Source organism: Ceratotherium simum, chromosome 13, assembly GCF_057802395.1.
Source record: "Ceratotherium simum simum isolate JZ-2026a chromosome 13, ASM5780239v1, whole genome shotgun sequence".
Classification (NCBI taxonomy): Eukaryota; Metazoa; Chordata; class Mammalia; order Perissodactyla; family Rhinocerotidae; genus Ceratotherium; species Ceratotherium simum.
This window is the reverse complement of record NC_141912.1, coordinates 47690033-47762121: the sequence shown is the minus strand read 5'-3', so window position 1 is coordinate 47762121 and position 72089 is coordinate 47690033. Positions and strand designations below refer to the sequence as shown.

Below are 72089 nucleotides of genomic sequence, written 5' to 3'. Positions count from 1 at the left end.
AAAGTAAAAACAGGATTGAGAACATTAGTCACCAGAGTAACTTCAAGAGTTGGGGAGACTTATGTGAGTCCAAGAGCTTTCAATTTAAAAAAACAAAAAAACCCTTAAGTCAAAGATTTCTCTTTAAAGCAATTCAAGGGAAAGAGTTAAATAAATGTTCTCTATAGTTGTTAAAGAATTATTAGTAAGAAATATAATTGATCTGAGTTGGCATTTCTTCAAAGTCTGCTTTATATTTCATATCAAGTTTTTGAATGGAGTAAGAGCGACATGTTCATAAGAATATGTTGCTGCTTTATTAAGCAGTTATATTTATTTTATTTAAAGTAGTGGTCAGAAAAAACAAATTTCTGCAAAGAAGCAGAAAACAAATATTTTAGGCTTTGTAGGCTATACAGTCTCTATTATAACTATCTCAGCTTTGCCATTGTAGCTCAAAAGCAGCCACAGGCAAAATGTAAACAAATGAGTATGGCTGTATCCCAATAAAACTATTTACAAAAACAGGCAGCAGGCCACAGTTTGCCAACTCCTGATTAAAAACATAATTAAGAATATGAACTTACCAAACTTGCTGTTTCCCATAGGTATGGGAAGCAGTCTGGCTACTGACAGCTTCCCAAAAGTGCAAGCTTAGTAGCCAAGATGGAGTAAAACAACTTTTAGAGGGATAATCTTGCCTAACCAAATATGTTAAGCCAGAAAAGACAATAGAGATCATTTTAGATCCATTACAGATGAGAAAGTTGAGGCCCAGAAAAAAGTGACATTTCTAAGATCAGGTAACATGTGGCAAGATCCATTTCAGTGAATAACAACCTATATTTACTTCACAGGGTACAGCAGGGAAGAGGTATGAGAACTCCTGACTGGTTTACACCCAAAGTGACTGGCAAAGGCCATCTTTTCATACTATGGAAAATGACTGTTATTTCACTGAGTTCCCAAAGTGTTTGAGAAAGGGTACAAATTGTACTTGTTTTGAGGCATAACATGTGACTGTAGCCTCCAACATCCCTGACCAAAGACTAGTCCTCTGTAAGTGAAGGTCAACTCTTCTGACATTGATACTTTAAGGGGGATACAGGTGGATCAGTGAGGAGAGAAGGAAGGAAACTCCCACCCAGCCAGCCTGATCAGCTAAATCCAACTTGACAATCAATAGGGTGAGAGGTGGGCCGGCCCCATGGCTTAGCGGTTAAGTGCGCGCTCTCCGCTGCTGGCAGCCCGGGTTCGGATCCCGGGCGCGCACCGACACACCGCTTCGGTGTTGCTGTATGAGGCCGCATCCCACATACAGCAACTAGGAGGCTGTGCAACTATGACATACAACTATCTACTGGGGCTTTGGGGGAAAAAAAATAAATAAATAAAAAATTTAAAAAAAAAAAAAAGAAAATTTAAAAACATAGGGTGAGAGGTACCATAGCTAAATGTCCCTAAGATAGGTAAGGAAATGGAAGGAACATCTTGTGTTCTATATTTTTAAATCATAGCCATTTTTTGTCGTAGAGCCAGAATAATAAATTATAAGATAATATTTTCTAAATAAAATATTAATTAATGATATTAATTACAATTAATTAAAATATTAAATAATAATATTAATTAACAAAATAAGTCTCCCTCTTGAAACTTACCTGAAAAGCATTGAGCAGGGCAAAGATTATATGGAATATCAAGGAAGTGCCTTCTATGAGGGTGGCTATTCCAAAACCCCAGGTCAATCCCAGCAATGGGGTGAGAATGGCAACATTTTTGCTGATCCTCATAATTATGGCCACATCTTGAGACTTGGAACTGCCAATAGAGGGCCTCTGAGTGTTGACAGCAACAACTAAAACCACAACAAGATTCACAGCCACAATGACCAAGGCTGGGATGACAAATGCTAAAAGGGCTTTGGTATTGTCCCAGTTAAGCCAACAGGCATCAGATCTCACATAGCCTTTCCCTGGCACTGTGACAGCAATTGTGGTGACAGCAATGACCAACGGGCACCCATAGCCAATGGCAAAGCCAATGACCATCAGGTGGGACTTCATCATCCTACGGAAAATGACCAATATTCCATACACGATGAGCAGTGCTTTAAAGAGCATCCAGAAAAACAGAGAGAGGTAGAAAAAGTGGCTCAAAAATGTCACTGCGACACACCAGTTGTAGTCTTGGGCCTTTTTGTTAAAGTTAGAGGCTATGATGAACCACACGTTAGCAGTCAGGAGCGACACAGCTATGTTCACGATGCACACGTGACGCATGTATGATATCTCCGTCGCGACCACCCGGGACCACACAGTGGCTTCAATGATCAGGCAAAGAATCAAGCTAAGGATGGAGAGGCTGAGGCCAATACAGGTGATGTAGTCCAGGACTTTGTTGTCTATAAATTTGGGGGACATTAGAATGGAAAAGGACATCACAGCATTGGTGTAGTTACACCGGCATTTCACTTTGTGCCTGATATCCAACGTCGTTTCACACACATTCTCGTCCCACCGCCTTTTCCTAGAGTGCCAGCCAACACACTGGGCCCTGGCATTCCAGGATTTATTGATCTTCTCAAAGGTGAGTAAGATTTGCTTCAATCTGTCTGGCAAAATCACCGAAAGGACCAGACCATTTACCGGCCTGGGAAGACTCACATTGTGCAAGTGGGCTTCTTTCAGAATAGCCCCCAAGGTGGGAAAAGCGACGCTGATGGCTTGGGATGCATTTGGTGGCAGCTTCCACAGCTCTTGCCTGGGAATTTCTAGCATTCCTAAGATACCCTCCGTTGAATTGTTTATGCTCATGAAGAAATTGAAACTTTTCTCTGAGGTATTGTGGTTGATGTGAAACCCTTTCGTCTGAATGAAGAGTTCATCCACTATGTTCTCAGATTCATTGCGGATGTGGAGTTGCCTGGCAAATGAATTCACTGACTGCAACAAATCCGAGCTGGCATTTTTGTCAGGAATGAAAGCCCAATTTGAAATGGCTGCTGTGTCGAGGACGTGGTTGGCTACCTTGCTGTAGCTCTGCAATGGAGAAAGCAGATATTATACAAAGTTGATTTCCAAAATCTGAAATATTTAAAGATCAGATGATCTAATCTTATTTGACATATTTCTCTTCAAATTCACTGTTTATTAGAATTTCATACTAGTATGCTTGCAGAGAGGGAAAAAAGTAAAAAAGAAAAAATGCTAAAAATAACATAAAATATAATAAATTGAAAAGTATCACAGATAAAGTTCATCTGCTTTATTATGTGCCCAGGGCAGCATTTCCAAACTGCAGTCTGTATAACCCAAGTTTCCCAGGAGATATTAGTGATTATTTAACGGAGGGGCTTATGGGTAGATTCTATGATAACCAGTGTTTGAGAAATACTGCATATCATATCCTTCACTCTTATAAAGTGTGCCAAAATTCATTAACACATTAAAAGCTCTAAAAAATCCTGCTATAAGTAAACTTGCTTAATCTCGTTTAACCCAGAGCGCCTACATATGCTGCTCTAGGGATCTCCCTTTTAAAAATGGAGACTCCAGGGGCCTGCTCGGTGGCATAGTGGTTAAGTTCGTGAGCTCCACTTCAGGGGCCCAGGGTTTACACCGCTCATCAAGCCATGTGGCGGCGTCGCACATACAAAATAGAGGAAGACTGGCACCGATGTTAGCTCAGTGACAATCTTCCTCAAGCAAAAAGAGGAAGATTGGCAACAGATGTTAGGGCCAATCTTCCTCACCAAAAAAAAAAAAAAACTCCATTAACAGTTCTCAGAACAATCATGTTCTAAAGAATGAAATTTTGGAACCACTAGAGTAGACACAGTCTTGGTCACAGCCGTCCCTATGTGATATTTTCTTGAAAATGTTGTCTGTTCAAAAATACGTATAAAAAATGTTCTAACTTCTTGAAAACTTCCATAATCTAGAATGAATCAACATGCAGAATTGAAATGAAATGCCTGTTGTTGCTATGGTTGCTGTGGTTGTCATAGTTTTTGCACTGAAAAGTACATTTGAAATCGTTAACATGCAAGATTTTGAAAAAACATTGTCAGTTTTTTAATGAAATTAACAAAGAATACCTTCATTTTCTCTCTGGTAACGTTATCAGACAAGTCTGTAGAAATATTTCTTAACAACGCCACTATAAATGCAATATTCCCAGCCGTGGCTTCCGATGATTTCACGACATCAGTTATGCAGGCATAATCCAGAGGACAGTTCTTGAGGATTCCTTGAGCTACACTCTCGATGGGCTCTGGAGCTCGAAAGTCAAGAATGTGCAGAGGTATGGATGCTGCTGCTACGGAAAGGCGTGATGCACTATTTGAGTCCTGTTTTTTTAAAAAATGTTTCATTCAAAAATGATGAAGCACCTAACATGTATCAGACTAAACGAGCTAAAGACACAAACAATCTCCATGGGGAAGACGGAGAAGCAAGTGGTCCTAAAACGTGGTTTAGATGCTGAGAAGTATGGACAGGGTAAGGTGGGGTCATGAACAGGCAGGAGATTCCACCAAAATTCCCACAGAAATCAGGATACTGACCTTTCTTATTGGAATTTGCTTTCAGGACAGCGATTTTAACTCAAGTCTTAAAACGAGGTAGTTTTCTCCAGAGATGTGGAGAAATTCTAGAAACAAAATTTGTCTAATTATTTTGTTTTTTTTAAAGAGGAGCCACATGGAATTTCAAGGGGTAGTAGTTTTTGGAAGTTGGCAGGTCAAACACAGGATGCTAAGGAATTGCAACTTCAAAATGCTTAGAGTTCACTAATTAGAAGAATTAGTGAACTTTGCTCATTTCCTCACACTTTTACCTAGCATCCTCCAGAATGTGACTTTGGATAAGTCAAAGCAATAATTTACTTCACTTAATTCATTTTTGAATGCCACTATGGCTACAAGAGCATCTATGTGATTACCTATGCTAAGTGACAGAGACTCTGTTAGCAATCCCTTTATCAAAGCACAGTTAAAATTTTTGGAAATGCAGAGCTCCGTGTGCTTCTACAGGATTGGAGGGAAGGCAGTGGTGGTGAAGTGAAAGGATATAAGACAGGCGATCTTAATTTTAACTGAGATTTGTTGTATTTATTGGATTTCTATTCCCTCTGGGTCATACAGCTCTCCTTTCTTTTGATCAAATGATTGAAATTATTAGAAAAGATATCAAAATGAATTTGATTCTAGACACATCTAGTTGATTAATTGATTAGCACAAGCAGCGTTCAAATTTATCCTTAGAGCTAAAACTTGAACCTCTAAGCATTTATCATTTTGCAAATAAGTTTCAGAACTTTTTTTGAGAAAAGATTCTGAGAGGGAGAAATAGAGAAAGCGGGGAGGAGGAAAGTACCTGAGAGTTTGGGTAAAGAAGGGAGGATAAGAGACAAATTTAACCCACTCTGTAGATTTTCCTAAGCGGAAATCTGAGACTGATTGTCATGCTGAACAGAATACATTAAAAATGCCTCTACACCTCCTGGGGGATTGGCTCCTGTAGTGAATAATATGCAAATGAATCACCTCAAAGAGTGTTTCCACAGAAAGGCTTGTACATGTTTCAGTTGATTTTTGCCACTTGTTTTGGTTACATATAAATCCGATTTCTCCACGAAAGTGCTGAGCACAGGGCTGGCTGCAGTTGGAAAAAGTGATGCAAGGTCCATGGCATTTCTCTGAGAAAGGAAAAGAGCAGGAATGAGAGAAAAGCCTAATTGGCATTTCCACACTCTGACAGGGCACCTAACTCATTCTGGCGACTTGGGGATTGCTTCCCAGAGGAGGTGACATTGAACTGGGTCCTCAGCAAAAAGTCAGAGCTGCCAGGCAGATTGTGAAGCTGCTGCTAGACAGAGTGAACAGCACGTGAAAGGAGAGATCACAGGTCATTCAGAAAGGCTGGTCCAGAGCATCTGAGGGGAGAGGAGCAAGAGATGAGGATGGGGAGGAAAGCAGGGACCTTGAATGCTGTGCTAATGTGGGGGTTACCAGAAAACAGGATTGGATTTGCTTTTGAAAGGAAGCAGTAAACTTTTCCGCAAAGGATCAGATAGAGTTGTCAGATAAAATCCAGGAAACTCAGTTAAATGTTAATTTTATTTTCAGATACAGTTGATTCTCATTATTTGCAGTAGTTATGTTCTATGAAGTCACCGCCACAAATACTGAATTAGCAAATACTTAACCATCACTCCTCAGGGAAATACAAGATTAGGTTCCTGTGAGCTTCTCTGCTCACAATATTTTCAATATATAAGCTTGTTTTATGTGTGTTTCTACTTAAAGACGCCTTATTTAATGTATGTTGTTGATTCATTAACAATAAACTCACATTCATTAGCACTATAACTCATGATAGCACATGAACAAAGCTTATCTAACACATGTATTTTCTCCATAAGGCATATCACAGCCTTCTTAGGAACACTGAAAAGTACTTCAGCACTATACTTGGGGACCATTTTAAACAGCAAACAAAAATCACCAACAAAAATGCAAAACACGTGGTACTACATAGGCCGTGAAAAGAACACTTATTTATAGTAGGAGAGCTGGAACAAGAAGGCAGAGTGCCACTTTGTTCAGCTGGGAACGTGTAACTTGGCTAACTCCATTTTTTTTTTTTTTTTTTTTTTTGCTGTTCTGCATGTCTGTGAATGATCCAGAAAGCACTGTCAGTTTTGATTTGGAGGTTACAAATAAATTCAATGAGTAGGAGAATTTGCAAATACAGAATCCATGAATAATGAGGATCAACTGAAAATGTTCTGTTAAACAAGGAATAATTTTTTAGTGTATGTATGACTCATGCAATATTATTCACTGCTTATCTACAATTTAAATTTAATAGGCATTTTATATATTTATTTGATAAATATGACAACCTTAGCCAGAGAGGAAATTTTTTCACCTCTGTGGGCCATATGGTCTCTGTCACCACTACGCAACTCTGCCTTTGTAGCATGAATCCAGTCAAAGATAACATGTACATGAATAAACATGGCTGTGTTCCAATAAAACTTTATTTACAAAAACTGGTGGCAGGCCCAATTTGTCCCATGGGCAGAGTGAATTAACTTGAGACAGGGAGCCCAAGAATGAAGCTGTTGAAGCATTCCCAGGAAGAACTGCCTTAGGATGGTGGCAGCGAGATGGAAAGAAGTAGATGATGCTGAGAGCTATTAAGGTGCTGAAAACAAAAAGATGAGCTGACCAGTCGGCTGTGACTCAAGGAATACACCCATATTTATGGCTTGGACAGTTCTGTGGATGACTCCACTCACGGAGAAAGGAAACAAGTGGGTTTGCATCTTTCTTTGACATCTACCCAAGTGTATCAGTTTTTGCAAGTTATTTAAGCTGAGTGCTTCTCAGTTTTTTCATCCATATAGTTTGGACATGATGCCATAGTGTTGTTATAGACATCGAATGAGACAGCATCATGTACAGCACTTAGATCAGTGTTGTCATAAATGCTAAATAAATGTTAGCTACTTTTCTCTCCTCTTTCCGTTCTCAATTCCCTTCCAACTAGAGATGTGTTTGCTGCCAAAAATATACTTGGCCATGACTGTGTAGAATCCAGTTATCCTCACTATTTGGGTGAGAACCACGTAATTTCACTATCTTGCTACTAATGATCACGTCCATAATTTATCTCTCACTTCCTGAGAGTGACCAGTCTCACCAAGACAGTATCTATCTTCCCTCTCTTCAGTAGACCTCTCAGCACCAGTGTTACATACATTTAAACATCCTGAAAATATCTTTGAATGAATCCTGTCCTCGTCCTTCTTCTGCCTCTTTTTAGCTTACTGGTTCAAACAGATTTCCCTTTTGGGCTTTAAAATGACCACTTGTCTTTGAAAGCTTCTGGTCTGAGGACATGCTTGCAATATCAATGCCCTTCCTTTATTCTGCCCAGTCTCCAAATGGAAAATGACTGTTCTGTAGCCACATACCTTGTATCCTTCCAGTCTTGGGTTTCCCTTCAGGATGTTGAATTTTATCTCCATCCTGTAAAACATAAATTCCCCCAAGTCCTCTTTACTGTGGGACTCTCTTCTCTCATCTCAACTTACAGGCTCCATGTGGATACGAAGTAAAAATGTGTTCAGGACTAGGGAGAAACTGCAGCAGGTCTGTGTGCCGATATCACAGGAACTTGCTGAAGGAAACATGGATGTGAGCACAGATGGAGAACACACTGCCCTCCAATGAGAGCTAGAAACTTGATGGTGGTTGCTTGGGCCCTGAAGGTCAGGGTAGTGGATTGGGCACATCTTTTGGAAATTTTAAGTATCCAGGGAGAACACAGAAATGACAATTATAGCTCTACGCTGTTCTCTGTCTGTATTAACTATAACTATGAAATGGAGCTATTGTGGTTCACCAGATACCATACATCCTCAGAGAAGAAGAAATGAGCAGACACTAGGAATAATCATTAGGTTGCAATAATAGAATCACAAACTCTTTTGCGGCTATAAAGGACCGTAAAGATGATCTAAAAAAATACCACCCTTCATGTTCTAGACAAGGAAATTAAGACTCAGAGAAGTGAAACAACTTACACAACCAATACGAAGCAAAGTTAAGGTCTGAACCTAAACTGCTCAACTAGCAGGTTAGCGCTTCCTTCTCTCAGCAGCTGCTTGTCTACACACTCTGTGGCTTGCAAAGCGAGTTTTCTACTATACTGTTGCACCCTATTGCACCTTGCAACTCTACTGTTCCAAGTCCCAGCCACCTCTCAACTTTTTCTGTTCCCTTCTTTGGAAAACTCTTATCAGCAAGAGTAAAATTGTAGTAAATTGAAAATTCCTTTAAAATGCCGTATTTATTATCATCAATCTAGCCATCTAGGAGAACTGATGGGTTTCACATGAGGCCACATAAGAATGGATCAAACTTACTTTTATGTGGATCTTGGATCTATAGTGAGAACATTCTGTGGCCAGAAATAACAGTAAGTAGCAAATCGTGGTTGCCTGGGACTTCATTTTCACACATTAGGATCGTCACCTGCAACAGAGAAAGAAGGTGGATTTAGCTGAAGGTGATAACACCACACAGCTAACATAGTACTCATCAGACTAACCAACCACTTAGTGACCCACTGGGTACTCTGAGATAGTCACACCAACACAACCTGTCCTCTGAAAGGACACCAATATCTATCTTCAAGCCAGCTAAAATGTAAAAAAGGAAACACTTGCTATCAACTGTTGACCTTTCTAGAAATACTAGATAGGAATGATAGGAGCACTGGGAAAGAAGTATATTCACAAAAGCACCATTTCTTATTCAATCCACAAGTTTCTTTAATAGTAAGTAACATTTATTAAGAACTTATATTTGCCAATCACTGTTCTAAGCACTTTCTTTGCATTAACTCACTTAATCATATGATATAAGATACTATTACTATCTTCAGCTTATCAATGGAGAACGTAAGGCACAAAGAATTGAGCAACTATAAGCCCAAAGTCACTCAGATAAAAAGTGGTGGAGCCAAGAATTGAACCCAGAGGGTCTAGCTGGAGAGCCATTCTTAATTTCTATAGCAGGCTGTCTCAGTGAAGACACCATTGACATTTTGGGCTGGATAACTCTTTGTTGTTGGGGGCTATGCTGTGAATTACAGGTTGTTTAGCAACATCCATGGCCTCTATTCACTAGATGCCAGGAGAAGCCCCTTTCCAGTTGTGAAAGTCAAAAATATCTCCAGACATTGCCAAACGTGCCCTGGCAGAGAAAATCACCCCCAGTTGAGAACCGCTGTCCTACAGTGTACTCTAGGCATACGGAGTCAAGAAGCTTAAAGTGAAATGAATGTACACTATTGTCTGCTACTGCAGCAAGCACGAGGATTCCCTTTTATAGATGGGTAAACTACTGTACAGAGAAACTAGAGGCACTAGAAGACAACTCTCTTTTCTTTTGCCGTGTCTCTGTTTCTTGCCCTTTTCTTAATAATTCCACCTTTCAAAGCCAAATCTCCAAGAAAATATCTTTACAATAGTTGAAATTCATCAATGTCATCATGATCAACATCATCATACTTTTCTTATAGGACAGTGGCAATTAAAACCCCTTATTGGTAAGAAAGTTCCTTAGAATAATTTTCCTAGAAGTGTAGATGCAGCAAAATGAAAATATTGTGGATTTTGGAGTCAGCAAGAGCTAAGCTGTAATCTTTACTCTGCAATTGAGGAACTATTTGACCCTTAGCCTATTTTCTCAACCATTTCATAAAATGTAGGACGATCACTCTACCAACCAACATTTATCAAGTTCCTATTTTCCCGGAACTGTACCAGATTCTGGGGGTATGGAAATAAAAGATGCTGAGCTTTCCATAAAGGATGTCCAGTGAGGAACATAGACAACTCAAACCAAAAGTGAGAAGAGAGATCATCTACATATTGTACCTAGCAAACAAAGCCAAGCAGAAACGGAGCCCTCAGCAAACATAAATTCCCTTATGCTCTAAATCCTCTTATGGAGATGAACTAACTCTGAGCCTTCTAGGCTCACAAGGCAATCTGTGGCCAGGGAGCAGACAAAACTCACTGACCTGGGATCAAACCCTTCCTGAGTGGAGTCAAAACTAAGATGGACTTTCACGACTCCAGTGAGCCTTCTGCTGAGATGAGGAGCCACAGGCACTTACAGGAAGGCTTCCAAATTGTCTTTGAGTTTAAAATTGTCTTTGAGTTCCTAACCAATGGACAACGGGAAAATATTTTGATTTGTACCATCATCTTGTAGAGCCAGTCTGAGCAGGGGAAAGGGGGCATGGCAGAATGACAAGCAAACTGCGGTAATGGATTTGCATAGGTGTTGGGATATGTGTGCAGAATCCATGATCTTACAGTGTGGGTAGAAAGAAGTTCTCATGTATGCAGCAAATTGGTAGATGCACACACTAAGCAATTTGCAATATTAATATTGTTTAGGATAGATTTTTAACTGATCATCACAAAAGGAAGTATCAGAAGAATTAGTCAGCATAAGTTGTCTTAAAAGTGTCACACATACCCTGTGGCTTTCAAAAATTTTTGACCATGACACAATAAGAAACAGATCTTACATTGTGACTCAGTGTTATAGACATATATATGTGTGTATACAGGTATCCACATATAGAATTGAAAAAAAACATAAATTTTATACTTTAAAAACTTTTATGTAAAAATACTTATCTTTCCTACCACAAGCCAGACACTATGTCCAAGATTTTTATCTTATATTCCACTCTATTCTATCTGACATTCTCTTGAAAGTGGTTGCCACCCACTAAATTGAATTCACAACCTCTAATGGATTGTAACCTGCAATTTGAAAAACAGAAATATAGACTATAAGATTCATTTTCATTATCGAGTTGAAAATTGTTCACTTCAACTAAAGTCGTCAGTTTATCCTTTCTCTTTGCTATTCTTCACAATTCTATCGAAATCTACTTCCCAAGGTACATGTATCAGGGAGAAAAGATACCTATATTCAGGACCAGATAATAGGACTGATGCTGAGAGTAGATGCAATTCTCCTCCACTGGAGAACATAGTTTGAAACGCAGTTAAATGGGTGAAGGTGAGCCAAAGGGAGGCATTTATAAATAATAATACCTGCTATCTAAGGCTTCAGCAGAAGGGCCACTTTTACTGTTCATAGTTTTCAATATAGGAACTTTGCTTAAAGCCAATCTTGCTAGAAGTCAGGCATTTGGCATAGTCATGTGATGTGATGTGATTTATAGAGTCCAAAAATGTTTCCCCAACCAGTGCTAGGGCCTCTAATTCCACAGCTCCTGAAAGTATTCAGGGAGTAAGGGATCCAATAGTCACTACATTTTCTGTAGATCATTATGCTCTTTGTGGAACATTATGAAATAGGAATACATTTCATGTATTCATATAAACTGAGAAACATTTTATCAGCAGAAATATATATGCAATACGACCATATGCAAAATGACCATAAGAAATACAAATTTTGAGCACAATTGGCTGTTTGGAGGATTTTGGGTAATTAATTTGCTACTTGATCATTCATGTTATTTAAGTCTGGTGTATGCAACCCACATACCATTTGGTATGATAATTATATGGTAAATTTCCTTCAGTTACTACAAATGTCAGGGGGAGAATGTTTAATGATGTTACCCAAGAGGACTCATAGCATTCTTATTTTTTCCCAGGATGGGTCAGATGGATACATGTTTTCAAGTTAGACCCATTGGGTTGTTTCTCTTCTCACCAGAAAGAGTTGAATGGAGCCCTCCCATCAAAACTCAGAGGCTGGCTGAGGTTAAAAGCCAGAGGGTTCTGCAGAGCAGACAATGAGCAGAGCTTAAGGGCTCTGAGAATCAGGAATTAAAACATAAAAAGAAGCATTGCCAGCATAATTTATAATCAGACGTTGACAGTATATAGAACAGAATAGAGAAAGCACATTTCCTTAGATTAACCAGTGACTTACCAAACCATTGATTTTCCAAAGACTTGATAATTAAAGTGAACTTGAGTTTTGCATAATTTCGAACTCAAAAATTCCTGCAAATGCCAACAAAGTACCTCTCCAATACCTAGCCCAATGTCTGCATGTAGTAGGGTATCTCTTGAAAGAATGAGGAAAAGAAAAAAACAAGGACACGAAATCTGAACATCAAATTAAATGTGACCAGAAGAGTGTGAATTGTCCAGAAGAAGATCAGCAACACACAGACAGTGCTGAAAGAAGAAGGTTCCGGATGTGAACCTAATCGAGGCCAACTTGCCTGGCCAAGGGGTTTACTAGCTCCTAATGCGAGTGGCTGGAGTTGACGCCAGATCCCAGCCTACATGGAGAATCCAGAGTTATTCTGTGTCCATTATGCTTAAATTACCTTTATACCATTCTTTGACTTCTCATTCTACAGTGTGTTCAGTTTATCAACACAATTGCGTGTCTCCATAAAATCCCTAGTTCTATAAACCCCTAGCGGGTGGTGACAGAAAATACTTTGTTGCAAAGAACTGCTGCTGGCTATTTAAATCGAGGTCCTGGTACCCAGTAGGGGAAAATAAAAACATTAAGCCATAATCTTGACAGAATAGTGCCCTAACGATGCATATTTATGCCTGGGATTGATGCATATCATCTACCACTTGTTTGCCAACAGTTTGTAGCAGGCACCAAAAGTTAAAGAAAAAAAATGGAAGAAAAACTTAACACTGAGGACATTTGTATACGCTGACTTAAACGATCTATGAATTCAGGAAATCTGCCTGCCTTACACTTAGTAGGCAAACAATACAGGTTTGGTGTCTATTGTATTTGGCCAAGGTATTGTGCCCTGAAGTGAGTTTCCATGGAGTACTAGTCTCGTAAAAGACTCAGGGCAAGGCAGCCCTGATGGCCTAGTGGTTAAAGTTTGGCGTGTTCCACTTCAGCAGCCCAGGTTCAATTCCTGGGCGTGGAACCACACTGCTCGTCTATCAGTAGCCATGCTGTGGCATGGCTCATAGAAGAACTAGAAGGATTTACAGCTAGAATATACAACTATGTACTGGGGCTTTGGGGAGGGGGAAAAAAAAAAAGAAAGGAAGATTGGCAACAGATGTTAGCTCAGGGCGAATCTTTCCCAGCCAAAAAAGAAAAAATGACTCAGGGGTTCCATGGTCAGATCGGTTTGGGAAACAGTGTGTACCAGCACCACCACCATCACCTGCTCACATACGTATACATAGCAAAGGTTCTGAGAATTGCAGTAAAAAGACTATTTCACCCAGGTTTTACCAAATTTACTTGATCATCAAAAGTGCTTTGGGGGAATTTAAGGCTGCTTCAAGGGACAATATGTTACCTTGGAGGGGAGCACCCAATGTACCCAGACTCAGGCTCCACACGCGTGTGTTGGGCGCCTACCAGGTGCCAGTCCCTGTGCTCATTCCTTCACAGGAGCTCAAGTCACTCACACCATGACCCAAAGTAGCCCTTCAGAGAGTGATAGTCCTGGCCTTAGTGAATCCTGAAAGAAGGAGGCAATGGACAGGTAATCCGTAACCGTGAGAAGAGTCAGAATTATCCTGAAACATGAGGCTCATGGGGAAGAGGTGAGGGAAGGCAGGCACAGAGGGGACGGCAAACAGAAGTTTGGGGTGATCACCAGGGAGAGGAAGACAGATTCAGACATGGAGAATAAAAAAGAGGACGAGTGAAATCATACAGTATTTGTCGTTCTCCACCCGACTTATGAGTGGAAGATAAGCAAACAAACAAACAAACAGATACAGAGAACAGATTGGTGGTTACCAGAGGGGAAGAGGGGTGGGAGGAGGGCAAAAGGGGTAAAGGGGCACATTTGTGTGGTGACGGATGGCAACTAGACTTTTGGTGATGAACACGAGGCGGTCTATACAGAAGTTGAAATATAATGAGGGACGCCTGAAATTTATACAATGTTATAAACCAATGTGACCTCAATAAAAAAACGAAAAGAGGAAGAGAAGACAAGATGCAAAAGAACTCTTGCCTGAGGCTATCTGCAGTAACTAGGTAAATAAAGAGTTATCTGACATTTACAAAGAAACTCCCTCCAGTTTCTATCCTAGTCACCCAACAAACGCAGCTCCGCATCTCGTTCCCAAAGTGTCTGAGAGATGACATTTCAGAGAGAAAAGCAATAAGCAACATGGAACAGCACCTCCTCAGGACCTATAAAGGTAATGTCCCAAGTCCCCCTTCCCTACTTCCACAGTGCCCCGCCCCCCAACCCCCACCTCACTCTGTGCATCTTATAAAATTGTGAATTACCCACTGCCATCCACTTTTGTTTTTCACTTGAAAATAACCAGCAATTCCAGGCTGCTGAATGGAAGCCAGGCTCCCTGCTCTGCTACAGTGATTACTTCAAAGACAGAGAGAGAGAATAGCACTTGCTGGCCTCAGAGGCTTAAAGAAAAATGTAGCTAGACCCAAAAGTCCCAGAGGGAATGTGTCTCAGGATTTACCTCCCCAGAGAATTCACAGCAATGGGCACCTCCCACATCACTGCCTGCGCTCTAAGCCCTAATGACAAGGCATCAACAGAGCACATGATGTCATGCTCTTAGCCCCAGGGCTGAGAGAAATGAGGCTGCACCTGCTGGACTAGACAAAAATTCTAGTTGTCACTAGTCAGGAGGTGAACACGGAGGGACATTTCTCTGTTCCCAGAACCCAGCAGAGCGTAAGGTGTACAATAGACACTCAGTAAACAGTTCTTGGATGAATGAATGAGTGAATGACCCCTACAGAGAATGATGCCAGCTTCTGAAGTTTTTGTTTAAAACCACAAGGCAACAAGGCAATAAACAAAAAAGTTGCCGTTTCTAGCTTAGAGGGGCAGGTGAGCATCTTTGCAACTCTAGTTAATTTTGGAACCTAGTGATTTAAGTAGAAATGTTCCCAGCCTATTAGGGACCTCCTCTTTGTTATATTACCTGGAGCCTTACATGAAAAAAGAATTGTGAGGTCTCGTCTAGGTTCAGCAAGAGACCACGCCGCGCTAGATTAGTGATGTGTGCCACGGGCACGGCAGTGCAAGTGTCTCTTTCCATGCTGTCTCTACAAAGTGAGAACTCATAAAATTTTGTTTCCCTGGACAGACCCGGAAGACCTTGGCTGTTCTTAAACACCATCTCTTATTTGTCCCATCTTCCTTGTACCTAGAGCTGAGTTTCTGAATGAGTGCGAATGAGTAGGAATTCAAAAATGCAATTAGTCTGCCTGGGTCCTGAAGCTTATTTCCTATACATGCTAGATGGAATTTCAGGAGATGACTCATGCAGATTGAGGTACTCCCCACCTGAACAGGCTGAGCAAGGGCTGAGATCAGGAGTCTCAAAGAAAATAAAGAAATGTCCAGGCCAGGGACTGTAACTACAGTCGGGAAGGAAGCAATGCATCAAAAGGCATGATCTCTCAAATTTCTTCATGCAAAACACCCTCAGGTGAGCTGGATAAGAATGTCTGTAAACTAAGTGGATATTTCCCCAAGTGTTCCTCTCCATTGAACTTCACTCCAAGGTGAAAGGGAGGGCCTATCCTCACTTGTTTGCTAACCTTCTAGGTGGCAACTCACCTCACATTCCTTGGCCAATCCTATTGATGGGAAGGACCAATTCAGGAAGGTTAACTGGAGGGTGGGAAACTTAGAGTTAGGTGACCCACATTTCAGGTATGTCTGTGTGCACACATGCACGCACGTGTGTGTGTGTGTGTTTTGCTCCCCTCAGCCTAATTTCATAACTATATGTTCCATCTACTCCACTAGTGTAATTAGAACCCTGATTACACAGTCAGATGGCTAAACAAGTGGTTTGTGTGTTTCTTGGCCTCAATAACAGAACGTATTCAGTCGCTCCTACCGGTCCTCCCTTACCATGGATGATCTGTTTCATAAAGACCCTTGGGGGAAAGAAAGATAACGAAAGACCTGTTAGAATCAGAAACATCTCATCCTCAGCTATTTTAGACGGCTTCTGGCCAATCTCTTTGTAGTTCAGTGGCTTTTCTGAGTACTGCAGTCTGGATTCAAATTCTGATAAATTTGAAGAATCACATAATTTCAGAGTTGGAAGGCATCCAGTATCTCGCCAACTATCTTTACACTTACCTGATTTTAGAGAAATTGATATATGGGGCAATTGCTCTGCTCCATGAAGGAAGCTCACCAGAGTGCTGGCACTCAAAAAAGTAGCACCTAATGATTCAACATGTTAGAGCTCCCACAATTGTCCTCAGAGTATAAGGAATATAGGCCATCAAATGGCATACTATTTGCCATTCAAAACGAGGGGGGATGCCTCTGCAAAAAAGTTTTAGCAGTACCTGGAGGAAATGTTTCTTTTTAAGTTGATATAAGGACTGCTTTATCAGCCCCACTAAAAGAAGAAACTACTAGAGAATGCTTAATAAAAAACACCTAGCTTTACACTCAGCCTGAAGGAAGGGAATTGAAAGCTAGTTTGCTCATCCAATTTATCAAGCAAGGGGACAATCAGAGAACAGACAGTCTAATTTCCTGACAAGGTGCTTTGCATTTTCACTCCTAGGAGTGAGCAATTAGAGCCTGACAAACGACTTTTTAAAGAAAAACAAATGTAAAAGAGACTTAGGAAATCCTCTAAGCATGAGCTAGCCAATTTCTAAATACTGTTAGAGAAGTTTCCTGCAGAATCAAGCATTCTAGAAAATACCATCATAAATCACACATTTTCCCCATCCTGGAATGTGTGCAAACACAGTCCTGTCTTCAGTAGGAAAAAGGTGTTGGTATGGCAGGTGTACTCACGGCATCCAGGAGATCTAGCAGCCCAGAGGCAAAGAATCACCCAGAAGGGAGGTCGGCACTGAGCTGCCCACCATGGTGCGCCACCATCACGCGTGCCCACCCTGGCACCTCCCACAGTCTCCCTTCAATGGCTATGGTCCATCTTCCTCGTGTTTTGAAAGTGAAGTCCAGGAGGCCCCAGTACAAAACAGCCGCCTGTTGTAAGAAGCCAGTCTGAGAACTGTAAAGCTGCCCAGGGTTTCAAGGCTTGTGTCAGTCTATGATTCACTCCACAATGGGTCTGTCAAGCACGCCTAAGAGAAATTACAGGTTTCTCCTGTCTGAAGCAAATCCATTAAAATGAGTCACTTGTTTGTCCTTTAATTCCTCATCTTTATCTCAGATTATCACAGGAGACTCTGGGTTGCACTGACTGCTCTGGTGTCATTAGAACTTGGGGGATAAAATGCAAGCTCATGCCACTGTTGTTGGTGAGAAAATGCTGTCACATTTTTGCCTGTACTGATGTTGAACTTGGAAAAAAATTGGCTAGGAAATCGATGAGTAAATTGTGATCTAATCCCTACCTCAACACCAAAGAGATTTTTGTTTTGTTTTTTAATGATTGATCCAAGGAGTTCTTGTTGCACACCTACCTTGAGTCCTGGCCAAGTGGAATTCAGACACAGAAGATACAGTCTCCACTTGCAAGAAACTTCACATAATCTGACTTCGGAGAAAGTAGCCAGTTTGGATTGTCCTCAACATCAAATAGTCCCACACATCCCAATTCTAGTGTCTTCTACTTACAGACGTTCCTGGTCCCAAAAATCTAATGCAAACCTCCATTTAAATATTACCTGGGGAAATGTTGACAATAACGAGAAATAAGCGAAAGGCAGTTTTGTTACATCTTTTATAGTGATGAAGATCAAGGAGGCGATGTTTGTGGAAATAGGTCAGTTCCATTTAGGTCACTAGTTGAGTACTGAGTTATTTGGGAATTGGAAAAGCCAGTATTATCAAACCTTTGGTTGTGTAATCAAAGAACTTTATTGAACATATTCTATGTGCAAGGCACCTGGCTCTGCACTTTGGATGTACAAAAGTGGGTAACATAGTGAGTAACAAAGGCGAGTATTGTCCCCAAAGGTTTACAGTCTCATCTGAGAAAGAAAATACATGTATACAAAAAGACTAAAGGTAAATAAACAATACAATAAACACTGAATATAAAGTGAATGGCACAGATTATAAATCTCGTAGGAAATCAGGAGGAGAGAATCAGTACTTCTGGTTGGACTAATCAGAGAAGACTTCACAGAGAAGGAAAAAGTGAAGCAGAGCTTGGGTACAGTGTGCCCTGAATAGAGCCCTAAGATGCATCCTCTCCCCGGGGCAGGGAACTATATAGTACAACCATGGTAACATTGAATGAAAGGATGGTCAATGGTGAGCTCAGGAGACTTTGCTGGCTGATAGCCCTGATATTGAACAGGCTCAGTCAAACGCTTAACACTTTTATTTAGAGGTCAATCAACTAACTCCCACGAGAGTGTCTACATCCAAACTCATGCAAAAGGCCATGGCTGTGTGTTTGCTTGTGTTTGCGTGTCTGTGTGTGTGCATGAATTCACAGGTACTCTAATAAAAACAGCTCATATTTTAATAGCCAATTTTATTTGCCAAGTACTATGCTAAGTATTTTACCTACGTTTATTCATTTAATCTTTACAACTCTCTGAGGTAGGCTCTATTATCCTCAATTTATAGATGAGAAAACCAAAGTCCAAGGAATTTGAAAAATTTTCCCAAGGATCATCAAGTATTATGTGTTCTACCCATGAATCTGCCTTAGACACTGTTAGCACCATTTCTCCTTGAGCCACCTGACCAATTCACTTCCTTGGTGAGGTGTGAACAGGACATTCGAAAGTGTCTCCACCCAGGGTCTTCCTACCATAGTAACCTAATCCATGTGGTTCACTGATGTCTTTCAGGATGGGGCAGACTGAGTTGTGGGCTGCAGAGAGAGGACAGCTTATTCAAGGGATTCCCAAATAATTCCAGAGTTTCTCTGTTAGCATCCATGGGCCTTTCTTGGCTAATAATAAGCCCAAAGTTGAATGTCTTTCCTGCCATTCTTTCCTAGGGAGTGAGTACATCTGAGTAGAGTTTGTTTTCATACAAGATGTGACTGTTCAATGCACAATACAGATGAAAGGCCAATCTGTCTCTCTCTCACTAGTGCTCAGAGTTCACATCTGTAAAACAAGGCAACTGGACTCAGTCTTTTCTAAAGTTTTTAAAGATTTATAATCCTATAACTATTTAGCTTCATGAGATTCCATCCTCGCTTCAATATATTGACTCTGGGTAAGTGACATTTCTCTGTACTGAAATTTCTGCATTGAGAAAACTGGGACGGAGCCTGTCCCACTCCCTTCCCTTGAAGAGATCCAACAGATATGCTGGGAAATGTCAAATTAAAACCACTTTCTGAATCCATTTGAGAAGGCTGTGACTGTCGTCCCAGGATGAGCAATGCCACTTGAAAGATGACTCATGCTCCAGGTTGGTGTATTTTTCTACTTTCTGATTGACGTCTTTGTTATATTTTGCTTTCACAAACTTCCCTACTTAGCAGAAGTTTTTTTGTAGCTAAAAAAGAGAGAGAGAGAGAGAGAAGGGCTGGCCTGGTGGTTTAGCAGTTAAGTTCTCAAGCTCTGCATCAGCAGCTGGGGGGTCGCAGTGTTCGGATCCCAGGCGTGGACCTATGCACCACTTGTCAAGCCATGCTGTGGCAGGTGTCCCACATATTAAAATGGTGGAAGATGGGCACAGATGTTAGCCCAGGGCCAATCATCCTCAGCAAAAAGAGGAGGATTGGCAACAGATGTGAGCTCAGGGCTAATCTTCCTCACCAAAAGAAAAAGAGAGAGACCTCACTCATTCACAAAGTGAGTCTCACTTTCCCATTTGTAATGTAGCATCATTCATACCAGCTTCTTTGTAGGATAATTAAGGGCTAGCCATTGCCCCTTTTACTTTATCCACTAACTTTCTTCTGCTACAACAGCCTGTGTGCTTGCTTTATAAGAGAGCTTCTATTTTTTTTTTCTAGAAGGACTTCAACCTGTAATACTGCTCTCCTATCATGTGGCTCTTGGTTTGAATGTTGAATTTGTTTACATTCAAGGTTAAGCAAATGAGCAGCTCTCTACCTGAAATATATTTCCTCTTCCTCATCCCAAGTTTCATAAAACCATATTGTTGGTGAAGGTTAATCTTACATTGTCAGAGTAGCCAGAGTCCCTCAGTGGCTCCATGGTCTTCAAGAGAAAATCCAGAACTGGGAGCCAGCAGACTTGGGTTTCCATCTCTGGCTCAAGCCTTGATTAGCTGTGACCCATCACTCCAGGCTTCAGTCTCCTTAACTTAAAATAAGAACCTTTCTGGTTCAAAAGCTCTGCTTTTCACTTGGTTCACAGCCAAAGAATTTGCATCTAGGCCCAAGCCAAGCTGACCATGCAATCAATTTAAATGTGGAGGGGTGGAATATGCTGGCAGTTGGATTCTTTTGTACAAAGAACCAGCAATGACCTACTTAGAGTCAACCAACTGTTGGTGACTGTTCATGAGGGCCCCTCCCTCAGCAACCCACAGAATCCAGCCAGGTGACATCCCAGGCCACCTTTCCCAAGATGAGCCAAACCTCTCTTCCTGAGGACAAACGTGACCCAAAAACATGGAGCTGGAGGCCCCAACAACGTCCTGCTGTTGCCTGTGGATGCCCAGCATGGCATATATATATGTTGACAATTGATGGCAGAGAAACGTTTAGCAGCACAGAACAGCTTGGACAGAGGGCCTTCCATCCTTTCTGCACTCACACCCTCCTCCATCAGCACCACAGCGTGGGAGGCTTCCTTCGCAATCTCCAGAGGCAAGAAGACAGGAATAAGCACATTTCTCTTGGGGGCTCTGCCATTCCTGGAATGTATGACCTTGTCAAGAACAGAAAATCACAGCTTTAATGTACAAGCAGCAAGACCCAAAAGCCTCACAAGAGCTGCATCATAGACTCACTCTTTCTTGAACAACAAGCCCATTTGGGTAGAGCCCCCTTGCAAATGGAGAGTCTCTTCCCTTTAAGTCACTTTGGAATCCAGGGAACAGGCTTATACTGTTGCCTACAAATGCTGAGTTACCAACCTTCTCTTTCTCTAAGCTGGACCACTTCCTTTCCTCTTGGAAAATACCTGTTTCTTTGTACAAGGCCCTGGGCTACTGCAGAAGGTCTCAGCCACAGAGGCTGCTGGAGCCTGGGTGTGTTGGAGCGGGAGAGGGAGGCTGTCTCCACATATCTGAGTGCCTCTCTCTGCTTCTCTCTTTCTTTCTGTCTCAGTCACTCTGTGTGTGTCTCTGTGTGAGTCCCAGTCCCTGTGGGTGCCTCTCTCTGTTTCTTTCCGTATCTCTAGGTCTCTCTCTGCACCTCTCAGCCTCTCGCTGCATCTCTCTGTCTCACTGTGAGTGTGAGTGTCCTGGTGTAGGCGTCTCTGTCTCCCTCTAGATCTAGAGGTACAGGGAGACAGAGGGTTGGAAGACCTGTCTGCACATGTCCGTGTATCTGGGCAGCTCTTTTTCATCCCTGAGCCAACCTGCCCCTCAGTCTAGGCTTCTCTGTCCTTCTGTTTCCGCCTGTGGCTCCCTCTCCAACTGTGCTTCTCTCTCTCTCTCTCTCTCTCAGATACCAGCTCAGATGTAAATCAACTTCTACATTATCCCTGAGGCCTCTCACAGATGGTGTTTATCATAATTCCTTGATCTTTCAACACTACAGGAAAGAGAGGGGCCACAGTGGGAAATCTGGAGATATTGTTACTATCACAGAGGATGGCCTGGGGAAGGGGAGCTAGAGGGAAGGAGGAGGAGAGGGAACAGCTGTGTAGAGCCGGCACCTCTGCTCGCTTGCCTCTTAAACACACTCAGCCTAGTTTACAAGCATTCTCAGACAGGCCTGATTGTTTTACAGGGACAACAAAAATTTTAGTGGTCCAAAAATTAGAAATGTGAATACATCTCTAATCATAGCTAGATGACAATCGACTGTATAAGGAGAATTATTTCAATTAAGAAAAAATCATTTCTAATTAGAATTAATCAAATTGTGATTTTTTTTTAAGAAATATCATATATATGGCATGTATATGGGGACCCCCTTGCTTTGCACTCACCTCCCAAGTTAGGAGTATAGCCTGGTTCATTAGCTTGGCTCTTTGGTGGGGTGACAAGAGAAATCAGAAGAAAGGTTCTGTTGAAGACAAAAGTATAATTGCAATTATTATTAGGAGTCTGTTTTTAATTATCACAGTAACTTGAAGCACATGGAGAATTGTGAGCTACAGCAATTAATTTAATCCTTTCACTTCATCCCTCTCCTTCTTCATGTTAGAACTGCTGGCAATGTCGGAACAGGCTGGTGGGAGAGATCCTCCTGCTCCCTGGCCTGGCTCCCTCTCCTGAAGGAACCTCTAGTTTGGGAAGAAGCTGGGGAGAAGGCAGTTGATTGGCATGGAGGGAGAGACGGACATTAAAATGCCTCCTAGCCCTCAAATAGCTACTTCTCAGTGGGCCTGCTGAAATCCTCAACATTACAGTCAGCGCCTGTGATGCACCTGAGTTTAAAATATCCCATGTTTTAGGTGTATGTTGCCTAAGATAGGCAATACATTAACTCACTGGTAGAATTATTGCCATATGAGCATGGCCTAATTCATCACATCAGATGTAAAATGAACACAGACAAGCACATTTATCATCCCGGGTTTGGGGAGCTGGGACTGACAATCCCCAGGCAGGAATCACGATGGGACAGAGTTAGGTCTGGACTGTAGAAGATCAGTACCTAGGGATCAGAGGCCTACAAAACAGGAGAGGAGACGACAGATGATAAGCCTGCTTCCTCTGAGTAGGGCTGATAAAACCAACTTGCAGTGGCCTAAAGCTGGAGGGCAGAGTAAAGGAAGGGTTGCAAGAAGTTAGGATAAATATACCTAGTATCTAGACCAGTGGTTCTTAACCCTGGTAGCATATTAGAACCACTGGTGAGCTTTAGAAAAAGGTTAAAAACTCAAAAAAATTTAAATTAAAATTTAAAAACCCCTATCCCCAAGAGTTTCTGCTTTAATTTTTCTTGGGTGGGGCTTGGATGGTGGTATTTTTAAAAAGCTCTCTAGGTGTTTCTAAGGTGCAACCAGCATTGAAACCATTTACTCAGACAATCAATAGTGGATAATGAAGTTCTGGATATAACCCTGACTTAATCTTTCACGTGAAAACACAGAGAAGTGGGCAAAATGGCTATTTCTCTATAGCACTGAAGAGCAGAATTTCCCAGTGGTGGCTGAAAGGATGAACACTGCAGACACAGAGGGCAAGGAGCAGTGCTGAGTTGGAAGGGACTGGAAGAGTCAGGCCTCTCTCCTGAGGGCACCGTGGCGGACCAGAGTGAGGTCGTGGGGGACCCTTACATCAGGAAGGCTGGTGGGAGGCAAACACCTGCAATGCTAATATACTTCAGGAAGGCTTAGAGGAGTAATTCTCAACCTTGACGACATTAGAATCACCTGTGGAGCTTGGCAACTCCCCAAACCCACGCCACACTGCAGACCAATCCAATTAGAATCTCCAGGGGTAGGACCCAGGCAACAAGTTTGGAAGCTTCCTCATTGATCCCTATGTTTGGCCAAGGTTGAGAACCATTGCTTTAGATAATTATTGAGGTTTATTCTCAGCAAAATTAGGCTTTTTTTCGGGGGGGGTGCTGGAAGGGATGTAGAGGAGTCAGCAGTCTCCCATGTGCAGAGACCAAGGGAAACAAGATCAAAGCTTCGTTAAGAGTAAGGCAAAGGGGGATAGGAAAATAGAGGGAAGAAAAAGGAGAGGAGAGAAGAAGAGCACTAAAGAAATGGAGAGGAGGGCTTGGCAAGGCAAGGAATATTAGGAGGGGCAATGCTCTTACTCAGGGCCACAGGGCGCCAGCCCCAGTGACCCATCACCCACTCCATGTAGACATCCTGCAACACCGGTCCATGCCAAGCCATGTGGCTCCCATCAGATTTTGGCATGGGAAATTCTAGAATACCTCTTCTCTTGTTGTTGGGTATGTTCCCTGGGCCAACCTGGAATCCCCTTTGGCTGCCATTTAACATTTTTCCAGTTTTTCCCTCACTCAGAACAGCTGAGGGGTCGCATTCTTTGCATAAAATGCATGGTTTCTAAATTATAGGAATCAAAGATAAGTGAAAGAGCATGTATGTTATCCAATGATGGAAGCTCCTCCAAAACACCCCTGAACAGGCCCCTTCTTTTGCAAAACCAATAACCATGGCAGCCAGCCCCTCTTGAAAATCAAGCTATTAGGAAGACCTTAGTTAGGGTCAGAATTTGCTTTCCTGGAATTTTCCCACTTTGGACATGGTTCAACCAACTGGAGTCATAGAGAATAAATGGGCTGTCACAGGAACCTGAGATTCCTCATCTTCTCTCATTTCTCCATTTCATCACCTGAGCTCCTGCTACATGGTTTGAGGTTCTCCCCTCTAGACCCTGCCACCTGTCACTCTCCTCTAAATGCATTTAAGTTGACTTTCATCTCTGTGGATGTGGTCCTAGTACCCCAGAAAGAGTCTGAACAGCTCAAAGAGGAGGTCACTCAGCACTTCTGAAAAATCCATACCACACACTGCTAAGGAGATAGTTTTAGCAACAGTCCGTGTGCCAGAGACTCCAACATTGTCATTACCTCGTCAAACTTTTAAATGCAAATGTGGATATGAAGGCTTTACCTCTGATATTCCGGAGATCCATTTTGCAGAGGTTACTCGACCCTTTAAGGCTTCTCTTATCTGGATAGTTAATAAAAGAAATTGAGAATTAAAAAGATTGTAAGAAGCTGACCCCTGTGCTTGGGCCTGGCAAATGTTGACGTGAGGGAGTGTTACCAGCCAGGTCCTGTTGGTGGGATATGGAGGGACCAGTAACCTGGTGGAGTGGTCTGGGAGAAGGTGGGGAGAGGAGGAGAGAAAAGAAAGCTAGAGCTGGCACAGGAGCCTCATATTCAGGGGCCTTGAACACGAACCCCATGGCTAAGAAATACAGTTTGCCACAAGTTTGAGGATTCCTTGACACAGCTTTGGGAGCAGTTTTTGGAAGTACTTGAATAGTTGAACATTTCCCACAGTTTGTCAATTATTCAAACCTTCTTTCTAGAGGGCTAAACCGTGGTTAAAAAAAAAAAAAAAGAATCCTAACAACATAGCATAGGCCTATGGAACCAGGAAATAAGAATAATAAATAACAAAATAACAATTATATTTTGTTTTATGACTTTAAAGTGTTTTTCATGTCTGTCGTCTCATTTTATCCAGAAAAATAACTCCATAAGATAGATATTATTATGCCCATTTTACAACTGAGGAAATTAAGACTCCGAGATTAAGTAGCGTGTAAAGTCAGTCAACTACCAAGAGGAAGAGCTGGGACTTGAGTTTATGTCTCCTGACTCCAGACCATCACATCATTTTCCCTAAATCTCTCCTGCTGAACACAGGAACTCTCTGCTCATTTCTGTTCCCTCTTCCCTTCTGCTGTACAAAACGTTATTCACCTTCCAAGGCCTTGTAGAAGTTCTGTCATCACAGTTAACGTAGGTCAAAGTCCTCCAGCTCAGGGTGACTACCCTTCCCTGAAAGTGCAGTATTCTTTGTCACACAGGCTCCAAAGAGGGAGGAACCCTCCCAGGGTTTGAGGGTCTGAGCACTCAAGGGTCCGTACGTGAAGTCATACTGGAGCATCTACTTAAATTTCTTTTTTCTCATGTTTTTTTAATTCTGTTTCACAATGTGCATAATACATACTTTGTAAATTAATACTAAACACATCTGGGGATATATGCTCCCTATTTTTTACTGATCCTAAAAGTTTGAAGACTGCTGGTATATACAACTTTTTGTTAAATAATCATGTATGGTCCCGTGACACCTTTTAGTATTTACCTTTTACATTATAATTTTAAATGTAAGAGGTTTGACCTTGATGGAAGGTTCCATGTCTTAGAGGTCTTTGCACCTAACACTGATACACTGATAAGTAATGATGCTGCTACTTCACCTTGTCTACAAATACTAGCTGGTATTAGATTGATGAAAAAACATAATTATATGGTATATGACTGCCTAAAACCTTAAATGCTTTCTATATGTTTTCACTTGCAAAATAGCATTTGTTCTTTACCATAATCTAGCGGAAAAGGCAGGGGAAGCATCATTTCCTCTGCATTCCATTTGAGGAATCTGGGGTTTGTGAGAATGAAGGAACTCCCCAGTGGCACACGTCTAGTACATAGAAATATCAAGACTACAAGACTAACACTTTCAATAATTTTTATTAGTTTTATATGGTATCCTCATAAGAAAATGAAAGAACCATTGTGAAATGCCTCTTTCCCAAACCTTGGATATTAACTTAATAGTAGAATAGCATTGATAGTGAAATAAATAAATTAATTAAAGAAAAAATAAAGAATCAACCCTGCAGTGAAGGTATTTGCCTCTACATTTGAGAGGTCTATTTGCTTTTCTCATTCCCAGAGTCAGTGAAGTACAACCAAAAGAGGGTGACGTTAGAAGCCTGAGAAACATTTGATATTCTGTTCATTGGTTAGTTTTTATTTGTTTCCCTGACCCACCACCTATACACACTCATCTGTATTTGGAGAATTCCCTTCCTTGAGTCCAGTGCTCTTCAAGGTAGAAGCCAGGAACGCACTCTCCCAGTCTCCCTTGCAGCTAAAATGCATCCATGTGACCTCGGCTCAGCCAATCAGACATGACAATGCAAGAGGCAGGTGCCAGTGGACCCCAACAGGCAGGGAGGAGGCGATCCCTGAGGCAGCAGTGGCAGCAACTCTAGCTTAGCCTCCACTGTCTGACATTGGCCTGGTGACCTGTGCTATCTGTGCCCAGCAAAGTGGGGAGGGGCAATGGTGTCTCTTGTGGAGCAGTTCTGTGCTGTGAGTTGGGAGCTATTCCTGGTGTGCAGCCTCCAAGCCAAAGAGAGACCTTCCCAAAGATGATAGTGTGAGATTTACTAAATTCCTTTTCTGCTACAACTAGTTGGAATGGGTTTCTGTAGAGAACGTGGGCAAGCTACTTAATCACTCTGAATCTCAGTCTCCTCATCCATAAAGTTGAAAATAGAAATACCCAAGATTGTTTTAAGGATTAGAGCCAGTGCACATAAAGTGCTTGGCCCCATAAGAGCTTGAAAGATGATAGATGTTGCTTGCATCCTAAAGAACAGTGATGCCCTGTTAAAGTGTCTGCACAAACGACTGAGATGAAAGACTCTCAATAAGTGGTCTTTACAAGCGAGTATTTCAGGGCCAAGTACTGATAATGCAGAAAAAAAACAAGAAGAATTTACGGTACCTTTGGATCCAGGATTGTTCCAAACACGAAGATGAAGAAGCCCTGAGAAAGACAGAAGAGGGAAGAAGAGCCATTTACACAATAATAATGATAATAATAACAAGAAATACCAACACTCATTATCAGTTTCTTTCTGGAACTGATAAAAATAATAAAAAGAAAACTAAAATGAACACAATTTTATTAATCTTTGACTCATTTTAATGTCACAACACCTAGATTCATCCATTCAACAAATATTGATTGAGCATCTTCCACGTGCCAGCCACTGTTCTAGACACTTGAGATACCTCGGTAAACCAAACAGACCAAGGTCTCTGCTTCATACAGGAAGATTATAGGAATTTCTTTTTAAGTTGGGCAAAATAAAAGTGTCTGGTATTTGTCAGGAGCTGTGCATCTCTCCAGAATATGATGGTCAAGCAAGAGTCAGAGAAGATGTTAGGCAGTGGACAGCAGCCTTGCAGTCCCTGAACAATCAGTAATAAAAGAAACTTTCACAGAAAAAATCAAAAGCAGATACGCTCAGCTTTCCATGAACACCTTCAACCTCCTTCCCCCAACCACAACCAAAAACTGTTATAAAACTTGCAAAGAAAAATCAAGTACCTGAAGACCCATAACAGACTGTGTTTTTAAACACATAATGGGTGTTCAGAAATAGGTGATCCAAATATTATTACACAGAGGGAATTAATTAGCTCTCATGTCTCTTATCATTCATCCAAAGACAGACCCCAATAAGACCACTTATTGAGAGTCTTTCATCTCAATAATTTGTGTTAGTTTTCTTTTTATTATTTTTATCAGTTCCAGAATAGAAACTGATAATGAGTGTTGGTATTTCTGTTCCTCTGCTATTATAGACCATTTGAATTTTCAACTTTTTTTTTTCAGATATATTGGCACAAAACCACCCTGTAAGAAGGAAGGAAAAGTATTCATTCCATTTTTCAGATAAGGAAAAGGAAGCTCAGAGATTGGAGCTCAGAAGCTTGGAGAAGCTTGGACTTCATAGAAGCTTGGAGTGCTTCTATCAGATTGCTCTTTTGTGTAACACTCTTAGCCTACAAGATAACTATTGAAATCTACTATTGTGTCTACTAAGAAAATATCATCGATGGCCTGGTCCATTAGGTTACAAAGTAGCATTTATATAAAGATGCTTGGGACAAATACATCCCAGTCTGGTTTTGATACTAGGAATACATTTTAAATCAGAATCTCCATGATTTTTGCCCAGGAATTAAATGTTTAAAAGATCTGAGAACCACAACTCTAGCCTGTTTCCTCCACAAATATATGTTCCTTTGGCTAAAGGACTAAGAGAAATTTCTCTACCTGTAGGATTTTCAATTTCTTGAGGTTGTACTAATGATATTCATATCTTCAACATTTAGCATAATGCTAGACACAAAATAAATACTCAATAAACGTGGTGTCTCTGTGTATTTGTGTATGTGTGTGTGTGTGTGTCTCTGTGTGTGTTTAATTGCTGGATTATGCAACCTGCATCTGTATAGCCATAAATATGTACTGGGAAATATTCCACTAGGATCACTTTTCATTGGTCCATGCCATCTTGGGAAAAGTCCCCAAAATATCATTCAGAAAATATAGATAAAATATTAGTCATAGAGTTTAGTATTTAATTTAGTATCACTGGTAGCAGCTTGTTTGCATTTCTTTTAGTAGATAAAGCACAATTTGAGCAGATAAATCTCAAGGTGTTCTCTTAGGTTTTTAAAATATGTGCTTTACTGCTATAGACTGAATGTTTGTATCCCCTAAAATTCATATGTTAAATCCTAACATTCAGCATGAAGGTATTTAGAGGCGTGCCTTTGGGAGGTCATTAAGGCATGAGGGCAGAGCCTGCATGAACAGTATTAGTGCCCTTATAAAAGAGGCCCCAGAGAGCTCCCGTGGTCCTTCCACCATGTGGGGTTATAGCGAGAAGACTCTCTGTCTGTGAACCAGGAAGTGGGCTCTCACCAGACACCGAATCCTGGACTTCCCAGCCTCCAGAACTGTAAGAAATAAATTTCTGTTGTTTATAAGCCACCCAGTCTATGGTACTTTTGTTATAGCAGCCCAAATGGGCTGAGATATTTACTTTTCTCCCACCAAAACAGCTATGAGGGGTCCCAACCCTTACCCAGCCCTTTACTCTCAGTTAAGGGTAAGTAATTACCCAGCCTAATTACTCTCAGTACCTACAAGAGAAGATACCAACCAGAAGATATGGAGTGGTAAGGTGAGTAGTCAAGAAAACAATTGACTACATAATAACACTTCCCTAGTGAAGGGCGTGGTTGAGGTTTAAAGCCAGTAGAGGGGCTCCCACAGGGCTAGGACCAGGAAATCTGTAAAAGGGTCTTTCTCCTGTGTCTTTTGGACCTCCCACTATGTTTATGAGTCTCTCTTCGCCATCTGCTCCATCATCCTCAGCTGCCCCTCATCTCGGCTCATCCTAAGACTCCGCTTGTCCTGCGTCCTCCTGCTCAGTTGTGGTGTCTCCCACCTCAGTAGATCTACGGCTCTCCTTTCTGTCCTTATGCAGTGAGCATCCGGAGGAAGCCCTGGTCCTCTGATATGCTGGTAAATAGCGACAACCAACTCTCCTAATTTGTAGCACTTGCCAATCTCCATGGCTAAATACTCCCACCATGGCTGATTAAAATCCACCAACGTGACATCACTGAACATGGAGTTAGGAAGAGACGGGCACATCATTTTACAGTGTTTCCACCACACAGATACAAATAATCTCAAGAGCATAGTAAAATGTAGACAAACAATTAGGAAGTGATGCATTTTGAGAATGTGTGACTTTTGTTTTTAATCTAATTTATTTAATCGCAAGTTTATGTTGTTTAACAAGGTCTGTATTTACAAGCACCTCACAAAATTTTTGAAAATACAACAGTCAGCTCTCATGAGCCAGCACAAGCCGGCTCCAACACACCACTGCCTAATGCCCACCCCAGGGTCTAGCCTTCACCCAAACCCTGCTCTCAGCTTCTCACTGGCCCATCAATACAGGCACTTAGAGGGGCCCCGCCCTCTTCCTCGCCAGGCATCAAGGCAGAGACTGAGTTGAAATTACAAGTTGATCCTGTTATGACAGGTAAAGGAGCTCATGGTACCAAAATTCAAGTGCTCACAGCCTAGTTCAAACAAAAATCACAGTTAAGGTGGCCCCAAGGGAGACAAGGAAAGGAAGATGCTGAGGAGGGAGATATGAACTCATTAAGGTTCATGACAAACAGCCCTGGGATATGCTGAACAGAAATTTAGGAACATCAAGTTTTTTGTTTTTCGTTTTTTTGTGTGAGGAAGATCAGCCCTGAGCTAACATCTGCCAATCCTCCTCTTTTTTGCTGAGGAAGACCGGCCCTGGGCTAACATCCATGCCCATCTTCCTCCACTTTATATGGGATGCCGCCACAGCATGGCTTGCCAAGCGGTGCGTCGGTGCGCGCCCGGGATCCAAACCGGCGAACCCCGGGCCACCACAGAGGAGCACACGCACTCAACCGCCTGCACCACCGGGCCGAGCCCCGGAACATCAAGTTTTTATCCCGGTCCTATCAATGACTAACTGTGTAAACGTGGGTAAGGCAATTGATAATTACAAAGAGCTATACAAAAAATGTAGGGTACAATTAATATTTTCTATAGAAATGCGGAAAAAAACCAGAGATTCAAAACGTGAGGCACCCCTATTATTAACACTGTTCTCCAAGGCATCAAAATGTTTACTATAACATGAAATATTTACAATTAAATTCTGAAAGAGACAAATGAGAAAACGTTTGACTTAAAATCTCTATTATTCATTAGGTAAAACATTTATTTGAAAATAGTCTTGTTTTCAAATAAGTATATATTCAGAATAAAAGAAATATTTTAGAGGCCTTTAGAAAAATAAAAGCTTTCTTTTCAATTAGTTGCTTCCTTTTCAATTAGTTGCTATCTATACATTTAACATTCAATATAATAAACTTTGGCTCGTTGGTACACTGTGACAGAAGAAAAATTTAAAAAACAAAATTTCAATCAAGAACGGAATTATTGAATGTGGAATACTATAAAGCATTAAATAGACATATTTATACATAGTAACCTGGTAAAATGCTAGGATGAATTTTTAAGTGAAAAAGTAAGCTGTGTAATAATATACGTTGTTTTTTAACTCCTATATTATGTGAAAATATATTTGTATAAAAGCATAGAAAATTTGACAAGGATACACATGAAACTATGAACATTGCTTAATTCACAGAAGTGAGATAAGAGAGGAGAGGAGAGGAGAAACTGCTTATCTTTAATACCACTCTATATGGCTTGCCTCATTAAAATAAGATGGTTTCCAATGGTAACTAAAAATTCTAAATAGAAGGAAATATAAGTGTGCACATTTTAATACCTCCAGATACATACGTAGATTTTGAGGGAAGTGGTATTGTTTAACTTCTAAACAGTAACGGCTCAGCTTACTGTTAGGCTATTTATGATCTTTAGGTCATTTTAGTCCTTGGTGCTTTCCCATTTATTACTTTATTTCATTTGCCAAACACTCCTATAAAGTGGGCAGTATTGTACCCATTTTATAACTGAGGAAAATATGACTTGGAAAAGTCAAGCAAATATCCCAAGAGAATGTTACACATTAATAAATGAGAGAGTCAAGCTTTGAACTGAGGCCTTTCTGGAACAAAAGCTTATTTTTGGACTCAATATGCTGTTCCAAATCTATTGTCTTCTATAAAGAAATTCGATGCCTCAAGCTCCTGATCATAAAACTTCTTCCCAAATTCTCTTACTTCCTGAAGTCAGAAGCATCTGGACTTACCTGGAATGCATTGAGCAAGGAGAAAATAATGTGCAAGGCCAGGGAGCTATCATCAATGACTGTGGCTATTCCGAATCCCCAGGTCAGTCCCAGCAGTGGCGTGAGGATGGCAATATTCTTACTGATTCTCACAATGGCTCTCACCTCCTGGAACATGGAACTGCCAAGGGCAGCTCGCTGGGTCTTGACAATCACCAGTGTGGCTGTGATCAGGTTTACTACCACGATGGCCAGAGCTGGGACCACAAAGGCCAGGAGGGCCTTGGTCACATCCCAATTGAGCCAACAGGCCTCAGGTCGTAGGTAACCTTTGCCAGGCTCAGTGGCAGCAACTGTGATAACAGCAATGACCAAAGGGCACCCATAGCCCACTGAGAAGAGAGATGCCAGCAGGACTGACTTGCGCAGTGTATGGAAAACAATCAGGATTCCATAGAGGATCAGGAGTGCCTTGGCAAGCATCCAGAAAAACACAGATAGGTAAAAGAAATGAACAAAAAATGTTGCTGCCACACACCCACTGTGGTGTGTCGTTGGACCACTAAGAAAGGAAGCCACGATAAACCACACATCTGCCATCAGCAAGGTGGCTGCAATGTTAGCGACGCACACATGGCGTAAATATGTGATCTCTGTCTTCGTCACTTGGTCCCAGACCAAGGCCTCAATGGACAAGCAAAGAATCAAGCTGCAAATAGAAATGCCCAGGCCTATGTACGTGATGTAAATCAGGATCGGGCTGTCCAAGTTGTGGGGTGACATAAGAATTGAGAAGGAGGTAAGCAACTTGCTTGGCCTACATGTGCAAACAGCTTGCTGGGAGTTTTCTTGAATCATTTGACAGGCCTGTTGGTCCCATCTTCTCTCCAGGGAGTGCCAGCCAACACACTGTGTCCTCCTCTCCTCTGACTTGCTGATCTTTTCAAAAATCAGGGAGACTCTTTTAAGTTCCTCAGGCAAAATGACAGACAGGACAAGCCCATTCACAGTGACGTTTTCCAAAAGACTGGCTTCTAAGATAGCCCCAAGAGTTGGAAATGCAATGCTGACAACCTGAGAAGGAGAAGGCACCTTCCAAAGTTCATCTCTACTGATCAACACTCTCCCAGTGACCTCATGGCTGGTGTCGTTAACTCTCATTGAAAAAGTGAAATTCTTTCCTGTGTTGTCCCTGGATATGATGGTGCCCATAGTATGAATGAAGACATCTGATATGTCAATGGGATGTTTATTTATAAACAGCTTTCTTGCAAAGGAATTGACTGACTGTAGCAGGACACAGCTGCTGTTTCTGTCAGGGATGAAGGTCCAGTTTGAGATGCTTTTGCTGTTAAGAATGTGGTTGGCCATGATGCTGTAACTCTGCCAATGAAGAACCAGCATTAGTACTGAGCTCTGAAGCTGCCAGGACATTCAAGATTCACTTTTATCAAGTGTAGTCCTCCAACCAGCAGCATAGGCATCCCCTGGGAACTTCTTAGAGCTACAGAATTTCAGACCCCACCCCAGACCTAATGAATCAGAATCAGCATCTAACGAGATCCCCAGGTGACTCGCACGCCGCTGGAGTTTAAATTGGAAGACAGAGCTGCATCAGAATTGCCCTCCTTCCGTTTATGCAATGCCTTCCTATGAGACAGGCAAGTGGGCAGCCTTCACCATGCTCATTTCCATCATCAGTTCCACTTCACACCTTGGTGAAACTAGCGATTTGCTTACCCTGGCCAGAGTACCCATTATGTTATTAACATCTATTAAATCCCAACTGTGTGCAGGACCCTGTACAGGAACATACCAAATTGGAAATTGATCCCAGAGGCCGAACCTTCTTTTTTACTATCCTCTGCTTTGAAGATCAAAAACAAAAAAGGGGCCGGCCCGGTGGCGCAAGCGGTTAGGTGCGCGCGCTCTGCTGAGGCGGCCCAGGGTTGGCCGGTCCTGATCCTGGGCGAGCACTGACGCACAGCTTGGCAAGCTATGCTGTGGCAGCGTCCCATATAAAGTGAAGGAAGATGGGCATGGATGATAGCCCAGGGCCAGTCTTCCTCAGCAAAAAAAAAGAGGAAGATTGGCAAATGTTAGCACAGGGCTGATCTCCTCACAAAAAAAAAAAAAGAAAGAAATGGATCTAGTTCCATTTCACATTTCTGCAGCAGACATGTATGGCTATTTTCTTTGCCTTCAGTTATTTCCATTTTAGCAACCTGTTCTGACTCACAAATAAAAGTAAGAAAAGTCTTTTTCTCTGCAGGACAAAGAACAGTTCTTAGAGGGTTTTGGTAGCCAAAACATACGTTGGAAAAGCTTACTCCAATGGCCAATCCAGCACCAGTAAGTGCTCTCTCTAAATGTTTGTTCACTGAATGTATTTTCCATACATTTACTCATTCTTTCTTCAATGAAGATTTATTGAACACTTGCTACACTAGGCATTGGAGATACCATTGGTGAATGACACGTTTCTCGGACCCCAAAAAGCTCATAGAATACTCCAACTAACCTGCATTCGTATCCTACCAAAGTAACACTCTACCACGTACTCAAGGCCACTCACCTGCATCTTTGCCTCATCGACATCTGTCAACAGCACCGTCGATATGTTGTGTAAGAGTTGCACAATGACAGCGATGTTTCCCGGTATCCGGGGAGACTGCTGAATGTTCCTAATTACACAGGACAAATCCCTCGGACACTTTTGCATCAACATATCTGTAATGGTCTCAGACTTAGAGTCATATTCCTTTACTTTTATATGTCCTCCAAATGGTTGACCCGAATACAAATCCGCCTAAGAAACGGCAAAAAGAAGTTTTTATTATGTTATTTTGTTTTAAATGTACAAGTACCTTTACTAAAATTTAGGACAGCCTTATTACACAATTGTATATCACATAATGTTTTTCTATTTTACATTTTCAAAGTCACATATGCTGTGCAATAACTTGCCCAATACCAAGGGATATGAACAGAAAATGAGAGTCCCTGCTTACCAGCTGCCTACTCCTTAACCCTCCTCCCCCTAAACAGCAACTCTTATCTCTAGCATTCCACTCAGACCCCTTCTGTGTATATACACTGCATGCACTCTCTGTGCATATAGGTAAATTTCTAGTGCCATTTAAGTCTATTTTCACTATTTCTAAGGGGCAAAGCAAAAGACATGAGCATATTTTAAAAATAGAAATTCTGAGCTAGATTTGGATGAATCTACTGGAACACCAAGACAGAAGAATGACTGAAAATAGTGATACAGTATCTCCCACAATTCATGCTTTGGTTCCTACACTTTAGAGTAGGGGTGGTGAACTATGGCCTAAGTCTGGCTGCCTGTTTTTTGTAAACAAAGTTTTATTGGGACTTGGCCTGTTCATTCATTTAAGTGTTGTCTGTGGCTGCCTTCACGCTACAATGGTAGAGTCGAGTAGTCGCAACAGAGACCACACGACCCAGAAAGCCTAAAATGTTTACTATCTGGCCCTTTACAGGAAAACATTGCCAACCCTTGCTTCAGAGGACCCCTTTCTGGACCTCCTCCAGCCTGGCCCTTCACATGGGACAAGGAGTCCATGGGCCTAGAGGATGTACCTACTCAGAACCCAAGTCCCTGCTTCTAGATAGTCAAATGCCCTGCTCAACAGCTCCAAACCCACTTCCAGGGCCTGCAGGGGCCTCTTCCCTAAGTCTGTGCTGCCAAGTCTGAGCCCATGCCACCAGTAGGCTCACTCCTAGGCCTGATAGGTGGCTAAGGGACCCCAGTTTTCAGGGTTATGGATGTGTGGCCTTGGCTTTCCACCACTGCAGGATGAAATCTGGGCTGGGAAGCCAACAGAACATATTCTATTTAGCAGTTTGTAAGCTTGATTTAAAGCACTTAAATATTATGACGTATGGTATGTGGGTCTCCATGAGTATCTTTGTCCAGGTCCCTCAAATTAAGGGTGGGCCTGGTGACAGACACCTGGGTTGGGCAGCCTTTTGAAGTCAGCATCACTGGCACTCCCCCTGGCCACAGAGGGGATGGGAATGTCCCTAGGACAAAACAAATGCTAAAGCATTGACTCCTCTGAAGGACTCAGGAGCTGAAGTTCAGAAAGGTAAAACCCCTACTAGAAGATGAGAAAAAGAAAAAGAAGGAGAGGAAATAACATTTGACTTGATTTTATTTATTAAAATTTGCTTTTAAAAAATGTGTAACTACTTAAGTATCTGTGGAACTATGCTCGTTTGTTTGATGATAAGTCCTTCCATTTGGGTCAGCTTCCTTCTCGTGCCTTCCTGAGCACAAAAGTCCCCTGGGGATCTTGATCAAATGCAGATTTAGATTCAGCAGGTCTGGGGTGGGGCTGAATTCTGCACGTCTAAAAGTTCTCAGGGTTCCCGGTGTTGCTGGTCGGTGAAGGACACGTTGAGTATCGAGGCTTTGGGGTATAAAAGCGAAGAGTGAAGTTGGAGAAGTAGGCCGTGATAACTCTAGACAGCTCTTCTAGCCCTGACCTAAACGAGCAGGTTCCTTTGGGTCATGAAAGGGTGTGGGATACTGGAACACAGACTTCTAGATGCACAAAGTTGAGGACTCCATTCTTGTATAGAAAGAGGACAGGTAGGAGATTATGTATTCACGTACAAATGCACTTACCTACCACCCTGCCTCAAGCTCTGCCTCCCTTCTTGAGCACAATATGCATGCTAATCTGGGGCTCGACTTTGCATGTGCAAAAACGGATATTACCTCAAAGATGTTGAAGGCAGTAAGAGTCCGGCAGGTATCAGTGATCTTGTGCCATTTATTTTGCCTGCATAAAAACTCCATATTTCCTGGAGTGTCTGAAGCACAAGGTTGAGTGCAGTGGGAATTGTCCGCACAGACACCGTCGCATACACCTGGGAAAATAAAAGGTGTCAGCATCACATGGAGAGGTCTGGGCTCTGGGCTGCATGGTCCAATCACCAAGGTGTCAGTGCAGCGAAGGCACATAAATCCTGTGGACATCAGGTGTCTTTACTTTGTAAAGTGGAGGAAGATTGAAATAGATCAGCAATCGTCATATATTTCAGTGACGAATTCCTGTCGTTTCCAACAAAATCTTATCCTGAACTCAAATGTATAAAATAGATCAAAGTGGAACCGTCCCAGTTGAAATGATAGCGAAGAGCCCACAGTTCAGTCCATCTGCACAGAAGCCCCCTGAGCACCTCCTCAGATGCCGACAGCTCCCCAGAATACGGTTCAGAAGCCACTGCAGGATGTTCCCTAAGAAACCTCCCAGCTCCAGAACTATGTCGTCAACAAGTTCTCACAGACCTGCTCTAGCCACTGCTGCAGCTTGAGTGGGCTCAATCCAAAGGATTTATGGCAAAGAACTCTCAGACCAGGATGGAGCAGAGGGTGGTGGAAGGAGAGGGGATCAGGGGTCAAAGGTACAATTGAATATGAGAAAAATAAAAAGAGAGCCCAAATGCAAGCCGTCAAGGAGTCCCATCCGCTACGCCATAAGACAGAGGGCTGAACGTGGCCTTCTATTGCAGGAGGTGAACAGTATGACTTCCATTCGATCCGTAACTGCTGCCAACGTACCGTGTGGCCTGGCAGACACCTTCTCCTTGTTTTCGCTGGCAGCCTAGAAAGGGAAAATCAAAATGCACATCAAAATCAATTGTTGACATGCCAGCCCAATGATTCACCTTAGTCACAGACAACCACACTAACATTCACTAACAACCACGTCTGAATCAGCTATCAGGTCAGAACGCTACCAAAAGCTAAGACCATGAAGTGTGTCCCCACAGCCTCATTTCCCCTTCAGCCTGGACGGCTTTCTCTCCCACTGCTATTCAGCAGGAGCCTTCCTTCCAGTCCAGTAAGAATGACCCACATTCTATCCAGGAAATACATCATGAGCAGAGGCGGACTTACTGGGAAATTAATGAAGGTTAAGCTTCAGAATCCCTTGCTTGTATGCGCCCCTTCACAGCACTGAGAGAGGGCTAGCAATGTTAATAAAACATGATCACATGTTTTATTAAATTTTCAAAAGCAAAATAGTTTACCTGCCGTCTGTTCAGACCCTTAAGTTTTGCCTCTCCACCTCCCCCTTCCTTCACACTCTCCCTCCTTATGGAAAGCACTAGAGAGGTTGTAGCTATTTATGGAAACTGGATAAGTAGAAGTTGAGTTGGGGATACATTTAGTTTGGATTTAATAGGATATAAGGTAATTTGGAGTCACTTCTGCATTATAACAAGGACATCAATACAACACATAAGTGGCATTAATTCTTTTGTGTGTGTGTGTGAGGAAGATCAGCGTATACTCACCTGACCTGCCATCTTGCTATCTAACCTTTTTTATATATGCCTATTATCTTCTCAACTAAATTATAAGTTCCTTAAGAACATGGATTGTGTACTATGCTTCTTTACATCCCTTTAAGTAGTTAGTTCCATGTCTTGTACATATGTGTATATATGTATATACATATATATATTAGCATGTATGTATATACTGATGTGTGTGCGTGTGTGTGTGTGTGTGTGCAGAGGGGGGAGGATGCTGAATCTGCCTGTTTCTGCATCAGAAGTTCGCTTTCTATTGGCTGGGAAGAGCCTTGGTACAATTACTCCAACTTGCATTCCAAAATCTAAACCATTGGGGAAGGAACTGGAAATTCAGTGACTCAGCTGTGTGACTAACAATTGGAGTTCATGTCCCTTTCTCCTTCACAATATTGTTTCTCTCCATATTATCAAGAAACAAGCCTGTATCTTCCATTTTCTCTACCAAATGAGAATTTATGGAGAATCTGACTTGAGTATTTGCGGTCTGTCCAAGGTGAAGAAGGCATCACTCATGATTCATGGAATACAATATTCTTCAAAGCACTGATGTAAGGTGACTTCTCATTTCACAACCAAGAGAAAGCCTTATTATATACACAGAAGAGTTAAAGGCCTTCCACTGCACAAGCATGCTAAAATAATATTTCTAGAGTTTGAGAAGAACTTATAGATCAACCAGTCCAACCCCCTTATTTTACAGATAAGGAAGATGAGTCTTTGATAGATGAGGTGACTTGCACAAGGCCACGCAGGGATTTCCTCTTGGAGCTAGGACTAGAATTCAGCTCTCCTAACTCCTACAACACTGCTTTTTCCACCAAGCCAGCCCACGTCCAAGTGGAGAAGGTAGAGGAGGATGTATGGAAGTATAAGCATCTCAAGATATCCTAATCCCATCTTGAAAGGGCCATGGTCTCCAACATGCCACAATAAAGCACTTAAAAGTGAACAACTCTGGATAATACTTGGCCCATTAAACAGACTCCAGTGAAGTCATACTATATTAATCAGAAATGTGGGCAGAAGGCCATGGTATGCTATCTATGAAGAATTCTGCCTTCTTAAGTGGAGGACCTGATTCACTTCTGCCCAGATAATTTGCCAAAGCACATCCGTATACAACTCCTTCCGGTCATTTCATTTCTACGGTGGCATCCACTTCAGCTTCAGATACCAACAATCCTCAATCTAATATTGTGAACAAGACTCTTGCAAACCCATAACCTGCTAAACCTGCAGAGCTGCCTAAGTGAGCAGGCAGATCAGGAGAGGGGTAGCCAGAAGCTCAGCATCCAGCAATCTGTAAACTGAGAAGACAAGGATGGAATGTTCCTGGTAATGTGATCCCAATAATGAAGAAAACAAAGCCAACCTCCCATGCTCTGCTTCCTCTCCAAGTGCTGTCTTGTGGGATAATGTGGATGAAGAAATGAAGAGAGGAAACAGTACCAAGCTGTGAGGTTGGGGTGCCTCCTGGACAAGGTCTTTCTGAAGGAGTCTCTAACCTCTCCCAGCGTTGAGAGAAGAGGAGTCAGGGAGGAAATTCCTATCCAGGGGCAAACTACTTAGAGGGTAAAGTGAATATCATTTGGAAACTCCTAGGAAGAATTTCCAAAGTCATTCTTTCCTAAGGAGGCTTTTGTTAAGAAGGCACATATTAAAATGGAAAGAACAAGAACCGAGAGCCTGAAGACAGGGGTTCTGGCCTTGGCCCTGTAGCTAAGTAGGTATGTAACCTCAAGTGAGTGACATTCCACACCATGGGCCTCAGTTTCCCTATCTATAAAATAGGGGGTGGAGCATCATCAGTTGATCTCAAAGCTCCCTTCCAGATCTTACGGTCAAATAATAATACTTTGTTCCCAAGAAGCTCAAAATAATTTTCTGTCCTTTCTCTCTCAATGATTCTCCACAACTAATTTTAAATAAGTAAATAATAAGGAAAGTAAAATGAATTATGGTATGAGGAAAAATATTCTAGAGAGAGCCATAGGACTCACTGTCCCACAAAACAAAAATAATACATTGCTACAAACTCCACCCCAGTTAGACCTTGATTAACCATTGACTATCTGAGTTGCTCATTGCTTCTTCCAGCCCATCCATGGTGTTCACTACCAGGTTTCCCAAAGGAGGTGCCATTTTGAGTGAGACAATGCTTCATTGTGCCAGACTATTCCTAGGTCCTGCCCACTAAATGCCATTAAATCTCTCCCATTCATTGTGACACCCACCACCACCCCCTACATTTTCAAGTGCCTCTAGGGAAGTGGCACCACCCTGGTTACAAACAACTAAAAGCTTCACTATCAAAGGATATGGGAAGAAGAGTTTATCACCCTTAAATCATTTGAGCCTCATTGCATCTGAGGAACTTACAGAAAAAGTTGATGGGAAAATAACTTGCAGCTATTGGCTAATATGGGTCTGGGTCACCTCAAATTGCAATTTCCTCTGGCTGGACCATTCTACCAACCACTATCTTCTCCCTATGCTTCAGCTCAGATAACTGAGAGCTGGCTGACTGATGGGTTTTATTTTCCACCTGCTCTCCCCATGAGTTCATCCTCCCACCTCCATTTTCTTACCTGGCATAGTGTCCTGCAGGACTCTGTGGGCAAAAGAAACACTAAGCAGTACAGCAAAAGCATATGAGTCATTGTCTTCCGCACAGCCGCCTTTCTTGCTTCTGTAAAAATAAATGAAAAGGCAAAATGTCTCCAATCTGAAGCTTTCAAAGTTCCATGCCACTCATAGACCCAGTCAGCCTATGAGACTGAGTTCTGTCCTCAGTGCTGTCTACTCAGACTTTTCTGCCCCAGAGGTGGCGTCCTCCTGGTCTCCTATCAATTTCACCAGGAGGATGCAGATGTGAGCACCAGCTGGCACTGGGAGGCACAGATAATTGCTGCGATAACCTCCAGCTTCTGCTGTCAGCTTGCACATGACGCCTAAGGTGGGAATCCCTCCAAAGGAAGCTGCCTGCAGGGGTGTAATATATAACAGCCCATGTTCCAGGAACAGGAATGATGGGTCACCCTCTGGGTTAGGCAGGCCTGAGAAACGTGTGGGTGGCTACAGTGGAAGGTGAACTGGGGTTCCTATGTGCAAACTCAGCCTAGAAATATCTTTTCAAGGAGAGTAATCACCAGGTCTGGTCTATTATCCTCTTTCCCACCTAACTCTGGAGCTGTATTTTCATAGGTAGAAACTTCTTCAAAACTGATCTTAGATATAGCCTGTTATTATTATTTCTGCCAAAACTGATGTCAAAACTAAAATGATTCCTTGGCACCTACAGTGCTGGACACATGGTGAGAAAGGGAAGAGGGAGGGAAGAGGGAGAGAAGAACTGATAATTTTTGCATCAAAGTCTATCCTCTATAGAGGACTCACCTAAGTTGAAATTTTTACTATTAAATTTTAATCTTTTTCATCCTGAGTGAGATCCTCTTTGAAAGGTTTGTCATTTCTTTGCTTTTAGATGGAAGGATTCAGAAGGCTTAGATGCCATCAACATAGGCCAGAAGCTTTAGCAACGGTTGACGTTTGCTATTTGATCATGGTTAGCCAAAAAGAAATTGTCTTTATCCCACCCATGCATAACTCTGTAGCAAACAATGCCATTATTTTAAAGACAAGGCGAAAATGTATTCTTTAATCGTTTCCTGCATTGAAATACTTGCCTAGCTGACATTCCACTGAAATCCAAGGATTATTTAAAATATTTTGCATTGCCTGTTTCAGCCTATTAATACAGTTCTCTGAAGGTCTGTGGTTTTTTAAGCAAAGGGATTCTTTTGTTGCTCATCACTTTTAAATGTACGCAGTAGCAACCCAGATGGACACACAATTTCAAGTAAATTGCAGTCATGTTTGCATCCATTATTCCAACCTAAATCACTCAAGTGGATGAAAATTCCAGGATGAAAATCATCAAAGTGACTTATCAGAATCATGACCCATGCAGTTTTTGCTTTGGGGAAAATGATCAAAATTGAAAAAAATTAAAACCACTGATGAATTTGTCAACATAATTCTCATAAAATCTGAGCATGAGTCCATGTTTTTCTGAATCACATTAACTTTATATTAAAATTCTCATCATATAGAATGTTCTTTCTCTTAACTAAAACCAATTTTTGCAAAATGATTTAAGGAATGATACAGGATAACAAACTTTCATAGAGTTGGCACTACTCAGCCCAGACACTCAAACAGATTTTTTAAAAAGGAGTGGGGGAGGAGGCGAATGATTACATGACGCTGACAAATCAAGATGAAAACTATTCTGTTTGCTTAACATTTTAAGGTGTAGTATTGAAAAAATTCTTTATTTTATTGTCATTTTGTTTTAAATTTTAAATATAGTTAAGTTGTAATTTTTATCAAAATGCTTTTTGGTTATTACTAAAATTATGTTTCTATGTATGGCAAAATGAGGACTTTGTGTTTTACGTGGCAATGACCATCACTAGACTTTGTAGTTTGACCTTTTTAACAGTTGTGCTGCTGCCCGGAGCCCAGAATTTTCTAACATCTTCCTTACTGCCCAGGGCTACCTGAGCATGGAAGAACTGGGGACCACAACGCTGGAGTGCTGCCCATCTCCGAGTTTCAGCAACAGTGTGACTCTAAGTTTTAGTGCACGTTGAGCTTTTTCTCAATGCTGTTAACTAGAAGGTACATTTTCTCAAGTTGACTTTTTTTGTATTTTTCTTAAAAAAATGATTGCTCTCTAAATAAAGTGGCACATTTTAATCTGGACTTAACTAAAATCATTTTTCTTCCAGATTTGTTAACATTAAGCCATAGTCATTAGCTCTTTTTCCATTTCCATGAAAGCAGAATGTTTAGAAGAAGCCAAAGTGTATAGTGGTGAAATAGTAACATGAATCCAATCTTCTGATCACTCACTTCTCCAATCCCCTCCCCCCAGCCTCCTTCCTCATTTTCTTTTGAAAAGCCACAGATCCCTAATGGTTCAGACCTCCTTCCCCCAGGTCAGCCCCACACATTTATGAAATGCGGGGGTAGCTGGAGTGTAACTCTGCAAATACTGGTTTCACATAGCCCAAGCCAAAAACGTCATTACAGACATTCATTTCAGAAAAGGCTTATCTCTCAAGAACATACAACCTGAAAAAACAGTCACCACATGTGAATCATACCAAAAAAAAAATGAAGCAATTACATCAGCACTGCAATTGCCGTAAAGTAAAATGTGCCAAATACAAAGTGTTGGCTTTTTTCTGAATTAAGAAACTCCTTCCTGCCTCCCTTAGAAAAAAGAAGAACACTAAAGTATGCCAGTACAGTGACTAGATCTGCAAAGAGATATTTCCAACCATCCAACCCAGAATATGTTTTCCCATTCTCTGTTGCCTCCTTCCCAAATCTGAAAAAGGTGCTTAAAATGTTAATTTATGAGTTTATTCAACAAACATAAAATGAGCTCCTCATTTCCAAGCAATGTCTTAAAACATCTAGAAATTAAACCATGACAACAAGGATGACTTCTTTCCCCATCTCTTCACCACCTCCGGGAAGTCACGGTCTACTGGGGCTTCTGAAGCACCAGCAGGGGGTTGGAAACTTGGATGGGGTTTGCTCCCTAGAGACCTGCAGTCCCAGAGAGTCAAAACTAGTCAGAAAGATGTGACAGGAAGCATTCCAAAGTTCCAGACTCCACAAAACAATTCTCATCTTTGTCAGCAATTTAATTTCAAAATATCTCTTCCTATCTCTGTGTTGAATTCCTCCACCCCAAAACCATACGGTTGACTAGCACTAAGGAAAGACAAAGCAGAGAGAAAGAAAACACGGGAGCTGCATGCTGGGACGTGTCCTGTCCCAGGAGAAACAAACATTTGCTTGATTTAAACAGGCACTCACACATGCAAGCGATAGAGATGAGAGCAATTTTATAGGGTGGTTTTGGGAAAAAAAAAACTCTACAACCCAAACTCTTAAATCTTGATTAGGAAAAAAAGAAAGTATTGGAATAGCAACCACAGCAATCACAAACGAATGTCAACAAAACAAAACTCCAGACAGAACTTTATCAGCCACCCGGGAATATTTCAATCACCAGCTTTGGCAGCTGACATTCTGCGGCCACTACTTGCATAATTAGGTTTTGTAGTGAATTGCTGAGGCTTTCCAGTGAGATCCACAAAAGGCTACAAAATTTCCCAGACAGACTGCGGGAATACACTTCAGATGATCTCTGCTTCCATAGCGTCATTTGGCCAACCAACTGTTTCACCTCTAGTCAACAACCAATCCCATCCCTCCTGCCTGAATGCAGACATTATGGAAGTGAAGAGGAGGATAAAACAAATAATTACTGTCTGTTTACTCTGCGTCTGGCACTGTGTCTACACAAGCTCTTGTAACGCCCTCAAGTAGTTCTGTGTGACTGAAGTGACTTCCACAATTTTCCAAAATTAAGGGGCTAAAAGTCAACCCTGCCCAACCTCGCAGGTACTAAGTGACATATTTGGGATTTGACTCCAGGTCTGTGATTTTTTTCCAATATGTCTTGCGGCTTTTCTGAAATAATAAAGAGCTGATCTTTGAATGGGGATCGTTCTTTCAGAACATTTTCACATACGACCTTCATCTTGACATCATAAAAATTTTATGACTTAGGCAGAGAAGTTATCATTTTCCCTTTTTTACCAAAGAGAAAACTGTCCAGATAGTAAGTGGCTTTTCCAACGTCAAGTTATTGGAAGACCAGACTTTCCAAGTTATTGGAAGAACCAGACTTTTTTGACTCCTGATCCAGGACTCTTTTAACTACATCATTCTGTCCCTGTCCTCACTGGGGATGTAAAAGGGCTGATCATCATCTCCAGAAAAAAACAAAATTAAAATATATATATTTAGAGAAAGAGAGAGATCTAGATTTAAACGACCATAAAGAAATTTACAAACTGAGTAGAATTGCCCTCAGAATTCCTTCTGTCCATCCTGCGTCATCTCCCATGCCATGCCCAGACGCTCAGGGCCCCACTTTTGGCTCCAGTCCAGAATCTCCCTCCTTGGACAAAGCTCCTCACTCTGAAACAATCTTTCCCACAACAAGGGCCACCTTTCTTGGGTCTTAGTCTTCCAGAATCCCTCCAACTGCCAAGAAGAAACAGTTAACTAATCAGATAAGCCAACTACCAGTCATGTGAAAATGAATACTAATGGTTTTGCGATTTAGATTTCCCAGGTAAGTGTACATTTTAACAAGAATTTTCTGGAGGTAACCTCTCCAACAGTAGGAGGCAAAGGCACTGGCCCAAGTCAATAGGCCAAGTTCTTGGGAGCAAAGATGACTCTCCATGCCCCAAACCACGCCCACATAGCTACCTACACATATGTTTAGGTAAGCCTTCAGTTTTCTCCAGAAGCCCATTTTTTTAAATGTTAAATCATTTTCATGGGTTCCCCTGAGTCTTGGCCAGTTTCTCTAAACCTCTTTTGAATTGGATACTCTCCTCTTTCTGCCTGCAGGTTTCGTGCAGTGCTGAATAATGGAAGATTACTCCCACCTGAAAGGTAAACAGTGGGCAGGGAGGAACGTGTGCAGGTGGCATCGATGTCAGGCACTTGGGAAAGGTGTGCACCGAGAATCACCTACCTCATGAGTCACCACAAACCAAAGAGAGAATGTAATCTGACAGGCAGAGGCTGCCAGGATAAATTAAAGAGATTCTGAAAGTATAGAAAATTTGGGTGGGAACGCTAAATAACCAGGTAAACCCAAATTATTTTGGTACTGCAGCACCTCTGGGACTCTATCATATAAAAATATCTTGAAGTACAGAAAAAAGTATGATATGCAGGTTTGCTGACAGCACTTGTATATACAGTAGCAAAAACAGAATATGGAAACAGTATAAATGTCAAACAAGAATAAAGTGGATAGTAAATTATGATAAATTATGATAAAGGAATATTATGCAAACATTAAAAACAACATTTATCAGCCAGCCCTGATGGCCTAGCAGTTAAAGTTCAGCACGCTCCGCTTTGGCAGCCTGGGTTCGGTACCCGGGCGAGGAACCACATCATTTGTCAGTAGCCATACTGTCGCAGCAGCTCACATAAAAGAACCAGAAGAACTTACAACTATACGCAACTGTGTGCTGGGGCTTTGTGCGGGAAAACAGAAGAAAAAGGAGGAAGATTGGCAACAGATGTTAGCTTAGGGTGAATCTTCCCCTGCAAAAAAAAAAAAAAAAGAAACACTTATGAAGAGCTTTTATAATATATTAATGTGAGATAGTATTATAGTATATAATATTATAATTTTGTAATATTAATGGGAAAACTTGTCAATAAGATGCTCTCTGTATAATATGCACATCCATAGAAAAACACTGGTGGGTTCTCTCAGTTAAGATGTTTGATTGGAAATGAATCATAGAATGTTCCCCCAACACTAACAAAATATTGAATAACAGTAAAAACTTCACCAATTGCAACAAAATGAGGAAAGGGGGAGGACTTCAAGGAATAACTTCAAAAATTGTTAAAGGAAAGAAATTGAACTTTTTGAAGTGAAGCAGAGCACAGCTCCTAAACTCTATCCTCCTTTTCTCTCCCCCTTTTAGTCAAATTATAGAATAGAAAAAAATCTTCAGAAATCTCATTAATACCAGAAATCTAGACAGAAGCAAAATGTGAGACTCCTTTCATTTTTCCTCTTTTAATTGGAGAATTTTTAAATTGGATGTTGGAGATTCATTGTAAATGGGGAAGGGAACAGTGAGACTGACGGAAATGAAGACTCCAGAGCTATCCCCAGAGTCAGAGAAGCACTCCGGAGCCCCACAACGTCTGCTATCGTTATATACCACCCAGGAAAATGGAGTCAATTCTGGTACAGGGCATTTAAAATCTCAGTAACACAGAGCTGAGCCCAGGTGGGCAGGTGGCTCTCCATTTGCTCCCCATCCCCCAGCAGAGTTATTCTCTGTCCTTCTACATTCTACTCTCTGCCCTAACCAGCTGACCTCTGCAGACTGTCTTGCCTCTGGCTTCCAGTTGGGATCTTCCAATGGAAGTCATTGGGAGGAAATTAGAAGGTGGGAGAATAGATAGTTGGGGGTACAGATTACTCCTTTTCCCTCTCTCTGTGGTCACAATCCTATGATTGTGCTCTCCTCTGGCTGCAGTGCCTGTTGGGCATTCTTTCTCCCAGGCTTCAGTGCACACCAGGCCCCTAGAATTCCCTCCTCTTGTCTCTTGAGGTCTAGGGAGAGACTCCCGCTAGTCCTCTGGTTCCTCCCCATCTCCTGTTGGTTCCCTTAGCCCTCCCTGCTCCTCTGTAAAGAACCTCTCCATTAAATTCTCTTCAGTTCATTCTTCTCAGCTAAATGATTTTCAGGTAAATCCTTTTGTGAATACTGGCTATTTCTAGCCAGGAGCTTACCTGACACACCAGGAATAAGGGCTGTCCCCAAGCTCTTCTCCCTCCTGCCATTCCCTTAGACCATAGAAAAGTGAATAGAGTACAAAATACCCAGACCTGAAACCATATTGTGGCAAAAAATGAAGTAGTGTCACACACGGAGAGAGGAGAGGCCAGAAGTCACCTGCTGTGTATCAGAGCAATCTAAGCAGGAGCAAGATAAAAGGAAATGCATCAAAACATTGCAAACATATAAACGAGAAACATCTTGGAGAAAAACATAAAGGAGCAGAGCTTATGAAAGATGGTCAAAAACCCCAACATAAAAGGTAATCTCTCTCTCTCTCACACACACACACACACACACATAATTAGTTCAAGCTATAGAAGAAATTAATATGACATATTTTTTCTTATTACACACGAGCTTCAAAAAGAAATGATAAAATAACACATTAAGGTAAAACCCCAAAGATCAAAATAATATCAATAAATTCATAAATTAGGAACTTCAAGCAACAAAAAGAGCAATAATAAAAAGCAAAGTATCAAGATAAAGGAAAGACTTGAGAGAATCAAGCAGAAATGCTGATAAAGAAAAAGAGAAATGCAAATAGAGAGACGGTAATAGAAATGGAAGATAGACAAAGAGAATCCAAAGCAAGGATAAGTGCAGTCCTGAAGAAGAGCACACATAAAGCATAACCAAAAATAAAGAATTGTACCAGATATAATACAAGAGCATTTCCCTGAAATTTAGAGGTAAGAAAAGGTCAATATCAAAGTATAATGTAACTGTCAAAAATTAAGAGGTGAAAGGAGAATGGAAGGACAATGAGGGTGCAGAAACCTCATTTTTCGAGTGGGGAATAAATCCACACTGCCTAAAATTAACAGAAATATTTTTTACAAATTACTACCCCCCATCTCAGTATATTTCATAATCCTTCCTTGAAACATTAGAAACATCTAGAAAATAATATCTCTAGATGCTGTTGAGAGGTGGATAAAAGTCAGAAGTTCAAAACTCCCTTAGGTTTCACTGGTGTCTTTTTTTCCTATTTAATTTAAATAAAATTAAATTTAGTAACTTTCACTTAAAAATAGGAAATATAGTATAATCGCCTCTTCATAATTGTATTGCTTTCTGCTTTTCTTTGTGTCTTTTAATCAGTATCTATTAATCAATCTATCATGTCCTTATATATGACACGTATACACAGAAAAATATCTGGAATAATATTTCATCATTAACAATGGTTATTTCTAGGTAGAAGAATTGGGAGTGGTTTCTTTTACTTTTATCCTTTAAATTTTCTGCTCTCTGAATTCTGTTATAATAAGCATATTATTTCTACCAAAACAAAAGAGTAGTTTTAAAAAGGAGGGAGTGAGTAAGAAATAGACTCGAACCAAATATAGCAACATGTTAACAGCAGGTAATTCTGGAGTGGGGAATGTGGATGATTTATTATTCTCATATTTATACTTGAGGTTTCTCTAATTTCTCAATATTATTTTTTAAAATGACACATAAATAAAAACACCAAAAAGACACCAAATGTTAGCAACTACAAAAAAAAGATAAAATAATTTTCCACATACTCCTTTCTCTATATTCTATGCTTTCTACAAATAATTAGATTTATAAATGGAAAACTTTAACTTTTTCACATTGTGGTGGGAAGAGCATGAAACAAGTTGAAAGTCAAAAGATCTGTGTTTCTCCCCCAATTCTGCCATGATCTGTTTTATGAAATTTACCAAGATACTTAATTTCTCTGGGCCTCATTTCTTCATTCACTCATTCATTCATTCTAAAAACATTTACCCTGGGTCTGTTTCATGCAAGTAAAATTTAGGCTCCAGAGATGGTTATGAAGACAAATAAGACATGTTCTGGCCCTTCAGGAATCTACAGTCTAATTAAGGAAGACAGAAAATATAAATGGTATACATTAATGCCATAAGCATTTCCCTTGAGGTATACAAAACATACTTTAGAAACCAAGGGAGCATCACAAACAAGGTAGCATTTGGTGTGGACCTTGCCAGAAGGCAGGAAGAACAATACTCCAGGCAGAGAAAAACCAGGTCCAAAGCCGGAAGTATGGAACAGCCAGGTATATTCAGGGATGACTGGGATGGTCACAACGTTGGAGCACCAGGTGTGTGACAGGAATATGATCTATGTAGCTCCTTAGGTAAAGGTACCCTGATGACAAAGTGAGGCGGATTCTGTGCCACCTTAAAGCAATGGGATTCTTCCCTGGATGGTGAGAAGCCAACAAATCCTTTAATCACAGGATCAGACTTCTTTTTAGAAAGATAATTCTGTCAACAGTGCAGAGGATAGGTCAGAAACTTAGTCCAGGGGACCAGTCACAGGGACTAGAACCATGGCCATGGCAGGTGGATGGATTCAAAAGATTGCATTAACAAACAAGCAAGAAGAAGGGTGAAGAGGAGAATACCATTAAAAATTAGGTTTAGAAGAGTAAGCAAAAGTTTAGGGAAGAAAGCGTTAAGTGCAAAAGGTGGCAGAGAAAAAGATGATGTTGATGTTTCTAGACTAAGCATCTGGGTGAATTTCGATGACATTGATCAAGAGAGGAAATACAGAAGGAGAAGAATACAGAAAGAGAAATAAATGAGAGAGTTGGCCGACATTGAGGTAGCATTTAGCTGGAAAAATTTGTCTTAAGACTTATGTACTGTATTTCTATTAATGCAAATTTTCTCCCAAAGCACTTCTACCATCTTTCAGATTTCAATAAACTTTAGCATTTTTTTTCTATAAAAGCCATGTTATTGTCATGACTGTGGAACATGGGGCCAACATGCTTCATACTTCTGTGAAAGCATCCCAGAACCATAGCATTCACGTGACTGAAGACTCCAAGGTGAAACAGCCCAGCATAAAAATGCATAATAGTTATAAAGTAACCATTATAAGATAAAAATATATAACAGTTTCATCACATAAGAATGATTTCTGAACTATGGATGTCTATAAAAGCATGAAATTTGAATATATAATATAAATCCTCATAATTATGCTCCTTGATGAGTAATAATTCTATTTCCTTTTTACAAAATGAGAACATTGAAGTGAGAAAGTTTAAGTAGCATCCCTACCCTGATCAACATGGCAGTGGAGGGATTAAAAATATGGACCTCTTGACTCAATGTCTTATAAATGACATTAAAATATGCATATTCATTCAACCAGAGATATTTTTAAATTAAATCACAAATTGGAGTTTCAGATTACTTTTGAAATAGTTTCATGACTTTTTTGGTGACCTTTAGCTCCATCTCATTTGACAGTTGGTACCCTCTCTCCTTTATATTATATATAATAAAATAATTATTCATAATCGTATATATGAAACAGTCAGGAATAATTATTTTCTAATACAAATAGAGGAAAATGTCTTCAAGTAGATCTTCAAAAATAAAAAACAATATAAAACAAGGAACCACCTAACTCCTAAACCTGAAAGGATATTTCCATCCTGGTCAGTTCTACAGATTGGAAAAAGACACCTTTCCTCCTTGGTTCCTTACATTTCACATTCTTTCTTCTATTACATGCCTTTTTTCTACACTCACTTTCCTTCTTGCTGGAATGCATCTTTTCAAACTTCTTTTAATGAAGATCTCTGAGTGGTAAACTCTCTTAATCTTTGAATATCTGGACATTTTGCTATTTTACTCTCATTTTGGATGATTAAATGAATGAGTAAATGATCAAGGCATCAATGTTTCTATTCAAAGAGCAATTTGTTTACAATTTTGTCCTTGGGCAGGAAGAGACATTTCTACCAAGTAAGTTTTGAAATAGCTTTCATGGGGTGAGATCCCAGAAGGAGGACAGCAGCCATGGAGAACCAAGACAGAGGGCTCCGAAAGAGATGGAGCGTCTCAGAGGCACTTTGGAGGGAAGTAAGGCCTTCTGGATAAATCAACTAAGGAAGGATAGGTGCCTTCAGCCTGTATCTGGGACAAGTACACAAAGACCATGAAGACTGTGTGTAGCAGTACACATTTTGCAGTCTTGAAACTAGGGAGGCACAGACGTAACCGGTTTTTGCACTGAAACTGAATTTAATTAGCAGTGGAGACCTTATTTGAGCCAATGATGGAAAATTTGCCCATACAAGGTAAATTCATTGACTTTCAGTTTAAAGTGTGTCTCTTTTGATGAATTCAGCATTTGCTCCTTTCCGTCTTCCTCTCTCCCCAGGGATGATAGACTGGCATGGGGAGAGAGGTGTGCAAGGATAAGCCTCCAGCCATGCTGGCTTCTGCTGAGATGTGCCATCACTGTTGGTCTGTGGGCCTCAGTGCTCAGCCCCGCTTTGCCCTCACTGAAACATCTCTGTCCCACTCTCCTCTCTGGTAGCCGGGTCCACAGAGATCACACTGATTATTTTCTCAATGGTCAAAGACAGTCCAGGTCAAGCCCAGCCTCTGCAACATCCCAGGGGCATGGGAAACTGCTCCTCTACCATCATGCGTTCTTCTTCCTCTCTCTTCCTGCTGTGATTCCTTCAGAAATTCCAGAGTCTGTCTCACTCCTGAAGTCCAGTTGTTGCTACAGGAAGCCCAGTTCTCTTTTCGGAAGCAGCTGGAAACAGGTCACCAGTCAGCCATTTTGCATCAGCATTATGCATCTCCTGCTTTCTCCCATCAATATCTTCCCCCTCAAGCACAGAGACTCCCTGGTCATTGGCAACCCAAGGCCCCTAGAGGTAACAGGACCTCCTGTAAGTGACTCAGGGTGCAAGGAGGACTGAGGGACCCCACAGCCTTAGAGACCATCACAAAAGGTCTCCATGCCCAAGCTTGCACAAAGTGACAGTGACACTCTCTTCCAGCTACAAGACAATTTGAGACTGCTTAAGATTCGGAATTCTTGCCAGATCCTTGGCCAGAGGCAGCCCCTTCAAGGACAAAACTGAGATCGAATTTGCTGCAAGACACTGTGGGCAGTGGTCGACCCAGAGCCCACTAACTGATTTAGACAATTTCTTTATGGAAATGTGACATATTAAAGACCAGCTGTGTTATGAACTAAAATGTATACCTGCTACCACTGGACCATTATGCCTAGAAGTGATCTTCATTAATGGTGTTTATTAGTATACATTATTTCATGCATAGCAACTTGTAAGATCTGCTCTGACATGGACAGTTTTTGTTTTGTTATTAAATATATTTAAATTGTATTTTGCCATACAAAACTTTCAAGCTAAGAATTATTCTCCATCATTCCTTTCTTTTAAAACAAAGGCATAATTTGAAAAGCTGCTATAGTAAGAAATAACGGCTTTGGCTTATAAACAGCCAGATTTTCTCAAGTTTAACAGTTCAGGACTCAATTTGTATTTCTGTTGGAGGAATACACTGGACACCTATTATTATTATTATTATTAATTATTTTGCCTACCCGTCCCTTCACCCCATGATGCTTTTCTAGAAACTGCTTATGTCTTCCATGTTTACTGTGTGTGTAGCTATTTTGAACAATGTGCCTTATGTCTTCCATGTTTACTGTGCATCCAGCCATTTTGAAGGATGTGGCTGGCCTGAGCTGACTGGATTAGGTGATGGCAGCTGACCCAAGCAGGGCTGACCAGTCCTTACCCCAGGAATTTTCAAACTTCTACAGGAGGAAAGAAATGGGATTCACTCTCTTCTAGAGCAGGTGAAAAAGACAGCAGCCTAACGTAGTAATTTCCAACTTTGATAGCATATTAGGCTTCCCAGAGGAGATTTTGTTTAAAATTACCAATGTCTGGACACTACTCCAGATGCACTGAATCAGAATTTCTAGCGCTCAGGCTCAGACACTAATATTTTTCCCAAAACTTTTTATTTTGAATTTTTATTTAGAATTTAATTACTACTGAAAAGTTGAAAGAATAGTACAGTGAACACCTACATACCCTTTCACCTAAATTGCACTAATTATTAGTATTTAGGGATGAATGAGTTTTTAAAACTCCTTAGGTGATATTAATATACAGAAATGAGAACAACTCCAGGTGATAATAATATGTAGTTGAGAATAACCCAACTACAGAAAAAAGAACAGTGCCAAATGAAGCAGATATACCAAGAAGAACAAAGATTAAAAAAGAGAGTCCTGGTGACACTCGGGATTCTGTATTCCATGCCCTGGGTTCCATGAGGTACCCTAGTATCATTATTATAACATCACCTTTGGGGCTTAAAGTAGTGTGACTTAGGAGCTTGTTCATTGCAATCAAAAGACTCAGGAATAATATGCACAGGGAACAAGATTCTACAGCCTCAGCCCTAAATAAAAACAAAACCAGAGATTTTATTGGCTTGAGAGAGAGAGATTATGTTAAGATAAATATATTTTTTAAAAAACCAGAAGCCATGAGTTCCCAAGATAATGAGATTAAAGATAATTAGACCACATGTTAAACTATGGTTTTGTGGCAGTAGCCCCTGTGTTCTAAAGTAGACTGTTTTTCCACTGGTGAATTAAGTCAAATCTTGCACAACACAGACGTAGAACTAAGCAGGCACGGGGAGGTGCGGTGGGAGTGGTCTGCCCCAGTGGCGAGAAGTATTTTATCACTGCCGGGGGTTTAGGATCATCAGAACATGCTGATAATAAAAGGTAGACTGATTTTAGTTTGTTCTGTTCTTCTTTTTAGACATATTTATAAATATTATTCTCTATAGACACTGCACCCTGTTATCGCCTGGACCGGGGGCAAACCACTTTCACCCCCAACCGCTGTGCCCCTGTTCCTATGTCCAATTTTAGAAAGACGGAACAGGCACCAGGCTTAGAGCTGTCCCCTGATCTCATTCTCTTTGCATAAGAGTCTTGGTTTCAGTTTACAAATTTTCATTTATTTTGCAAATAGACAATGATGCTGTAACTCTATATTATGTAAATACTGTCGGAAAGGGATTCAGGCCTGTATGATCTTAGGATACAATTCCTAGAGACATAAAATACAGGCTTTGCAGTCTTTTAAGGCTAATCATTTGCCCAGAAATGTACTTTAAATCATTTCTCTGTTCTCCAAATAAGTCGATTTTTCCAAACTATAAGAGTATGAATGAACTTTGAAAGAGGAAATTTAATAAACCAAAAATAATGTGAGATAAATTCAAGCCTCCTTCTTTTATCTGTAAGTTTACTTTAGAGGGGAAAAACATTTGCTCAAAATTGAAAGAATAAAAATTTTCAAACAAAAATAAACTTTCAAAACTCACACTCAACAAATACTGACAAAGAATCTTTCAGAAAAAGGAAGGACTTGAGTGAAGCATCAATTACAACAATGTTTTAAGGAATGGTATGAAAGACAATGGAAATGAAGACATTTGGAAGTCCTTTCCCCTAGTGCAAAGAATGACACAATGCAGACAAGCTTACGAACCAATTGAAATCTCCCCAAAATTTACATTCCTCAAGAAAGTCTGATCGGAGAAAAATAATGTCCAGGATCAAGAATTCTTAATGCCATATATTAGTCGTTGGAAGTGCAGGATTTTTTGGTGAAGGTGTAAAAATATTCCTCTGTCTTCAAGGAGACTGGTGATGTCTTCATAATAAGTCAAAATTGTAGATAAAACATTATGAAGTTTAATGAGGGGACATAATGATAAAAAACAGTTAATTAGCCTCTGTTTTTGCACTTAATCACTTTTAGGTCATCAGAAAAAGAAAATAATTCTTTTAAAGATACCAGTTTCCTGGACTCTGATATTTGGATGGGATCAAAGGAGCAGACAGTAATAAAACAAAAATAAAAATATTTTCATACCAGACTAGTGCTCTTATTCAATTATGTAAAATGGCCCCAAGTTACCAAATTCCTTTTTAACACTTATTCACTGTGTGTGTCATTAATCAAACCCCAAATTACAAGGCCTCCCAACTGTACACTCATAATTGCCTGCTCTTCTCTGAGATTCCTCTCCAGAGGAAGTCATTGGAAGGAGAAGGAGAATATGGGACTACTCACTGTGGCTAGCCAACAACAGTCACTGACAAATTTGCCCCACTCCCTGACTGCTGGAGATGCAGGTGTCAGAGGCTTTCCCTTGTCATATCTTGCCACAAATCAGCAGGCTGGGCTCCTGGACCTCTGAGCCGTCAATTTAGCGCCAAATGGTGGATCCCTAGGCTGAGGCAGTCAGGCTGGGCCCAGCCCTGGCACAGGCAGCCAGCTCCCTATGCAGGGGCCCTGCAGCCTGACAGACGAGTCCTGCAGTGGGAGTAGCTCCTGTAGTGGGAGGGGCACGGTGCTGAGAATGGATGAGTCACATGCTAGGTGACACACACAGACTCTCACAGAAAGCAAAGGCATCCCTTTTTGGCAAGGAATCCAAAACTATGGTGGTGGCACGGGATCTGTGGTACTTGGCCATAGCTATTAGCATTCTTAGGAACATCTGCCTTTGCCTGAAAATGGGACACGGAGAACACAAGTGCCAATGCTTGGAGGTCTGTCTTTGGTTGGCTTTCTGCTCACCAGGATGATGGAGTATGTTCTCTGATGTTTCTGGTTGTCCCTAGTTCCAGGCACAAGGCAGCGTTGCAATTCCTAACCTCCTTGTGGTTGGATGGGGTCATGCAAGTTGTTCTGCCGTGGTGACTAGCAACTCAAAATGGCAGCTACTCCCTCAGCCTGGGCCCTTGAGTGACTGTGACAGGTAGAGGGCCCTGCTGATCTGTGACGGGCGTGAGCAAAAGATTGCTCTGTATTGTTCTTAGTTGCTGCAATTTGGGAGCTATTTGTTACCTCAGCATAACCTAGTCTCTGCTGACTGACACAAGGGACCGAGGCTCTCAGAAGGCACCATGGACAGTGACGTATCTTTCTAACTGTGAAACACTCAAAACGCTTTTCTGTTTTGGGGGGGCTTTTTTTAGCACTCATAGACTTCCTAGCTCTCCCAAGCCCATATTTCAAAAACCACATTCATGTTTATCTAGGGGTCTGGCATTTTTCAAAACCCTCACTAAGAAATTCTTGTAACATAGTGAGGGGCACCTCTTACTTTTAATCCCAGGGCTCCCTCGTCCTTATTTGGCTTCCTGGATCGCTCTGGGTCTTCTAGGAAGTGACCAGAGATTTGAGAATCCCCTTTGGGGCTGAAATCCACTCAAGTCCATCCATCAGATGGGAAAATTCAATATTTTCGTTGTGTGACATATATTTGTGGATATATTGATTTACATAAAACACGACTCCTGACCTCTCAGAGCTCACAGTCTAGTTGGGAAGAGAAGAAACATAAATGTGAAAAATGTACAAGGCCTTCTCTGCTAAGAGCTGGAGCAGTAAATCCGAAGCAGGGAAGGGTTGATGGAGGCTGGTGGTCCGGGGCCACTTCATCGATCATGCAAGGCTGGGCCAGGCCTTGAAGGACGCATCCAGTTTATATTGATGAGCAAAGGTTTGGCAGCAGGAAAGACTGAAGCTTGTTCGTAGTTCATTTGTTCAGTAACTTTTATTGAGCATCTACTAGATATCAGGAATGTAAAAGATGGAAGTGTTCTTGGAGATCATCCAACACAACTTCACATGGCACAAAAGAGAAAACCAACTCAACTGTTATTACCTGGGACTCTCAACTTTGTAAAAGGCAAGGAGTTAACTTTCTTACTGGCTTAAAGTAAATAAAGCCGAGCTCCCAAGCTCCCGAGCTCCTAAGCATGGCTCCAGCCTCATCACAAGTAACTCCCTGACTCACACGTCATACGCTGGTAATACCTTACTGAGTGTTTTTATCATGTTGTTTCAAGCCTCCAAGCCTCTGTGCAGGCTGTGCCCTATGCCCAGGACAACCTTCCCACCTCTGTTTGCTGGCTAACTCCTTGTCCTTACTCAGGATTCAACCCAACTGTCTCTTTCTTGAGGAAGTCTTCTCCAAGGCCCGAGTGAAACTGAGCACAACCTCCTTTTGCAGACATCTACCTTATCACTCATTCTGTAATGGTGGAATCTGAATCTTCCTCTCTGAAGTCGTCTTCGCCAAGGTTGCAACCTACCCTGTCTTGTTCATCTTGCTCTAGCTTACAAATTGTTTCACACCTCTTTTCCTTCCTTTGGACTCCACTGCACCTGAAAGGCCTCCACCCATCTCCACCCATATCTTCACCTGGCTGACTCATTCTTGTCCTCAAGTGTCTCCTCCATTGTTTGACCACCCACGACCAACTACCCTGGCCCGGTTCCCTTCCTTGCACCACATGGCACATGGTACACAAGACTGGCACTATTTCATCATTTAGGTTTCAGTTCAAATGTCATCTCCTCAGAGAAGCATTCCCTGATTTGGCAGTCATTATTTACCTACCCAAGGTCATTCTGTCTTCTTTCTTGCCAGAAATCTAGATTTGGTGACTCATAATTATTTTGAACCAAGTGTGGCAATATAGGTCCTCTCTGCTGGTCACTGAATTAGATATAGGCAAGTGACCATTTGTGTACAATGAGTTTTAGGGGGAAGTCTGCTGGGGGATGAGGGAACTTCTAGGAAAGAATTTTTCCTGATAAAATGAGGGAGCTACACTAGGGAAAAAATGTTATCTTGCCCTCCTTCCCTGATCCCTTCTCCCTTCTGGCTTTGGAAACTGTAAGAGGATGTAATGTCTGCAGCTATGGCAGCCATTTTGCAACCATGGGGCAACAAGCCTCAGGGAAATGCCAATATGTTGAAGGTAGGGAAATAGAAGGATGATAAAAGCTTTGGTCCTTAATAACCCACTAAATTACTGAACCCACTCTGGGATCAATAACCTCTTGGCTTTTAAAATAAATAATTAATGACCCTAGGACTTATAGGTTAGATTTGCTATTACTTGTAGCCAAAGTAGCTTAATTGATACTCCTAACACCCTCTAAGGTAGCACCCCAGTCATTCTCTATAAGATTTCACTTATTTTCCTCATATATATCACTAGTCAAAATTATCATGCTTCTGGAATGTTATTGGTTAATTGTCTTCCCCCCACTAGAAGGTAAGGACCATGGGGGCAGGAACCTTGTCAATTTTACTACTGCTGTATTTTCGGCACCTAGAACAGTGCCTACACTTCGTAGGAGCTCAATAAACATACGTCACATAAGTGATTGGATGAATGAATACCTCTAGTGACAACTCTTCGTTTCTTGTCTGTCTCTTATAGCAGATTGTGAGCTCCTTTAGATCAGAGACCCAAATTTTATTTATTTTTATTTCCCCCAAATCTAACAGACTGCTTTGCATACAGTAGGTAATTAATAAACATTTGATGAATGGAGACATATGCTTTCTGGACCCTTTCTTCAATAACCACCCCTCCATTAAGGATATAGCTCCTGAGCATTCAATATTGGACACTTTGTCAAAGGAATTCTGAACTGTTGTTTCCTACAAGAGAATTTTATGATACAGTCTTAACCTGGCAAAAGATCTTAGAGATTGGTCTTGCAGACCAAACTTCCAGATGAAACACTTCCAGTATGAAGAGCTGATCACCTCAGGAGGCAGTGCTTACAATCATGTTGCAATTACATTATTCCCCTAGTGGGCTCAAACAGGCCCCTTTGTGATTGCCAGCTGTTGTCAAGCTGTCACCTATTCATATTGTCTTTGAAACCCAACCCTAAAGAAATGCCTTCTCCATGTCTGCACACAAGCAGCTGAACCTGGCAGGGATAAAATGACCATATTTCACTGTCTCTAAGGTGCTGTTGATTGTAAGACGCCCATTGTTTTATGGACGACTAAGAAAAAACAATGTTGACAATTAGACTCTGAAATAATGCTGGGAAACTATGGAACAATACTAGAATGTATCCCAGTTTCAAAGGTGCCTTTTAGAATTGAAAAAGTATAAGATATGGTAGTTTCACCATAAAATAACGAATACGGAATTCCACAGCCCCTCCACGCAGTTGGGCAATCCTGCTGTGACTCACTGGCAGGCTCGTTTTTCCACAATCCTGGATGACTAATGACATACATACATTCATTCTCTTCAAACCACTGATGTAACATCTCCCCAGCCCTCGAGTTATCAACCTTGCCTTACATTTTACAAAGAAAATAGAAACCATCAGATGAGAACTCTACTGCTTCTCACCTCCAACCCTACAAACCCACCTGTAAGCACTCCCACTTCTCTTCCTTCCTCCTGGCATGTTAGAGGAAGTGTGTCCTCCTGTCAAAATTTGTCCCTTCCCAGGAGCTCTGTCTCCGCCTCCTCAGACTTTCTCAAGGACAACATTCCATGAGATTTCCTATTTCCTGCCTCATCAATCTCTCCCTCTACAATGGATCATCTCATTAACATTCAAATGTGCTCAAGTATCTTCAAGCTGAAGTCTTGGCTAGTTACAGGTCCTTACAGTTTATTGCAGGAAAACTGATGTCCAGAGAACATCAAGAAACTACAGTTTCCCAGATCCCAACTCCTGGTCTCGGAATCCACCATCCATCACGGAAGCAGACAACCAAGGACTCTCACCTGCAGATTCCCTTATCTCACCACCCTTCTCCCTGCACGCAGTGGCATTCCTCACAACCTTTAAAACCTCTTATCTCCTGTCTTTCAGGAGACGGATCTGAGTGCTTACTCCCATCTCCTGGCTGACATCACCTGAAATAAACCCACTCTCCTTGCCACAAGCCTGGTGATCCAGTTTTTTGGCCCCCTCTTCTGCAGCACGTAAATGAACCTGTGTTTGTGTTCAGTAACGTGTTCTCTTCTTGCTTGATCTCTTGGCAGCACTCAACCCAGCTGACCACTTCTCCCTTTTTAGAAATCTTTCTTTATTTAAATTAATTTCATCTTTTTAAATTGTAGTAAAAAACATAAAATTTACCATCTTAACTATCTTTAACATTCAGTAGTGTTATGTACATTCACATTTTTGTGCAATAGATCTCTAGAAATGTTTCATTTTGCAAAACTGAAACTCTGTATCCATTGAATGTTAACACACTGTTAACCCCTTCCCCCAGCCCCTCATGACCACCACAGTATTCATTTTTTTGTGACTGGCTTATTTCACTGAGCATAATGTCCTCAGGGTTTATCCATATTGTAGCATGTGACAGGATTTCCTTCCTTTCTGAGGCTGAATAGTATTCTATTGTGTATATATACCACATGTTTATCCATTTATCTATCGATGGATGGTTGCTGAAACACCTCCTTTCTAAATTCATGTGTTCCTCCTGTTCTGATTTTCTCTCTGGTCTCTTCTCTACTGGACTTCTAAGTGCAGAGTTTCCCAAGCCCTCTCATCATCTCTCTGCTGCACTCTCCCCTCCCCCTGCTCCCCCCTCTCTCTCTTTCCCTGGAGTAGCTCATCCACTTCCACAACTTAGATCCCAGGCCACATTTCTCTTCTAAGTTCCACATTCACATGTCAGCAAGTCCTATGATTACTTCCTCAAAATATATCTCAAATATGTCCATTTCTTTCTATCTCCATCCAGTCTAGGTCATCTTCATCTCTTGCCTGCACAAGTACAAACACTTTCTTATTGTCTGTCTGATTTTACTTTCGCCCCCTTCCAATCTGTTTTTCAAGAAATTTTCTCAAACATATATTCAATTACATCATTTCCCAGATGAACACCTATTTTCATTGCACTTAGAATAAGGTCTATGTGAGATTCTGAGAACATGGTGGCATAGGAGAACTCTGAACTCACCTCCTCCCATGGATACAACAAATCTACAACTACGTGTGGAACAATTTCCTCTGAGAGAGATCTGGAAACTGGATAAAAAGAACCCCCACAACAAGGAACAACAGTGACTGGAGTGGAAGAGGCAGAAATACACCTCTGCTGGGGGAAAAAACTACATCCTATCCACAGTGCTTCACAGCTGGAGCAATCTTAAGGGTATGAAACTTTTCTTGGAGGAGCGGGGGGATCTGAGCAGAAGACCTATACCACAATAACCTTTAGATTCAGCACAGTTGAGACAAGGTCCCATAATACCTGGCTTTGCTGGCTTTGAAAACCAATAGGGAATACCCCCCGAAAAATTATTGAACTTTAGAGAAAGAAAAACCTGCTGTTAAAGGGCTCATGCGCAGATTCACCCATTCCAGAAACCAACACAAAAACACCAGAAAGAAAAGTGTATAGTCCATTGGTACAAAAGACTCACCTACTAAGCTCTGAAAGCATCTCAGAGAGGTAGGAGGTGGCTGGGTCCACCCACTCCAGGGACTGAGACACTGGCAGTAGCCATTATTGTGATCTAGTTCAGTCGTGCTGACAGGGACACTGGCAGATGCCATTGGATTCCTTCTTCTGGCCTGTCAGTGCAGGATTTTGCCCCACACACTAGAGCTCTGATTTAATCGAGTGCAGCCAGGGCAGGCAGCTGGCCTGAGGGACCAGCCCCACCCACCAGCAAGCCCAAGGAGAACCGGTGGGCCCACGTAGGCAGGGTGTGCAGGACCTCTGCAGCAGGACAAATGGGTGTGCCTCAGCAGGGCATGCACACAGGGCAAGCCTGCATCAGCGGGTTCCGTGGGCCCACGGGCAGTGGGGCTTGTTGGCTGCAGCAGATGTGCTACTGGCCATCTCAAATAGTCACACAGGGGATATGCCCCACCTTCTAATGCCTGAAATGATTGTGCGATGCTGTGCCTGGGGCCAGCCCCAACCATCTGTGCTCCTGAGAGAGCTGACAACAGCCATGTGCTGCAGAGAGCCACATCTGAGTTGCTCTGCAGCAACTGTGAGCCCCAAGCATAGCACCCAGCCACACTGGGAGTCTGACTAGCTTAACAGCAAAACAGCAGTAGTTGTGTGCTATTAGCCTTCGCAGCCAGCTGCGCCAGGGCTTGCCCCATCCAATAAAGTGACCATAGCAGCTGCATATGGCTGAGACTTATAACCAGCTGGCCCAGGGGCCAATCTAACCTACCCATGTAACTGCAGCAAAAGCAACCCTGCCACAACAGAAGGGCACACATAGCCCACACAAGGGACAATCTCGGAGCATTTGGAACAGGTGACAAGAGGAAAGCACATTGCTGGGCCCCATAAGGCATCTCTTACATAAGGTCACATTTCCAAGATTGGGAGCCATAGCTGATCTACCTAATACACAGATATAAGCACAGAGAAGTAGGCAAAATGAGGGGACAAAGGAATGTGTTCCAGATAAGGGAACAGGACAAATCTTCAGAAAAAGAAGTAAATGAAACAGAGATAAACAACCTACCTGATAAACAGTACAAACTAACAGTCATAAGGATGCTCACTGATCTTGGGAGAAGAATAAATGAACACAGTGAGAACTTCAACAAGGAATTAGAAAGTACAAAAAAGAACCAATCAGAGTTGAAGAATACAATAATGGAAATGAAAATTTCACTAGAGGGAATCAACCTCTCGTTGATTAACACAGAAGAACGGATCAGCGATCTGGATGAAGGAGTGGAGGATATCACCCAAGCTGAACAGAAAAAAGAATTAAAGAGGAGCATCTAAGGGACCTCTGGGGCAACATCATGGTACTAAAATTGGTATTATAGGCGAAGAGAGAGACAAAGGGGCAGAGAATCTAGCTGAAGAAATAATAGCTGAAAATTTCCCTAACTTGAGGAAGGAAAGAGACCCCCAGGTACAAGAAGCAAAGAGAGCACCAAACAAGATGAACCCAAAGAGGACCACACCAAGACACATTATAATTAAAGTGTCAAAAATTAAAGATAAAGTGAGAATCCTAAAAGCTGCAAGTGAAAGGCAACAAGTTACATACAAAGAAAACCCATAAGGCTATCAGCTGACTTCTCAGCAGAAACCCTACAGGCTAGAAGGAGGTGGCATGATATATTCAAAGTGCTGAAAGGAAAAGCCAACAGCCAAGAATAGTCTACCTGGCAAGGTTATCATTCAGAACAGAAGGAGAGATAAAGAATTTTCCAGACAAGCAAAAACTAAAGGACTTTATTACCACCTAACCAGCCTTACAAGAAATGTTGAAGGGACTTAAGTAGAAAAGAAAAGATCACAAATAGGAATAAGAAAATTATCAAAGAAAAAAATCACTGGTAAAGGCAAATATACAGTAAAGATAGTAGACCAAACTGTCTATAAAGTTAGTATGAAGGTCAAAAGACAAAAGTACTAAAAATATCTGTCTCCATGATAAGAGGTTAAGGGATACACACATACAGAAAAAAGAGGTTAAGGGGGGCCAGCCCTGTGGCCAAGTGGTTGGGATTCCGCACACTCTGCTTCAGGGGCCCAGGTTCGTGGGTTTGGATCTCGGGCACAGGCCTGCTCCATTCATCAGCCATGCTGTGGAGGCATCCCACATACAAAGTAGAGCAAGATTGGCAAAGATGTTAGCTCAGGGCTAGTTTTCCTCAAGGGGAAAAAAAAAAAGAGGAAGATTGCCAGTAGAAGTTAGCTAAGGATGAATCTTCCTCACGTGCAAAAAAAGAGGTTAAATATGATATCAAAAACATAAAATGTGGGGGGAGGGCAGTAAAAATATAGGGCTTATAGTAAGAGGTCAAACTTAAGAGACCATCAACTTAATATAGATTGCTATTTACATAGGTTATTGTATATGAACATCATGGTAATCACAAACCAGATATCTATAATAAACACACAAAAAATAAAGAGAAAAATACCCAAACATAGTACTAAAGAAAGCCATCAAATCACAAGGGAAGAGACCAAGAGCAGAAGAAAAGAACAGAGAACTACTAAAATACCCAGAAAAAAAGTAACAAAATGGCAATAAGTACATACTTATCAATTGCTGTTTTCAATGATGATGGACTAAATGTTCCAATCAAAAGACATAGGGTGGCTGAATGGATAAAAAAAAACAAGACCCATATATATGCTGCATACAAGAGACACATTTCAGACTTAAAGACACTCACAAACTGAAAGTGAAGGGGTAGAAAAAGATACTCCATGTAAATGGGAAAAAAAAGAAAACTGGGGTAACAATACCTATATCAGACAAAATAGACTTTAAAACAAAGACTGTAACAAGACACGAAGAAGGGCGCTACATAATGATAAAAGGAACAATCCAACAAGAGGACATAACACTTATAAATATCTATGCACCCAACATATGATATATAAAGCAATTATTAACAGACATAAAAGGAGAAATTGACAGTAACACAATAATAGTAGAGGACTTTAACACTCCACTTACATCAACAGATAGATCACCCAAACAGAAGGTCAGTGAGGAAACATTGGCCTTAAATGACACATTAGACCAGATGGACTTAGTAGATATATAAAGAACATACCAACCAAAAACTGCAGAATACACATTCTTTTCAAATGCACATGGAACATTCTCCAGGATAGATCACATATTAGGCCACAAAACAAGTCTTAATAAATTTAAGAAGATTGAAATAATACCAAGAATCTTTTTTGACCTCAACAGTTTGAAACTAGAAATCAACTATAGGAAGAAACCTGGAAAACCCACAAATATGTGGAGACTAAAGAAAATGCTACAGAACAATGATTGGGTCAATGAAGAAATTAAATGAAAATGAAAATATGACATGCCAAAATTTATGGGATATAGCAAAAGTGGTACTAAGATGGAAGTTTATAGCAATACAGGCGTACCACATGAAACAAGAAAAATCTCAAAGAAACAATTTAACAGTACACCTAAAGGAACTAGAAAAAGAAGAACAAAGCCCAAAATCAGTGGAAGGAAGGAAATAAAAAATATTAGAGCAGAAATAAATGAAATAGAGACTAAAAAAAAAAAATCAATGAAACTAAAAGCTAGTTCTTTGAAAAGATAAACAAAATTGACAAACCCTTACCAGATTCACCAAGAGAAAAAGAGAGAAGGCTCAAATAAATAAAATCAGAAATGAAAGATGAGAAATTACAACGGACACCACAGAAATACAAAGGATTACAAGACAATACTATGAAAAGCTATACACCAACAAACTGAATAACGTAGAAGAAATGGATAAACTTTTAGAATCGTACAACCTTCCAAAAATAAATCAAGAAGAAATAGAGACTCTGAATAGACAGATCACTAGTAAGGAGATCAAAACAGTAATCAAAAACCTCCCAGAAAACAAAAGTCCAGGACCAGACAGCTTCTCCAGTGAATTCTACCAACCATTCAAAGAAGATTTAATACCTATCCTTCTCAAACTTTTCCAAAAAATTGAAGAGGAGGGGATGTTTCCTACTTCATGGTACAAGGCCAACATTATCCTGATACCAAAACCAGACAAGGACAACATAAAAAAGGAAAATTACAGGCCAATATCACTGATGAACATAAATGCAAAAATCCTCAACAAAACACTAACAAATCAAATACAACAATACATTAAAAAGATCATACACCATGATCAAGTGGGATTTATTACAGGGATGCTGGGATGGTTCAACATTCATGAAGCAATCAATGTGACACACCACATTAACAAAAAGAAGAATAAAAATCACATGATCATCTCAATAGATCCAGAAAAAGCATTCAACAAGATACAACATCCATTTAGGATAAAAACTCTGAATAAAACGGGTATAGAAGGAAAGTAGCTCAACACAATAAAGGCTATATATGACAAACCCCCAGCTAACCCCCAGTTTTTCAACAGTGAAAAACTGAAAGCTATCCCTCTAAGAACTGGAACCAGACAAGGATGCCCATTTTCACCACTCTCATTTAACATAGTATTGGAAATCCTAGCCAGAGCAATCAGGCAAGAAAAGAAATTAAAAGGATCCAAATTGGAAAGGAAGAAGTAAAACTGTTACTATTTGCAGATGACATGATTATATATATAGAAAACCCTAAAGAATCCACAAAAAAACTATTCGAAATAATAAATGAATACAGTAAAGTTCCAGGATAAAAAATCAACATGCAAAAACCAATTGCATTTCTATACACTAACAATGAAATAGCAGACAGAGAAATTAAAAATACCATCCTATTTTCAATCACAGCAAAAAGAATAAAATACCTAGGAATAAATTTAACTAAGGAGGTGAAACACCTGTACACTGAAAACTATAGAACATCGTTGAAAGAATCAAAGAAGACATAAAGAAATGGGAAGATATTCCATGCTCATGGATTGGAAGAATTAACATAGTTAAAATGTCCACAGTTCCTAAAGAAATCTATAGATTCAATGCAATCCCTATCAAAGTCCCAATGACATTTTTCACAGATATAGAACAAAGAATCCTAAAATTTACGTGGAACAACAAAAGACCCCGAATAGCCAAAGGAATCCTGAGAAAAAAAGGACAAAGCTGGAGGTATCACACTCTCTGATTTCAAAATATACTACAAAGCTATAGTAATCCAAACAGCTTGGTACTGGCACAAAAACAGACACACAGATCAATGGAATAGAATCTAGATCCCAGAAATAAACCCACACATCTATGGACAGCTAATTTTTGACAAGGGAGCCAAGAACATACAGTGGAGAAAGGAAAGTCTCTTCAATAAATGGTGCTGGGAAAACTGGACAGCCACATGCAAAAGAATGAAAGTAGACCATTATCTTACACCATAACCAAAAATTAACACAAAATGGATTAAAGACTTGAATGTAAGACTTGAAACCATAAAACTTCTAGAAGAAAACACAGGAAGTATATTCTTCGACATTAGTCTTAGCAGTATCTTTTTGAGAACCATGTCTCACCAGGCAAGGGAAACAAAAGAAAAAATAAACAAATGGGACTACATCAAACTACATATTTGCAAGTCATATACCTGATAAGGGGTTAATATGTAAACTATAAAAAGAACTTATACAACTCAACAACAACAAAACAATCCAATTAAAAAAATGGGCAAAGGATCTGAACAGACATTCTTCCAAAGAAGATTTACAGATGGCCAACAGGCACATGAAAAAATGTTCAATATCACTAGCTATTAGGGAAATACAAATCAAAACACAATGAGATATCACCTCACATCCGTCAGAATGGCTATAATTAACAAGACAAGAAATAACAAGTGTTGGAGAGGATGTGGAGAAAAGGGAACCCCCTACACTTCTGGTGGGAATGTAAACTGGTGCAGCCACTGTAGAAAACAATATGAAGATTCCTCAAAAAATTAAGAATAGAACTATCATATGATACAGCTATTCCACTTCTGGGTATTTATCCAAAGAACATGAAAACGCAAATGCAAAAATATATTTGTACCCCTATTTTCACTGCAGCATTATTCACAATAGCCAAGACTTAGAAACAAGTGCCCATCAACTGATGAGTGGATAAAGAAGATGTGGTATATATACACAACGGAATAATGCTCATTCATTAAAAAAAGATGAAATCTTGCCATTTGCAACAACATGGATGGAGCTTGAGGGTGTTATGTTAAGTGAAATAAGTCAGAGGGAGAAAGTCAAATACCATATGATTTCACTCATAGGTGGAAGATAAAAACAACAACAATGAACAACACATAGATACAGAGATTAGATGGTGGTTACCAGAGGGGAAGTGCGGAGGGCGGAGGGCAAGTGAGTAATAGGGCACATGTGCATGGTGATGGATGGTAATTAGTCTTTGGTTGGTGAACGTGATGTAGTCCACAGAAATCGAAATATAATGATGTACACCTGAAATTTATATAATGTTATAAAGCAATGTTGCCTCAATAAAAAATTTTTTTCTATTGTGAAATTTTTGTTGTACATTATTGTTTATCAGCCACCATATAAGTTGCATCCCTCCACCCCTTGTGCCCACCCCCCACCCTCCTAGCCCCTGGTAACCACCAAACAGTTCTATCTGTGCGTGTGTTGGTTTATCTTCCACATATGAGTGAAATCATGCCCTGTTTGTCTTTCACTTTCTGGCTTATTTCACTTAACATAATACCCTCCAGGTCCACCCATGTTGTTGCAAATGGGACGATTTTGTCTTTCTTTATGGCTGAGTAGTACTCCATGGTATATATATACCACATCTTCTTTATCCATTCATCTTTCGAGGGACACTTGGGTTGCTTCCCTGTCTTGGCTATAGTGAATAATGCTGCGATGAACATAGGGGTGCATAAGCCTCTTTGGATTGTTGATTTCAGGTTCGTTGGGTAGATACCCAGTAGTGGGATAGCTGGATCATAAGGTATTTAAATTTTTAATTTTTTGAGGAATCTCCATACTGTTTTCTGTAGAGGCTGCACTGGTTTGCATTCCCACCAGCAGTGGATTAGGGTTCCCCTTTCTCCACAGCCTCTCCAGTATTTGTTGCTTTTTGTCTTGGTGATTATAGCCATTCTAATGGGTGTGAGATGATATCTTAGTGTGGTTTTGATTTGAATTTCCCTGATGACTAGTGATGTTGAGCATCTTTTCATGTGCCTATTGGCCATGTGTATATCTTCTTTGGAGAAGTGTCTGTTCATTTCCTCTGCCCATTTTTTGATTGGATTGTTTGTTTTTTTGTTATTCAGTTTTGTGAGTTCTTTATATATTATGGAGATTAATCCCTTGTCAGATATACGGTTTGCAAATATTTTTTCCCAGCTGGTGGGTTCCCTATTCATTTTGATCCTGGTTTCATTTGCCTTGTAGAAGCTCTTTAATCTGATGAAGTCCCACTTGTTTATTTTTCTTTTGTTTCCCTTGTCTGAGTAGACATGGAATTCAAGAAGATCCCATTATGGCTGATGGTGAGTAGTGTACTACCTATATTTTCCTCCAGGGGTTTTATAGTTTCAGGTCTCACCTTCAGGTCGTTGATCCATTTTGAGTTAATTTTTGTGTATGGCAAAAGAAGGTGGTCTACTTTCATTCTTTTGCAAGTGGCTGTCCAGTTTTCCCAGCACCATTTATTGAAGAGACTTTCCTTTCTCCACTGTATGTCCTTAGCTCCTTTGTCAAAGATTAGCTGCCCATAGATATAAGGTTTTATTTCTGGACTTTCAATTCCGTTCCGTTGATCTGTGTGTCTGTTTTTGTACTAGTACCATGCTGTTTTAATTACTATCACTTTGTAGTATATTTTGAAGTCAGGGATTGTGATGCCTCCAGCCTTGTTCTTCTTTTTCAGGATTGCTTTAGCTATATGGGGTCTTTTGTTGCCCCATATGAATGTTAGTATTCTTTGTTCTGTTTCTGTGAAGAATGTCCTCGGGATTCTGATTGCTATTGCATTGACTCTGTAGATTGCTTTAGGTAGTATGGACATTTTAACTATGTTTATTCTTCCAACCCAAGTGCATGGAATATTTTTCCATTTCTTTACGTCATCATTGATTTCGCTCAATAATGTCTTGTAGTTTCTATTGTATAGGTCTTTTGCTTCCTTGGTTAAATTTACTCCTAGATATTTTATTCTTTTTGTTGCAATTGTAAATGGGATTGTCTTCTTGAGTTCTCTTTCTGTTAGTTTGTTGTTGGTATATAGAAATGCAACTGATTTCTGTAAGTTGATTTTGTACCCTGCCACTTGGCTGTAGTTGTTGATTATTTCTAATAGCTTTTCAATGGATTCTTTAGGGTTTTCTATATACAAGATCATGTCATCTGCAAACAGCAAGAGTTTCACTTTTTCATTGCCTATTTGGATTCCTTTTATTCCTTTTTCTTGCCTGATTGCTCTGGTCAGAACCTCCAGTACTGTGTCGAATAAGAGTGGCAAGAGTGGGCACCCTTGTCTTGTCCCTGTTTTCAGAGGGATGGCTTTCAGTTTTTCCCATTGAGTATGATGTTGGCTGTGGGTTTGTCACATATGGACTTTATTATGTTAAGGTAATTTCCTTCTATACCAATTTTGTGGAGAGTTTTTATCATAAATGATGTTGGATCTTGTCAAAAGCCTTCTCTGCATCTATTGAGATGATCATATGGTTTTTATTCCTCGGTTTGTTAATGTGGTGTATCACATTGATTGATTTGCGGATGTTGAACCATCCCTGTGTCCCTGGTATAAATCCCACTTGATCATGGTGTATGATCTTTTTAATGTATTGCTGTATTTGGTTTGCCAATATTTTGTTGAGGATTTTTGCGTCTATGTTCATCAGGGATATTGGTCTGGAGTCTTCCTTCTTAGTATTGTCTTTGCCTGGCTTTGGTATCAGGGTGATGTTGGCCTTGTAGAATGTGTTGGGAAGTGTTCCATCTTCCTCTATTTTTTGGAATAGTTTGAGAAGGATAGGTGTTAAGTCTTCTTTGAATGTTTGGTAAAATTCTCCAGAGAAGCCATCTGGTCCTGGACTTTTATTTTTTCGGAGGTTTTTGATTACTGTTTCAATCTCTTTACTTGTGATTGGTCTATTCAGGTTCTCCATTTCTTCTTGATTCAGTTTTGGGAGGTTGTATGAGTCTAGGAATTTATCCATTTCTTCTAGATTGTCCAATTTGTTGGAATATAGTTTTTCATAGATTTCTCTTATAATCTTTTGTATTTCTGTGGTATCTGTTGTAATTTCTCCTTTTTCATTTCTAATTTTATTTATTTGAGCCTTCTCTCTTTTTTTCTTGGTGAGTCTGGCTAAGGGTTTGTCAATTTTGTTTATCTTCTCAAAGAACCAGCTCTTTGTTTCATTGATCCTTTCTGCTGTTTTTTTAATTTCAATTTCATTTATTTCTGCTCTGATTTTTATTATTTCCCTCCTTCTGTTGACTTTA

At 40.8% G+C, this 72089-nt stretch overlaps 2 protein-coding genes across 2 annotated transcripts in view; both read right to left on the bottom strand.

The window, feature by feature from the left end:
• LOC101389196 (adhesion G protein-coupled receptor F4) overlaps positions 1–9014 on the bottom strand; it is an 11475-nt gene extending 2461 nt beyond the window's left edge. Inside the window, exons 1-5 of the mRNA XM_004424043.3 lie at positions 8920–9014; positions 7966–8020; positions 5528–5679; positions 4079–4330; positions 1641–3020 (exon numbers count right to left, since the gene is read on the bottom strand). Of these exons, the coding sequence (XP_004424100.2) occupies positions 1641–3020; positions 4079–4330; positions 5528–5679; positions 7966–8020; positions 8920–9006 (1926 nt within the window). The 5' untranslated portion in view covers positions 9007–9014. The remainder of the gene's footprint in view (positions 1–1640; positions 3021–4078; positions 4331–5527; positions 5680–7965; positions 8021–8919) is intronic.
• Positions 9015–18348: 9334 nt separating this feature from the next.
• Positions 18349–48737, bottom strand: LOC101397749 (putative adhesion G protein-coupled receptor F2P). The gene is made up of 10 exons (XM_014782640.2): positions 47119–48737; positions 41582–41682; positions 38233–38275; positions 37387–37538; positions 35212–35445; positions 32658–34019; positions 27800–27841; positions 25157–25216; positions 22544–22620; positions 18349–21313 (listed from the first exon to the last, which is right to left on the bottom strand). The coding sequence occupies exons 2-9, from the start codon at positions 41651–41653 to the stop codon at positions 22573–22575; spliced, it is 2013 nt and encodes a 670-aa protein (XP_014638126.2). The 5' UTR covers positions 41654–41682; positions 47119–48737; the 3' UTR covers positions 18349–21313; positions 22544–22572.
• Between the last annotated feature and the right edge of the window lie 23352 nt (positions 48738–72089).

Bases quoted from the DNA above. Each gene is read 5' to 3' on its own strand.
- LOC101397749 (XM_014782640.2), bottom strand. From the start codon at position 41,653: ATGACTCATATGCTTTTGCTGTACTGCTTAGTGTTTCTTTTGCCCACA. The intron at 37,539-38,232 runs GTACGTTGGCAG...TTATTTTCCCAG, and splicing joins GGTGTCTGCCAGGCCACACG to GTGTATGCGACGGTGTCTGT. The intron at 27,842-32,657 runs GTAAGTCCAGAT...TGTCTTTCTCAG, and splicing joins CCTTGCTCAATGCATTCCAG to GGCTTCTTCATCTTCGTGTT.